Here is a 72,089-nt window from a genome sequence, read left to right as displayed (position 1 = left end):
ATGGGTTTCAAACGCGGTGTAGTGCTAGGTATATTGTTTATTGCTGTTTACTGTAAGGTTTCAAAGGCGGTAGGCTGAGTTTGGGACTTATTATGCGTATGTTGTTCCATATTCAGTTTTATTGTTGTTTTTAGGGAATTTCTAGTGCTGGCAGTGGTATTGCCTGCGTTGGCGCTACGCTTTGTTCGACAAGTCATTTATTCTTTTGTACAATTCAATACAAAACACTGCAGTCAAGACACTGCAATCAAGACATCGAGGAGATAGTAAAAAAAGCTAAATATTCAAATGACAAACTTTGCATGCAATCACACTGAGATGTATAGGCTACCATGTCAACCTCCTTACATTTGGACGGGCCCCGGCTGGGGCTCAGTACCAGTTCATGTTGGTGGGCCGTAAGTTGGAGCATAATTACTCTACTCGCCTGCGGTGGGGGTGTGGGTAGACAGTTCGTCGTGGCTCACTGTCTGCCTCCACGCCTTGTGCGCTGTGTGTGACTCGTCGGTGCTCGCTGTCACACTGCGCACATTTTTCATTTTACCAGGGGTACGGGGACTGCTAAACGTCGTGGCGGGGGTGGGCTCGCTGTCTGCCACCGCGTTAACGGGGTGCGCTAAGCGTGCACTCGTCAAAGGCTCGCTGCCACACTACGCGCGTCGAATTATATTGTGTGTGAGTGTATGGGTGACTGGTTACGGTGGTTGAGTGGGTTGTGAGTGGAATGATTTTTGAATATCCTTGAGTAAGGGGCCCGGGGTGTCACGTTCCAGGTTGCAAACTGGGGGTGATGCCGTGGGCCACAGGACGAGTTGGCCAGTGGGATGTCATTGGTCGGCAGGATTTTCAGTATGGGGATGGTGTCGCCACCTGTGGTTATGAACGGGTTGTGTGACACTGTTCTAAATGCACGGGGACTTCAGTGACATAAGGCACTGGAAATTGATTTCTGTTCCCGTGAGAAGAGCGTTATTTTAACACCTAAAGGGTTAGGTGTTACGGGGGATATATAATAACTGTGTGAGAGATTGTGAATGGAAAATATGTGTTACTGATATGTGTAATGTAATATGAGCGAAATACATACTAGGCTTTCACGGACAGAAATAAATATAGTTACACATACACATAGTCATTTGCAAAGAACGATTAGGGTAAAAGTGAGATTATTCACCTAAATTACAATGTCCGATACAGATGTTTAGGAATGATAGGCTGTAAATAACAACTTTCTGATTGACCACCATCTCAGGAAACAGCTGATGGAAAATAAGTTCCCCGGAGCGGGTATTAAGGAGGATCTTGACAACAGGATTGAGAATCTGGGTTTCCAATGGAGACAACTGGAAAAAAGATTAAGGCGGTGTCATTGATAAATCAAAAACGAAAATTGCACAAATGCTCTCATATGATCATAGTCTAGGAGATGCCCGACATTCCATGCTTAAAGACAAATGATGGATTGTGAATGGCAAATGTCACTGATAATTAAGTGTATTTTTTGCTTCTCTCTTTTCACAGCTGCTCCAGGACGGATGGCCGGCGCTGACAATTCCGAACCCCAACAGGGAAATCAAAGAGACTGTTGACAGTCAGGGGGTATAGTATCACAAGACCGAGATTATCAATTCCTGTTTACACCAATATAAAAGTGTGAGTGAAATTAACTCAAGTTTGGTAAAAATAGTTTGAATACAGAGAAACTTGCTTTCCAAACGGTGACGTTACGAGTGGTTGGAGAAAGGGTGAGAATGGAAAATACACAGATAGGAGCAGCCGGAGGGTTAGATGCACTGACCATAGAAAGGGTAGACAATCTGTCTATTTCAACGACTGGAGATGTCACAATAAAAGTGACGAAAAGATGGCCAAAGATATTCAGGCCATTACAGAACCTTGTAGTTAAAGGAGGCCGGTGTAGAATGCGTACCCAAATCAGGATAATGCCGATAACCTCTGCAGACATTACATTGACCGAATTGGACGTTGACTTGATTGACTGGAATTTGATCGACTCCCCTTTAGTGTCCAGTGAGACGGAGGGACTGGAAATAATGTCTTTTACTCCGCCACAGGGAGTCGTTGCAGCAAGCGACCCAGAGACAGCTGTATTCCACGCTGAAGTGTCCGTTGCAGATGACTGCCGGTTACAGACGTGCCTCCCTCTCGAAGATCACCTAGCCGAGGCTAGACGGGTAGTGGACTATCTCCAAGGCCTACTCCAGCCCACACAGCCCGGAGGGGAGACAGGTTCCAATCGCCTCTCTCCCTCTCCCTCTGGAGAACCAGATGGCCAGAGACAGGCCCAGTTGGGGCCACAACCCGTGCCGGGACAACAACTAACCCCAATAGGACCACCCACGAGGTGGCAACCACGAGGAAAAGGTGTAGGCAAAGGCAGGAATCCGATTGGCTACCGTGTGCGGCAGGTGCACTGTTGGACGTGTGGGACCCTCGGACACATTGCTCGGAACTGTGCAGAGCAGGACCATATATCCCCAACAGGGCGTGTTTGTGCAGGGACAGGTGGCGGGCCCCTCCCAACCACGGGCCCCTCTCAAGGAACTGTGACTGGACCAAATAGGTATGTGGCTTTCTCCTCCGAACAGGCTCCAGGGAACCATGGCGAAGATGGCACACCACCAGGACGTGTTCTGGGCCCGATGACCCCAGGGTCATCCGGTCACAGGCAACTGACCCACCGGGTCCCACAACCCGGGGGAGACCGCCAGTGTTGTTGGGGCTGTGGAGTGAAAGGTCATTTTCAAAGGTCATGTCTGCAGAGGCCACCGGCAGAATAAAAATATATGCAACTAACTAGGGTAGAGGTGGGATATATTGAATGATAAAACATGCTCCTGATTAGATTATGAATGAAAGTTACTAAAAACGAATGTATGGGTGACTGACAAATGCATGAACTAATCAGACTTAACAAGAGGATTAAATTATGTTAAACAGTTAATCGATATTAGACAGTGTGATGATGTGACACTGCGGCAACTAGTGATCAGTAAATTATCCATGCTCGGTCAACATTCAGATTGATCAAGAGGTGGACTGCATGATTAAGAAATTAAAAGGACTCATAGTTGTTTCTAGTATTTTATAGTATTGATAGAAGCATATTAACAGTTATGAGCAATAGGATAGGTGTTTGTTTACTTTTATTTTTACTTCTCTTTTCTAGTGTGATATGAGCAATTCCTGACTTAGGCCGGGAGTGTACATTTCGTTTATTCATTTGATTTCCCTTTTTGTTTCTTAGTTAAAAATGAGCTAGAAAGCTCACAAGTTTGGTTTATTTTTTCATTTATTGATTTGGCAGCGTTTTCTTTGTGTTTTGTTTTCTGTTTTCTTTCTTTCTGTGTTTTTTCTTAGGATACCTGGCAAGCTGGGAGTGATCTCGACACATCAGGACGGGGTAGTATGTGTCTGTAAAATGGACTGGGAACAAAGTGAAGGAACATGAGCTAGTTATGGATTTTTGTTCTCCGCCCATTTGAATACCCAGTTTTAGGGGCTGGGGGTGTGTCGTGGTTGATAATAGTGTTGGGGAGCATGATTCTCTGTACATTAATGAAGCTCAATAGATTTGGTCGCTATTGGCCAAATTAGTATTGTGTAGGGTGTGAACATGTGCAATTGATAATTGGCTTGTGATGTATAAGATGTGTGTTTAAGGCGGACTGTGAATTGTTGCCATACACGCAGGTTACTGGGAGAATGGATGTCAGTGCTGTCCGGTCCGGGATGCAGCTGTCCGGAACCAGAGGAAGACGGTAACGATGTTTCATTGTGTATTTCACATCGAGAGGTGGAGAGTATACTGTTTTGACAGCATAATATAATGAGAGCCATGTGAATTTTTCAGAATTTTGAGATTTAATGATCTAGAAGCCATGAAATATATAGATAAATGATTTGGAAAAGAAAGTTGTCAAAGCTCAGACCAATAAAGAGAGTCTGAGGGATGGAAAATTATGGATTCTCAATCAATTGTTGTGGTAGAAGTGATCCCCACTGTGCCCCGGAGCGATATATTCACTACAGGATACGGAGGGGAGATTGGGGGATCCACAGTCATCAGAGAGTGGTACAAGGAAGACCGAGGACTCCATCGGTACCGTTGATCCAGGACACTGGCTAGTGTCTACCCAGCGGCTCCATGGGGAACCACAACACTGCGGAGAACCAGGAGACGCCTGTCTTGGCCAACGCAGTGACCGAGTCTTGAGGCTTCAAAGGGAACGACAGACAACCAACGAGGAGACAGGCAGCTAGGCCTCAGCAACAACTCCGGCTGTCAACAGAAGCAAGGCCTCAACTATTGACCAGGAGGTCAACAAGCGAAGGGGGGGAGCTGCTATCGCCCCTATCGACGACCAGGCGGAGGGGAGGAGACACAAACCTCTTCCACTGATCCGAGGGTCAACCAGCGAAGGGGTCGAGCAGCCAGCAACGACCTCCCCATCGCTGTGAAGAATAGAAGATACTACAGCAGGGGGCTCTACCCCCTAAGAGAGGATCTCCACGAGTCAAGATGTGCTTGACAGAAGATGGGGTGTAATAAGAAAGGCAATTTGCTTTCTGAGTTGCACCCAGCAGTCGTGATATTGCACCAGCTCTGAGCAATAAAGAGGAGGCAGGGTCAAATCTAAAAAACATGGACCCCCCTCCTCAAATGCTCTATTGATCTTGGTACGAGAACAAGTATTAAAGACTGCACATGATCACAAAAACTGAAATGGCTAATTTGAATTTTAGGATCTGAGTGTGACAAATCAGATATATATTTTATCCTAATATGATTTAAAAATGTCTTAAGTGTTATCTAGATAGTAGTGTGTAGAGATTGATATCTATGTTTGACATATTAAGGATAGGTAAACTATCCGAGTGGGGATCTGTAGTAAATTCCCAAACATAGACTCATGATTAAATAATGTGTGGAAATATTTAGGCCTCAAAACAATAATTCATAGATTTGTGTGTGTGTGGTTACATAAGACTGATTGTGCAAATGCCCTCCTGGGGTGACAATGGCATAGTGGCAGCTGGGGTAAGACTTCCCTTTAGGGGGTAGATCAAAGCAAAAGACAAAAGGTTACGTAGACATGTTATCTTGCTGAAGTTTCCTGTCACACACACAGTGATCAAAGACGGCCTGGGGACACAGACAGACACACACACATACTAACACACACACATTTTCGAATACACATCCACACACACACACTCACACACACAGAGACACACACACACACACTCACACACACAGAGACACACACATAGCCACACACACACACTCACACACACATAGTCACACACACACACACTCACACATACATACACATCCACACACACACACACACACTCACACACACACACACACACACACACATTCACACACACACCCACACACACACACACACACTCACACACACACACACACACACACACACACACATTCACACACACACATACACATTCACACACACACACACACACACACAGGAGATCTCCAAACTAACTATTTCCTAGTATATTGTTAAAATAGTAATTTGAATAAGTAAGTTAAAATATAATTAGTGTTTGGTCATACTAAAATGTCTACAATTAGTTAATGTGTCTGTGCTATTTTCAATTAATGTTCAATATGATTAAATTGATTGTTACACATTCTGCAATCTGTTAAGCTTGTTATATGGTATTGAAATGTATTCTATTAAGCTAACAGAATGGTTAGATATATGTTCTGAAAGTCAAACAGACTTAGAAATATAGCTGTGTTTAGGTAATCAATATATTTTGAGGTACATCAAAGTACTAACAAGTCAAGTAATGTGTTTAAGTAAAAGATATAAGGAAATGAAAATGATGCAATGTTTAAACTTTGATTAAGGTAAAGGACAGCCTCTTTTTGCAGTTAGGTGGAGGGGGTTGGCCTATAGGCCAAACCCCTATTTTCAAAATGCAAGCTTAGCTGGCTTGTGATTGGAGCAATTAATGTGATGATGTCATCAACTCGGAGACACTGGCCTGGGCTATAAAATGGGTGTGATGGTGGGAGGAGGGGACTCAGCTGGAACCAACCAACACCACCAAGGACAAGACCTCTCTCACCATCTCACCCACCATCAACACCAAGGAAGCAGGCAGAACGAGAACAAAGGGACTTTTGGAGGGAAAACAGACTGCTTTGTTTTGTCAGCCAGGACAACACAAAGACCAGCAACAATTTATCTTTATACTGTAATATTAGCTGGTTGTTATCATCTTACGGCATAGTGTTTTGTGATCAACAACCATAGCATCTTCTTATTGTAATTTGTATACACTCTTTCTCTCTTATTAAACAACTGTTAAACTATCTTTCCTCCTTAATTCCTGCTGCCTTTCTGCCTGCTCAGTCAGTTTGAAGAGAAGTGATTCCCAGCTATAAAGTATTGAGACACAACGCAGAAAGAAGCAGCAACCCGGTTCTGAAGCAGAGCAGAACCGAAACAGCCTGGGAATCCACTTCATCTCTTTTAGAATATCTGTCTCTTATACAGTACTGTATATTTGTATATCTTGTATGTCATAAATGTCATGATGAATTGAAAATGGGGGACCCTGATGTAAACAAGACGAAAGTCTTTCTCTGGTCTGCATCCCCTTAACAATTGTGTGTATTGAGCTGTACTGTATTGTACCCATTCTGCAATCTGTTAATAAAGTTTTCAATCAATCAATCAATGTTCATAGGTACATTTTCTGTTTCAGAACTGAGACCACTACTATAGAACCAAGCTCATTTTCATATACAAAATAAAACAAACATTCTGTGGGTCCACAAAAAAATCAATCATCAAAATCATCAAAGTCATCATTTTCTGTGGAGCAGCTCCAGACTTTATACTTGATGACGTCACAAGTTAGACTTCTGTAGTTTCTGGTTCACCTATATTGATTGAAGTGTCTTAGGCCATGGAAATAACATTATAATTGTTTTATTTGAGTGGTGTTCCCCAGACATTTGGCTCATTGATACCCATCCACTGATTGATTGGCCTCCCTCCTGATTCCTTGGATTCATTGATACCCATCCACTGATTGATTGGCCTCCATCCTGATCCCTTGGAGATCATTATTGCCAAGCGAACTAGGACCAAATTGAATACCATTCTATCTTTTGAAGGCCACCCTCTGTACAATATATTTGCTCTGCGAAGCTCATTTAGTGATAGGTTTTTGATGCTGAGCGATTGAGAAGGTCCTTTGTTCCTGCTGCGGTTACATTTTTAACCGCTAGCGCTGTGTTGAGAGGCTCTCTTCTTTTTACTGTGTTATGTAACTTGTACTGTATGTAATTTGTTTCTTGTCTGTGTATTTGTATTCGCTCTGGTGGCAAACCATGTTTCCCCTCAGGGATTAAGAATAAACCATACCATACCATACGTATAAAATTGTCATAAAATTGTCTCCAAACATGTCAGACTAAATGTTTAGTTTTGTCATTATACACTTATATTGTTAAAGCCTCCTATAAATCCCTTGCTCGCAATCATTTATGGATAAATGTACAAAATGCAAAAGAAAACTAAATAAAAAAATGAGGTAGAAGAGGTAGGGCAAATCTGTAAGAATAAATAGATAGACCCATAGAAATGTAGTGTAATGTGTTTAAAGTTCATGTTTAAGGTGAATGGGTGTGTGCATGTGAATGTTGTGTGCAATGAATGTAGAATGGATGAGTTAATGTTACAGTAAGACCACATTGAGCAGCATTTTGGCCTGGGGATAAAAAGTATTTTTGAGTCTCTCTGTGCTGACCATGATGTCGTCCGGTCCTGCTGCTTTCCTGGTATTCACTTTCTTGAAGGTCCTCCTCACATCGTGCTCTGTTATCCTGAACACTGAGTCTCCATCAGCAGTGGCTCTACTTTCTGTTGTAGTGGCCTGTAGGCTTTTGTTGGAATTTACAGCCTCGAAGCGTGCATAGAAACTATTGAGCTAATTTGCCAAGGAGACATCAGTGTTCACCTTGGGGGGGGGCCTTTGTAGTCTATAGTCTAATACCAAGAGTATGATTACCTGCCGCTGGAAACCACTGCATACACTGTCTATGGGGGGCTGGCTCTCTGCATATCTAGATATTGCTCAACTTTAACTTTCATCTGCCAGAACACAGCACTCAAACATACAAAATATAACTTCCATGGCCAAAATCAAAAGTTATTTGCACGGATCCATGGCGGTGTGCCTGGGTATTCTGTGTACTGTACCTCCCAGCCTTACCTAATGGCCGGGGTATATTTTTACAAACATGTTTTGGTTTGGAAGCAGCTATGAGTATGTTGCAATTATGTATACAATGTGGTATGTGTGTATGGTTATTATGACTCTTGTGAACAACTGCCTGTAAATTATACCCTCCCTGAAGCTATAACATTAATAGAAAAAGAAAATACTGTTCATCTTGTGTTTTGTTGAGATTCTAAATAGTTCATATGGAAACAGTAAATGAAACCAAGGATATAACCAGTGCAGAAAGCTTTTATAAGAAATCCAGCAAGATTATTATCATACTTCTATGCAGAGAGTTGGACGACTTTCACTGTTTCCACTGTGTTTTTCGGAGGCTGTGACGTACAGGCGTAGAGACAGCTCTGTGTGGATTATTATATGTATTCTATGGTAATAATGTATGTTTCAGTTTCAGTTTAAACTTTATTTGAACAGGGACAGCACACATTAATCAACATAAATGTGTGAGACAGTGTTAGCCAAAGTTCATTTTCAACTGTTGTCCCTGGGCCTGGTGTTAAAAGCCACTAAAAAATAAAGCATAACATATATGGCATATAGGTCATTAAGAACAGGTTATAAACACATCATGCAAAATATTTACATCAGACATGTACAGACAATGTACAAACAAACAATAATTCTACATATTAGGTACAGGCAAGCATATGGGGTTAGAGTTCTGCAGGGCTGTTATGTTCACATGTGTAGTTATTTCTTAACCATGTTTTGAAAGTGTGTTTGAATGATCTGTGTGTTTCTATATTGCGGATGTAACTTGGAATTGAGTTCCAGGTCTTGGCAGCTCTCACGGAGAGAGGGCTGATTTGCTAACTTGTCCTTAATGGAACAGCCAAGTAACCCGGTACAACAAGCTTGGATTTAAATTATGAATACATGTAAGGTATGTCATACTGTATTTGATGGGAACATACATTTAATTTATAGCATGAGGTATTGACATGTATATATTAATATTACATCTATATGAAAGTGGCCATATCTGAATCTGTATGAAAGAGGCCACAGTCCCCATCTTAAATCCCACATTACCTCAATGTGGAATGCACTTCATGTGTCAAGAAATTACATGAAATGGTTCTCTCCTTCATAGATATAGTTCACCTATATTTAAGAGTGACAGGTAAATTGATAGTCTTGAGAGGAAATTGCTCAATGATAAACATTCATCTCATGATTGCTCCAATCTGTAGGTGTTTCTCACTGAGAGCTCCAAGTGAGCCTGTTTTAGAACAAATTATTCCTAATTAAATTGCAAAAACTATTTCCTTCAGTAAGGTGAGGCAACTGTTGACTGTGGTTATATTTGCGCCAGGCTGACAGAGGTAATTTAGAATTGTACTTCTTGGGTGGGTGGTGAGATTGTGGTCAGGTACCAAAGATGAATGATGGACCGATCAATGGAGAAAGAGCCCTAAAGAGAGATTGCTATCAGTAATGTATTCTGCTTCTTGATGATGCTCAATGTGGTCAGCAATCAAAAGGGTTCCATTCTTGGAACTCTTGGAGTACCAGTACAGAATGGTCATGATCATCACATCCTCACACAGAGGCAGCTGCATCAGGCTGAGCATACAATCTGTGCCCCTGTCAATCACGTGTCTGCTGGATCACAGACTATATTGATTCATGTGTGTGTCTGCACAAAAGGGAGTGAGGACAGAGAAGTGAGCAAACTGACATTCTTGCCTTCTTACTTTGTTCAGTTGCAAAGGACAGATTAGGGATGAGATTGTTATCTGATTCATTTTCTTCCACCAAACATTCATTGATTGCAGCTAATGAGTGTGTCCTTCATGGTCCCATGTCTTCCTGCCTCGTTGATGGCAAACCGTCTGCAAAGGTTAATCTATTCCACTTAATTCCAGGAACCTGTTGGAATTCAGCTTCATTCTTCTCCTCTGTCTCAGGGCTTAATTAATGAAGACGGGCAGAGAACACTTTGCATCTTTTTTTATTTTAGATACTTGAGGGGTAGATACTGTTCTCACCAATGATATGCATGAGAAAATAATGTGTTATTCCCTGTGTATTTCTGGCTATTTGATGCAAGCGTTCTAATCACCCAACCCACAAGGGTATGCGATTCGACACAAACCACCATTGACCTCATTTTGACCACTGACAAGTCAATGATCTCCAATAAAGGGGTGATAGCATGCGGGTTAAGTGATCATTATATGATTTTCTGTACCCGCAAAAAGCTAAAACAGAAGGCCGGCTGTCACAAAACAGTCACATCTAGAGACCTCAAAACTTACTCTAGAGAGGCCTTTAACCTAGAACTGGGGAGCTTGGACTGGTCAGATGAACTCAGTGGTACACAGGTTGAAGAAACATGGCTTGGATTCAAAACCAAATTCACAGCAATACTCAACAACATGGCACCGATAAGAACCACCAGGGTTAAAAATTGCGCTGAGGCATGGATGCACACTGAAATACTGGCCGCTATGAAAACCAGAGACAAAAAATGCTCTGAACTTCATAAAAGTCAGACAAAGCTCTCCAAAAGCTCAAACAGTGAACTCCAAGCCCACGTGGTTGAACTAAAAATCCAAAGAAACAGACTAAGAAATGACGTAAACACCATGATCAGAACCGCAAAAAGAAATTTCATCAACGACAAAACTGAGGAAAACAAAAACAAACCCTGCGAACTTTGGAAATTACTCAATAATCAACTAGGCTGCAGTAAAAAACTTAAAACCAGATTCTCAAACATAAACATAAAGACGGACAACACGCTCATCACAGACAAGCTGGATGTAGCCAATTACTTAAACATCTTCTTCACAAACATAGCCACAACACTGGTAAACAAACTACCCTCCCACTCAGGGCATTATGGGGTAGAACACATAGTAGCATACTACAAAAACCTAGGGGTCCACAAAGACGACTTCAAACTTGAAATGGTAACAACCGATGAGGTACTCAAAAAAATTGAGCGCCCTCCAACCTAACAAGGCCACTGGCCATGACAACATCCCCTCCAAATTCCTCAGAGACGCAGCAGCCGCCATCACCCCAGTCATCACACACATAATAAACCTCTCTATAAAACAGGGGCACGTCCCCAAGGACTTCAAAATTGCGAGAGTGACCCCTCTACACAAAAAGGGCAGCAAATTAGACCCAGGCAACTACCGCCCTGTTTCTATTCTTACCTCCATCTCGAAAGTCATGGAGAAAATAGTCTATGAACAGGTCGAAAAGTACTTGGCGGAAAAAAATCTAATCTACGAATTCCAATCTGGCTTCAGAACGTCCCACTCCACTGACACATGCCTCCTCTATTTGAACGACCACATCAAACAAGAGGTGGACGCGGGCAAATACTGCGGCATGGTCATGCTGGACCTACAAAAGGCCTTCGACACTGTCAATCACTCCATTCTAATGGACAAGCTAAAAGCAATTGGTTTTGATAGCTTATCAGTGAGCTGGATGCAATCCTACCTGGAGGGGAGAGAACAGATGGTAGAGGTAAACGGTACTCTATCCCCCCCCCTCACAGTGAGCTGTGGTGTTCCACAAGGAAGCATACTAGGACCGCTACTCTTCCTAATTTATGCAAATGACATGTCGTCAGCCTGTGACTGCAACTTGTTCCTGTTTGCGGACGACTCAGCCCTGCTGGTCTCTGACAAGAACAAATTGCAGGTTGAAAAAACCCTCAGCACGGAACTAGGCAAAATCTGCATATGGCTCGCTGATAACAAACTATCATTACACATGGGCAAAACAGAGTCCATTCTCTTTGGTTCAAATAACAAACTCAGCAAGACCGACGGATTCTCAGTTACAGTGGGTGACAATATTGTCACAAGGAAAGACGAAATTACCTACCTGGGTTCCATCCTAGAGGCAAATCTTTCCTGTGACAAAATGGCATCCAATGTAATAAAAAAAGTCAACCAACGAACTAGATTCTTGTACCGGATCTCCTCTCTGGTAAACAAGAATACCCTGAAGACTCTGGCAGGAGCACTCATTCAAGGGTACTATGACTATGCGTGCACCTCATGGTACCAAAGCACCTCAAAGGCGCTTAAAACAAAATTACAAACATCACAAAACAAACTGGTCAGACTACTACTTGACCTGAACCCCAGAACCCACCTCACCCCTGCCCACTTTGCCAACCTAGGATGGCTTAGAGTAGACGACAGAGTACAGCAACTTGCAATGGGCCTGGTCTACAAGATACACTATACGACCGGGGTGCCCATGTACATGTCAAAATACTTCCCAAAGGTCAGTGAATACCACAACCACTACACCAGAGGAAGCTCAACAAATCATGTTAAACCCAGATTCGGCTCAAACAAGGGACTAAACACGTTTCGCAATTATGCCACAACAATGTGGAACGCCCTACCCAAAGCTGTAAAGGAATGTGAATCCCTGCCCACATTCAAAACCGCTCTTAAAGAGCACCTACGGGAGGCTGCAATTCGAAACTGGCCACCGTAAATGCCCAAAACCCCCACCACCTCCTAATAGACAGTCTCCTCACCACCGCATGTATATATTCCCTCCCCGCCGTATGTATATTTCCCTCCCACCCACCCACCCCCTCCTAATGTACAGTCCCCTCCCCATCATATGTATATACTCTGTCAGGATCTAGGGGTAACAGTACTGTATATTTGAATACCGTTATGTCACAAATGTATCAGTACTAAATACCTATATGTCCCTATGCCATAAATGTCATGTATGTTGTGTATGTCATAAATGTCTATATGAATTGAAAATGGGGGACCCTGATGGAAACAAGACAAACGTCTTTCTCAGGTCTGCATCCCCTTAACAATTGTATGTATTGAGCCGTACTGTATTGTACCCATTCTGCAATCTGTTCAATAAAGTTTTCATTCATTCATTCATTCATTCATTCATTCATTCATTCATTCTATGTTATGCCAACTGACCTCCGTCAGTGTGGTTTTATGAAACATGTCTCTTTAAAAGAGGCCCTTTAAAAAGTAGTTTCAGATCAACTACATATCCCATAATCCAAAGTAATATGGTTGTTCCGTATATGTTTTTTTTTGTAATCCTTGAACCAATGATATACATCTATTTTGGAGCGCGTACTTCGAAATATCGTTATGTCATCCAATCAGTGATCCATATTTCAGAGTTTATAAAATTAAGCCAATCAGAGCTCCGAATATTAAACCTCGGCGAATCCGAAGACCGTTGGGTGCTATGTGGGCGTGCCTCCGCGCCGCCAATGAGATGTAAGTTGATGTTTAAACGCTCCGCGCGGGCGGGGCTACAGTGGTTCTGGGGGAGGATCCAGTAGATATGCATGCTTTGAAATGAACCGGTGCAAGAAGATAGCTACTGCTAGCTAGAAACTCAAGCGAGTCATTAGACAGTCAAAACTTATATTTATGTGAAAGGTTTAAACTTTACAGTACGTTAGTAGTATCGGCGTCATTTCAGACCAGTCACTAGTTTTTCCAGCATAATCTTCACCCAGTCTCCGTTGAGCAGCGTCCAGCTAGCGGCAGCACTGGCGACACTATCCGAGGAGATCACCTCTCTTGCAATGAAAGCGGGCGGTAAGTAGTCAACTGTATGTAACTAAAAATAAACAATACACACAAGGTGTGTAAATATTAACATGTTCACGAACGACTTACAAGTGAACGTGTGTACGTTACTTGACCATAACGTTAGGCATTGGCACGTTTATTTTGATTGTAAATCTAATCTAATCTAGGGTTAGCTAGCGCTGGTTAGCCTTGAAGTTCAAGTTGGGGAAAGCAACACATTTCAGCGTTCACTGAAAACATTAGGAATAAATCTGTTTATGCTCTACATCAGCTAGCTATATGCTTTGTTTATTGGCAACATAATGTAAAATGTAAAAACAAAGTAACGTGTTATTATAACTTGTTAACTTCGCTAACGTTATACTAGTTTAGCAGCCACAGGAGGGAAATTTGGGCGGTCACTTCTCTAGCTAACATGCCCATAACATGTACAGTCAATTCATCCTTTAGATTATTGTGCATACAGTATTTACATATATAACGTTAATGACTGTAAATAGTCTAACGTGCACTAATTGATTTGCCTAGTTGGATAGTTGACGTAATCATTATGACCAAAGTTAACCAGAGCATTTGAACAGACCACATGCAGATGCCTAACGTTAGGTGGTTTGAAAGTGGAGCCATAATACTGGCTTGCTGAGCTACCAGCTAACTTGCTTGTTAGCTGTTTACTACAAAGTTACTTCCAATATTTGCTTACCTTGCGAACAGTAATGTGCGAATTACTTGAATGTAGCACCAACATGATGAATGCTTTTGAATAAACAGTACAATACAGTTTGTGATTGGTGTCGGGTCACCACTGGTGTGTTTTGAAATGGGGTAGCGGTTCATCATGTCTTAAGTGCCAGATTTGAAAGAGACATTTCTCTCTTTGAAGTAACTTGTGGTGTTAATCATTTGTTGCGTTTGTGATGTCTGCTCTTCATTATTCCACTGCCATTGTTTCTGTATAACATGTTTTGTTGTGTTTGTGATGTATTCTCTTCAGCATTCCACTGCCATTGTTTATGTATAACATGTTTTTGTTGTGTTTGTGATGTATTCTCTTCAGTATTCTCCTGCCATTGTTTCTGTATAACATGTTTTTGTTGTGTTTGTGATGTCTGCTCATCAGTATTCTCCTGCCATTGTTTATGTATAACATGTTTTTGTTGTGTTTGTGATGTCTGCTCATCAGTATTCTCCTGCCATTGTTTATGTATAACATGTTTTTGTTGTGTTTGTGATGTCTGCTCATCAGTATTCTCCTGCCATTGTTTATGTATAACATGTTTTTGTTGTGTTTGTGATGTCTGCTCATCAGTATTCTCCTGCCATTGTTTATGTATAACATGTTTTTGTTGTGTTTGTGATGTCTGCTCATCAGTATTCTCCTGCCATTGTTTATGTATAATATGTTTTTGTTTTGTTTGTGACGTCTGCTCTTCAGTATTCCACTGCCGTTGTTCCAAATGCTACACTATTCCGGCACGGAAACGAGTCCGTAAGCGAAGTCCTCCAGCCCTGACGTTGCTGTCTCTTCCTGAGGAGGTGCTCCTATGTGTGCTCCGGTACCTCTCTGCTGAAGACCTGCTGTCTGTCAGAGCAGTGAGTAAAAGCAAGCGCACACATGCCATTTGACACTTTTACACAATCTCTTAGTGTGTACATGCAACATTATCAGTGGTTGTTCTCATTCAGCATCTTGTGGCCACCTGAACCGGTGGCTCAATGTCCCATAGGTCTGAGAAGGTCACACTTCAGTTAGAAAAAACAAAGGGGGAAAAAAACGACTTAACTTATTTTCCAGGTCCACTCCCAGTTACGAGACATCATTGACAACCACTCCAGTGTTTGGGCCAGGGCCAGTTTTAAAGACACCTGGCCATCCCCCAACACAGTCTGGCTCTTTGAAAGGTATACTCATCCCTCTCAAATTTGATCATTAGACTCACTGTATGTATTTTCCCTCTGTTTGTTTTTACATTACATTTTTCTCTTCTTTTAGGGCTGCAGAGAAAGGGAACTTTGAGGCAGCTGTGAAACTAGGGATTGCCTATTTGTACAATGAAGGACGTAAGTGAAACTTAACACCTCTGATTTGACCATTGATACCGAAGCAAAGAGGAGATTGCCTCTTTTAATGTTCCGGATGTATAGAGCTCATGGCTTGTGCTTTTGTGTTCCTTGCATAATAATTACTTTCTGTATTTTCTCTCCCTCGCTGTCTCAGCATTGTTGAGCGATGAGGGAAGGGCGGATGTGTGTGGCCGGAAGGCCTCCCGCTTCTTCAGCCTGGCGGAGAGCCTGCGCCCCCCAACAGCGGATCCCTTCGTCTGGGTCTTCATCCGTCCCCCCTGGTCCCCCACTGGCAGCTGCTGCAAGGCTGTGGTGTTTGACCGCCTCAAGGCAGAGAGCGACACCAATGTGGTGAGTGAGTAGCTTGTGCTGGGAGGTTATAGGGAAGGGGTTAAGGTGTCAGTCTTGACAAGAGACATGCACTTCCCATCAGCCCCTCTCCATCCAAAGTGGTTCCTTGCATACAAAAAAGGCACCATTGTGGCTGCTGGATGGATGTTAATAGTGTTTTGTTTCTTTCCATGGCTGTGAATGACTAAGATGGGTTTGAGGTCTAAGGACAAGGAGGCAGAATAGGCAAAGATTTACTTTGGCTCCAGCATTCCGATGCCTGGCTAGTGAAGACAAATTGGAGGCCACTGATGCTTCGCAACAGTGCCTCTCTTCGTCCTTGTTTGCTCCCCGAGCCCAGTCCCTTCTGTTTTTCCACAACAAATTAATCTAGTTTGAACCGTTGAGCTGAGTTTTGTTTTCATTACACTGAAGGTAAATGTTGCCTATATTCATATAGGGAAACACAATCTCCCACCCAACACATTTGAGCCTAGAAAAGCAGTGACTGAGATGTCTTGATTGATTGATTGAAGTTTATTTCAAATATGCAACACAAGTTACAACAAACAAACATTAAGTACAGATATAGCCTTAAGCCGTTCAAATAATAAATATATATAATAATAAATAAAAAATAACAAAGAACAAACAATTTTTTTTGTGTGTCATTTACATATTTGAAAGGGAGTGGGAAGAAGCATACATTTATTTAATCCCACCCCTTTTACTCATCAGAACATACTATATTATATTGACTAATTCATACATTACTAAAAATGAACTTAGTTAACAATAAAATGTTTAATAATACCTTATTAATATTTGCCAAAACTGTAGGTTACCCTGTATAGTTCCTCTAGCCATTTTTTATACATATATATTATACATACATACTGCCAGTTATCAAACCCCTTCTTCATCTCTATACTTCTGGGAAACCATTTGACTGTATTTTATTTTAAACTGTTTTATGTCTTGTCATATGGTGTTTGGTTTGGACTGTCCCTGTTAAACCAAAACACTGCAGTGTAATGATGTTTTCATCAGATGGCATTTTTTGTGTGTGATTGTTTTGTGTCTTTAGGAGAGGAAGGGACCGCTGTTGCACTGTCTGGCCAGAGTTCTACAGCTCTTTGATGTGAGTGTTTTTATATATACATTTCTTTAAGGGACAGTATATATTGATGAACACTTTCATGTAAATATATGCCAGATTATAGCCACATGCTGATTTCCGTCTGTAGTCCCTTGCAGGTTGATGTTAACGGATCAGACGCATTACAAATGTACACAAGCACAAGAACAGACATGTACATGTTACTAAACTTCACACAAAAAAAAAAAAAAAAAAAACGATTGATGAAACGGACAATGACGACACAATATGCGAGACAGACCGGGACGTAGGGAGACTATAAGTTTAAGGTGCTTTAGGTACTAAGTGTTAAAGTGACTGGTGCTTGTGCTAATGTGCTCATTTCATTGCACTTTAATGCTGGTATAGATTGCACATTGCTCAAAATGTCAGTATTTCAGTGTCACAAGGGCTACTCGTGCCTCTCTGCCTGCAGTGGTTAGTACATTTTCACTGTGGCTGCTGTCGCACAGTGGGCTGTTTGGCCAGTCCTAAGAAGTGCAGACAGGATTTTTTCTCCTTATTCATATAGTGATCTGACTCATACTCCATGCTGATTCCTGCTCGCCCCTACAAGCTGTTTTTAAATGCTTCATTATTTAAGGAAATGACTAATTAAACAAATTTCACACCCATCGTACTAAATATGGACTGGACTTCATTTATATAGCGCTTTTATCCAAAGCACTTTACGACATATGCCTCTCATTCAGGGGGTGAAATTAAAGCCTGCCGCCCGCCAGGGGCGCTCAGTTTTTACCTTTGCCGCTTGCCACTGGGGGGTCTGCCCGCCGTGTGGCGTGTGTACGTGTAGTTCATAACGATACTCTTATTTTGAAAATCTGTGCGGGTCTCATTTCCGCTCCAAGCGCAGCTCCAGTCATAATATTGATGGCTCCGGCAGTTAGCAGCATTTGGTTCGTATGATACTCTTATTTTGAAAGAAACCGTGGCAACGAGTCATATCTGCCCAGCCCTGCAGCGGGATACTATTGGCTTCTGCTCGTATCAACACAGAGGCAGTCTGCTCTAGTCTAGACCGGACCTCCATGAGCTACCGTTACTGTTTAAACAATGACCCAGTCAACTATTCACTTTTAGTTTAATACATGACGAGGCATTGTCTAACGGTATCTAGCTGGCTAGCTACTGATATCAACAAATGCTCCAGCAATAGTCGACTCGAGTGCATAATACTACTTGACCTGAACCCCAGAACCCACCTCACCCCTGCCCACTTTGACGTGGGCAGGGGTGAGGTGGCTTAGAGTAGACGACAGAGTACAGCAACTTGCAATGGGCCTGGTCTACAAGATACACTACACGACCAAGGTACCCATGTACATGTCAAAATACTTCCCAAAGGTCAGTGAATACCACAACCACTACACCAGAGGAAGCTCAACAAATCATGTTAAACCCAGATTCGGCTCAAACAAGGGACTAAACACGTTTCGCAATTATGCCACAACAATGTGGAACGCCCTACCCAAAGCTGTAAAGGAATGTGAATCCCTGCCCACATTCAAAACCGCTCTTAAAGAGCACCTACGGGAGGCTGCAATTCGAAACTGGCCACCGTAAATGCCCAAAACCCCCACCACCTCCTAATAGACAGTCTCCTCCCCACCGCATGTATATATTCCCTCCCCGCCGTATGTATATTTCCCTCCCACCCACCCACCCCCTCCTAATGTACAGTCCCCTCCCCATCATATGTATATACTCGGTCAGGATCTAGGGGTAACAGTACTGTATATTTGAATACCGCTTATGTCACAAATGTATCAGTACTAAATACCTATATGTCCCTATGCCATAAATGTCATGTACCGTACTTTTCGGACTATAAGCCGCGGCTTTTTTCCCCATTTTTCGACCCTGCGGCTTATATAACGGTGCGGCTTATATGTGGACCAAACCCGAAGATATTGCTTTTTTTACTGCATTGAAATGTTATTTATCTGTTCCCTTATTTGCTAAACTTAATACAACTTGTAAATGAGTTAATTCTTGTTATTTGTCCGACAGTATTGTGACAATCCCCTCTTTGCACGAACCCTTACATATGGTAATTAAACATTAAAACACCTGCGGCTTATAGTCCAGTGCGGCTTATATATGTACACATCATTCAATTTAGCTGCTGCGGCTTATAGTCAGGTGCGGCTTATAGTGCGAAAAGTACGGTATGTTGTGTATGTCATAAATGTCTATATGAATTGAAAATGGGGGACCCTGATGGAAACAAGACAAACGTCTTTCTCAGGTCTGCATCCCCTTAACAATTGTATGTATTGAGCCGTACTGTATTGTACCCATTCTGCAATCTGTTAAATAAAGTTTTCATTCATTCATTCATCATAATACCTCCGTTCCCTCGTTAGCTAGCTCACGTTAGCTAGCTCACGTTAGATCTATATGTCCCAGTAAACTAAATTGTCTTAACGTTACCTAGCGGGCTAGCAGTAGCTACAGATAGCTCCTGATATCAATGTCTTATAACATTGATTCAATGCGTATTGTAGCTGAGGGCTTTATGAATGTGATTTGACCAAAGAACCCTAACATTATACCAATAGGGTCCAGCTGCAGCGCCGGAGAATCCTTGCATGCTGAATGTAGAGTATTAGTATAGGGCCCCGCTGCAGCACAGGAGAATCCTTTTTGGAGCTGGAGGCTACTAGAGCAGCGGTTCTCAACAGGGGTTCCGCGGAGAGCTGCCAGGGGTTCCGCGAGATGCCTGGCAATGTTCTTTAAAAATATAGGATAATACAGTCTTATTTTGAAAATCCTATAGTGGGTCTCATTTATGCCCACGCGCAGCTCTAGCTATAATAACTAGGCTCCGAAAGCTAGCAACATTAAGGTCATTATGATACTCTTATTTTGAAAATCCGTGGTGTCGTGACTCATATCCGCTCCAGCACACAGCCAATAGGATGCATCTCCACACAGCAGGCTGAGCAGTGAGCAGTAGCGTCTCTCAGCTCAGCAGTAGTAGCGTCTGGATCTGGAACGCGGACATTGAAACACAGCAAGGGTAGTGTTTTTGCGACCCAAAACAAATCCCTGCTGTTTTATTCCGCAACGGGTCAAATGCATATAACATGCTTTGCAATCCTTGCCATTCCTTTATGACCACGTTGTGTTTAAGACCGGAATTGATGTCCCGTTAGCATAAGCTAACAACAAGCTAAAAGCCCTGTTCAGAGCGACAGAGAACAGCAGGGTGGGAACTTAGTTGGAAGGAGGACTGGGAAGGAGGGGGGGGGGGGCATTCTCCCTCTATGTGTGTGCGTTTGAAAAGATGATGAAGTCAGACTACTATATTATATTGATAGTAAATGTACTGAGGGTGGACAGACAGATTATGTTGATATTTAAACATAAAAAATACAATACATAATAAATGTATCCATGATCATCATGCAACATAAAACAATTGCAGGAACGGTTTGGGAGAGGAAGGTGTTTTAGGTTGCGTGTTCCAAAAAATTTACTTAAAGTTTAAAGCTCAATATATCAAAACGTGGCACTTTATAGTGAACAGGCACTTTATAGTGAATCCAAATTCTTTTTGGATTACAGAAAATTATCCCTAAAGTGCTATCTGTTGCAGCTGCACTGTTTTCCATGAAAATACCATATTTGGATAAGTTTGACCATTTCTAAAAATCTGAAAATCATTATTTAATAAAACACAGAAAAGGATCACCAAGTTACTCTGGATAAAAAAAACCTTTACAGACAACATTGAGACAAAGCTTCCTGACACATCTCCATCCAAACTCTTGGAAGAACTCATTGAAATCTCATCTGATACCACCTGGAGAGCTAGTTTCAGAGTGTGGTGCTGAGTACCCAGTATCTCATGATGCTGCAGTTAAGGTGTTGATACCATTCAGCCCCACATATCTGTGTGAAGCTGGCTTTTCATCCATGACAGCTCTGAAAACAAAATATAGGGCCAAGTTGAGCCTTGATGATGACATGCGTGTTGCCTTGTCAAAGATCTCCCCACGTATTGACCGTATTATTAGCCAGCAGCAGCGGACCTCGCATTGAGCTAGAAATGTCCACTGAGTGAACAAGTGCTTATTTTCTGTATTTATTTATATTTTTTGAGAAATGGTAACTTGGTGATCCTTTTCTGTATTTAAAAAAAATACATGATTTTCTGTTTTTGAGAAATTGTCAAACGTATCCAAATATGCTATTTTTATGGAGAACAGTGCAGCTGCAACAGATAGCACTTTAGTGATCCTTTTCTGTATTTAAAAAAAAAAACTTTTGTCATCAGATTCAGATTCAGACAACTTTATTGATCCCGCGTGGGGCAATTCATATTTGCAGATTCACCAACAAGCAACAAAGACAAACAAACAACAAAACATATCAACGACAGCACGGCAAATAAAGAGTCATTGTATCATCATTGTAGCAAAAAAGACAGGACCGGGAAAGTCTTTATCGTATGTAGGGGTGCCCTGGAATATTTTATTGAACACAGGGGTGCCTTGGCAGCAGAAAGGTTGAGAACCCCTGTACTAGAGTACACACAGACAGTGGAGCTGTTTGCAGATAGCGAGCATTTTGACTTATTGCGTGGTGGCGATGTCTCGCAGATAATACAACTACAAGTATGATTATATAATATATATTTTATTAAAAAAAAATGTTTTTATATAAAATATATATATATTTTTTTTTTATCAAAAAAAATTTGCCAGGTAAGAAATATGCTTGGCGGGTAGATTCTTCCCATCTACCCGCCACTGGCCGGTGAGTCAAAAAGTTACCGTACTTTTCGCACTATAAGCCGCACCTGACTATAAGCCGCAGCAGCTAAATTGAATGATGTATACATATATAAGCCGCACTGGACTATAAGCCGCAGGTGTTTTAATGTTTAATTACCATATGTAATTAGCATTGGGACACAATACTGTTGGACAAATAACAAGAATTAACTCATTTACAAGTTGTATTAAGTTTAGCAAATAAGGGAACAGATAAATAACATTTCAATGCAGTCAAAAAAGCAATATTTAGATTTTTACATTTTCGGGTTTGGTCACGGCGAGTCACATATAAGCCGCACCGTTATATAAGCCGCAGGGTCGAAAAATGGGGGAAAAAGCCGCGGCTTATAGTCCGAAAAGTACGGTAATTTCGCTCCCTGCTCTCATTCACTCGCACACCGACAGCGGAGGCAACCATGCAAGGTGTCTTGCTCAAGGACACTCAGACACACTGCCCGGGAGGAGTCGGAATTTAACCGGTAACCTTCTGATTACCAGACGACCGCTCTACCTCCTTATCCACTGTTGCCCCACAAGATAAATTGTTATATTTTCATGATCCTTACACACCCACACGTTGTTAAGCATACCTTTAGACGTAACAGCCGTTATTCGTTTTCAGTCAAAGGAGTGTCCCCTGAACACGTGGCATATTATTTAATTTGAGAACCAAGGAAGACAATAGAGTTCTATTGGGTGAATAATATTTGTCCCGTCTGTTATTAATCCTGTGTGTGTTCTCCAGGATGAGGAGAAGCGCTCGGAGGCCATGCCCATGCTGGAAGAGTCGTCTCAGGCCGGTTGTCTGCAGAGCTCTTACATGCTCTGGGAGCTCAAACGTAAAGCTTCTGTAAGTCTCTTTCGGTCTTCCCTTCTACACTATTGGCTGGCTCATATTTTGTATCCTTTTTTACTTCTATTCGGCACAATACGGTATATTGGCTGATAAATGAAGCCAGGTGTTGGACTCATGAAGTGATACTCTGGGCTCTTGTTTTCCAGATGGCAGACCCTGGCAGGTACCTCCAGTGCGTCAGAACCCTCAGGGACTATGCTGCCAAAGGATGCTGGGAGGCACAGGTGTGTGTGGTGCTATCGTCTTAATAATAATAAATAAAAAATATTATAACTCATTTCAAGAAACCCACGGTCGCTTCACAGTCAAGAGGGCTAGGGAAAAGGGGTAATAGGGGAAAAGGAGGGGGTCAGGTAGAGGGATAATGAAGGTGTCCAGGGTTGGGGCGTTGCGGATTTCGGGGGGAGAGAGTTCCAGAGGGTAGGGGACGCCACACTGAAGGCTCTGTCACCGAAAGTCCACAACCTGGTGCGAGGGATGGAGAGGAGACTCGGATAAGAGGATCGTAGGTTCCGGGATGGAGTGTGCTGGTGGAGGAGATCAGACAGGTATCGGGGGGCGAGAGGATGGAGGGACTTGTAGGTGAGGAGCAGGAGTTTGAAGGAGATGCGGAACTTGACTGGGAGCCGGTGGATGAGGGTGGGGGGTGATGTCTTACTCTTGTCCCATTGGTTTGAGTGTCAGTAAATTGTATGCCCCCTTGTGTATTTTTTACGTTTTGAACTTTTGACAATTTAGTTTGTGTAGAGTTGAATCTCTGTCTGCATAACATTGAGTCTTCCCTGCCATTCATCATTATGTTTTTTAAAGGCTGGGAAGTGTCAGTCAGTTCGTTCAGAGACTGTTTCTATTCCCACCTTTCATCTCTCCATTTCCATTCCTGGTTCCATTCCAGACACACTGTCTGAAGCCTTGACCCAGACACACTGCGTTGGAAATCACAGAGAAGAGGATGACTCATTCACATTATAGGAGGCTCCTATGAGAATATACCACTGAATAACTAGACCAGGGGTGGCCAACCCGCGGCTCGCAGCCCGTCAATGTGCGGCTCTTCCATCCATAAATTATTATTATCCATTATCTGAAAAAAGAAGAAAAAAAACGTACTGTCATAAAAGCGTCAGCTAAATGACTAAATGTAAATGTATTATACATTTTTTTATGTCACTCATTCCATAAGGACGTAGAATAAACCTTTAATTTTTTTTTAATTGTCCATTTGCATGTTCTTGGTATCTGAATCTAGGGACATATATGGATCAGAAATAGTGTTGTCTGTTACTAGGCTTGAGTAAATTATAATGAACCAAACGAGAATATCAATTCTATATATAAATCTAAGCAAATGAATAAAGGGAAGATGATTAAACAGAAGGTTTTGAAGGCGGTCAGGTGGCGTAGCGGAGATTGCGTTCGTCACCAACGCTGGATTCGCCTGTTCGAATCCAGCTCCCGGCGTTGTCCCCAGCTTGGCTGGCCGTTCACACTAATACAATTGGCAGTATTAGAGGGTGGGAAAGCTGGCGGGTGGGTCCGGGTCGTTGTAAACAGCAACTCCTACAGTTCGGTCGGGTCGCCTGCTCAGCACGGATAGGATCTAAGGGGGGTAGTGTGATCCTTCCACACGTTACACCCTCTCAGTGAGAGTCCGCGCTGCCAGGTGAAAAGAAGCGGTTGATTGGCTAGACGTGTGTCGGAGGAAGCACGTGATAGCCTCCACTCTCCCAGACCGACTGTGGGGGTAAGTGTGCAGCGACCATGAAGGGGATTGGGAATTGGCATAACGACTAACATTGTGATGGGAGAAAAAAGGAGGGGGGAAAAGATTAAAAAAAAAACAGAAGGTTTTGTAGATACAGTACTGAATTCTGCCATCTTTTTTATAATGTAAATTTCTCCACCATTTTTCATCGTATTGCAACACAGTTTTTTGCAAGACGTTCACATGTTCTGTTTTATGGCAATAACGTTCAGGTTTGTGGGAGACGATCCCAAAAAATAAGAGAAATAAAAAAGTAAATCCAGAAGTCAGATGATTGACAGGGGCTGGTGTGAGCTGGGTAGGGTAGTTTTTCGAAATTCGAAAGCCCAGAGTCTCTTCCTTCAAAAGGCTACACTCACTTTTGGCTGTGCCACTTCCTCCTGTCAATATGCGCCGGTTTCCGACTCAATGCCCTGAGATTTCTATAATCTTATATTTAACTAATAACAGTTAAAATAATTGGTAAACAAACGTAATGCTGAAAATATACACTTTTACTGTATATCTCGGGCTTAAGAGGTTAACCCTGTGAGGCCCAAATAAAAAAGACATTAGCAACTTCAGAGGCCAGAGGGTGAGACCTATAAACACATGAAGGGTGCCGTGACTGAAAAAAAAGGTTGAGAAACACTGGTATATGGTGTGGCTCTTTGTGGTACCACAGTAATTTTTGTGGCTCTTAGTCTCTGACTGGTTGGCCACCCCTGAACTAGACTCATGCTGTGTCGTATTTTAAGGCTGTCCCCAAACCCTGTTTTTAGGGTTCAAACGTTCGCCAGGGTTTTTTCTAACGTTTTTTTATTTGTATTAATACATTTTATTATTATAGATTTTACGGGGTGCGGCATTGCATAGTCTATCGGTGAATTTTTGTTTTGTTTACAGTGGTGGCTGTTCATGTAAACAAAGCACTCAGAAGAAAATAAAGGGTCAGTCAATAAAGCAGTCAAACATACCGGTAATATCATATAACGCACTCACTTTTAGTTGGGTATGCCATACACGCCAGCCACTTCACCCAGGCGTTGCGCGATGTTTACTCCAGAATGTTTTATCTCCAGTTATTTTGTTTCTTTCTTTCTCCCGCACGGCCCCGTACTTCAGAGTTAGGTTGTTGGAAACGGTGGATCTTTTGGGCATGGTGTAAATGGGCATGGTGCTTGAGCACTGCTGTGTTGTGTGTAACCCGCTCTAGCATCCCCACCTCCCCGGTCGCGTGTCTGATTCCCCCCCCCCCCCCCCCCCCCCGAACGTTCGAACCCATTCATTAAAATCCAAATGCCAGCGTAACGAACGAACGTTCAGGCTCAGCCTTATCGTCTTTTGACATCACCCACAAGTAACGCATGTTTTTTGAAGATTCTATTGGATCTGGGGGCCATACAGTATAGCCAAAATAATCTAAATACATATTGACGACATCAGTGGGATATCACAAACGTCTAGTTTTTCAGAATAGCACCACCATGAGTAAAAATTACTCAACACTTCACAGGCCAAACATATATTTTTGTCCTCCAAGGAGATCAATAAAGGAATATCTTATTGCATCTTTGTGGTAGTCGGTGCAAGGATCTGGCAGTCATAGATTGAAAAAGTGATTTTTCAAAATGGCAGGAAATCCAACATGACAGATTTGGTCTTACGGGATATCTGTTTTGCATGAGGAGCCGCATCTATGAGTATAATTTGTGACTGTACGACAAACGGTTACAGACGACGTTTGGCCTGATGGTGGGGCTAGAGGTCAGGTCATGGGGTCACCAAAATCAATTGGATTTTTCCTCTGAAAAACTGAGTTATCTCATTCGCAATGAAGGATCTGTTGCTGCAGTCGGGGTGAATCCTGTGGTTTTGTAGATATGATTACAGGGTCGTGCTCTCAATCAAATCTAGTGTAATGAATCAACCTGAACAGTAATCATTACTCTGACCCGGTACACCATTAGACACTTTGCCTTTCAATTTATCCAACATATTTACCCCCCTCTTTCCTTTCCCCCAGGTGTCCCTGGCCAAGGTGTGCAGCAGTGGGAACCCCCTGGGTCTGGAGGGGCGGGCCTGCACCGACCTGGTGGCTCAGGTGTTTCGCTCCGCTCTCCCGGCCCCACAGAATTGTCCCGGAGAGCTCCTCCGACGAGGCATCAAGGACACCATGAGGTAAAGCTGTGATCTCCCCCTAGTGCGACTATGCGTCACCCCGGTCCGTTTAGTAGATTTATCTTCTCTATACTAATTAGCTTTCCTTCGGGGATCGCAGTGACGATGACTGATGACTCAGTGTTTTTTTTTACCATTGCATTTCAGCTTTCACTAATGACATCAGGAGAAGTCCACAATGTTGTCAGCCGATAACCACAGGAGAACAGAGTGGGACTTGTTCTCAATAAGGAAGAAATTCCATCAGTTTATTCACAGTTCATAGTATTCTCATGTTTTTTTTTTTTTTTTTTTGCCATACGATATGGCCACGGATGTCGTTTAATGATCATCACCTGTTATTTTATTACAATCATGTTCACCAGTCCAAGATGTCTGCGATCAAATGCTACCTTCCCTTCACCCATGTCTCTGTCTCTTGCTCCATTATCAGAATCAGAAAGGTCTTTATTACCAAGTATACTTTTCACATACAAGGAATTTGCTTTGGACGTTATTGGTGCGACATTAGCGGACAGACAGATAATACAATAAAGTGGTGGAGTAAAATAAAATGAAATATGCGCTTAGAAGCACAATAGAATAATATAATTATGAAATAAAATATAGGCCAGGGCTGTACAACTGTATATAAGAGGTTGAATATAATTATATGAGATATAAACTAAATCAAATATAGCACAATAGATATAGTACAATTATAAGTAGGAATAGGTAAAGAGATCATTCCCATTATCACTCCCTTACATTACCTGCTCTTGCCATCTCTTCATCACACCTTTTCCCCTACTCTCCATCTGTTTCTCTTTCTGTCTCTCTTTCTCTGTCTCTTGCTCCCATCGTTTTCATTACCACTCACTCGCACTACTCTGCTCTTGCCATAATTTCATCCCATCTTTTCCCTTCTCTCTAAGGTACATCCTGGTGGACTGGCTGGTAGAAGTGACCACCATGAAGGACTTCTCCAGCCTGACACTGCATGTGACTGTGGGGTGTGTGGACCGTTACCTGTCCCAGCGCTGCGTCCCCAAGGCCCGCCTCCAGCTGCTGGGCATCGCCTGCATGGTCATCTGCACACGGTGAGGCACTGGTGGTGGCTGTATGTCTGCACACAGTGAGACACTGGTGGTGGCTGTATGTCTGCACACGGTGAGGCACTGGTGGTGGCTGTATGTCTGCACACGGTGAGGCACTGGTGGTGGCTGTATGTCTGCACACGGTGAGGCACTGGTGGTGGCTGTATGTCTGCACACGGTGAGGCACTGGTGGTGGCTGTATGTCTGCACACGGTGAGGCACTGGTGGTGGCTGTATGTCTGCACACGGTGAGGCACTGGTGGTGGCTGTATGTCTGCACACGGTGAGACACTGGTGGTGGCTGTATGTCTGCACACGGTGAGGCACTGGTGGTGGCTGTATGTCTGCACACGGTGAGGCACTGGTGGTGGCTGTATGTCTGCACACGGTGAGACACTGGTGGTGGCTGTATGTCTGCACACGGTGAGGCACTGGTGGTGGCTGTATGTCTGCACACGGTGAGACACTGGTGGTGGCTGTATGTCTGCACACGGTGAGACACTGGTGGTGGCTGTATGTCTGCACACGGTGAGACACTGGTGGTGGCTGTATGTCTGCACACGGTGAGGCACTGGTGGTGGCTGTATGTTCCAAAGCATCTAGTCTGATGGAAATACAAAATAAATTTATAATAATATAATACATATAATAAATAATTGTTTCATTCAGAAGCACTAAGATGATTGTTAAACAAAGGCTCTAAAAATAACTTTGTTAAAGTGCTGCTTTATCTCTATTTCAGAGCACGTTCATGGGAAAAATGTAATGCAAATGTAATGTTCTGTTGTTGTGGGTATGAAAATGTACAATAATCGTTGAATGATATTACTTAATGGCTCGGGAGGTAGAGCAGTCGTCTGGCAATCCGGAGGTTCCCGGTTCGATCCCCGCTCCTCCTGGGCAGCGTGTCGATGTGTCCTTGAGCAAGACACTTAACCTCTAATTGCTCCCGATGAGCAGGTTGGCACCTTGCATGGTTGCCTCCGCTGTCGGTGTGTGAATGTGTGAGTGAATGGGTAAAATGTGAGTAACAAATTGTAAAGCGCTTTGGATAAAAGCGATATATAAAAAAGCAGCCAATTACCATTTACTCAATGATCGTGAGTAGCAGCTCTAGTTTTGCGGTGTTCTGTATTTGTGCTCTGTTCTGTAAAAACGCCCTCTAGCTATTATAATATAGTAACGGTAACAGTTGTTATTGCCATCATTACATTATCAGATAATGAGAGCGTTAATGTTAGGGTTGCGATCGGTGGAGGGGGGTGGTGGTGGAGTGAGCTGAAGGGGAAATAAATTGGATGTCTTATTTGTTTTGTAACATGCTGTTAAATCGTTTGAGAAGTATAAAACAAAATGCTCTCTGTATTGAGAAAAAGGTTTTTGCTCTGGTTTCTGACTGTGTGTATATGTACTCCGCTCCTCACAGCTACATCAGTAAAGATATCCTGACCATCCGCGAGGCCGTCTGGCTCACAGACAATACATATAAATACGAGGACCTGGTGCGCATGATGGGAGAGGTGGTCTCTGTGCTCGGGGGGAAGATCAGGGTGAGTTCACGCACGGAAAGATCTGAGCCCAAAGGGCCTTTTCCAAACCATCAGTATCATCCATTTATGTTCCCCAATATCCCACTGTTTGATTGGCTGTCTTTAACCCTTTCCCTACCACACTACCAAAGGGTTAACCCTTTCACTACCACACTACAGACGGTTAACCATCTAGTGTGGTAGTGAAAGGGTTAACCTTCTGTAATGTGGTAGTGAAAGGGTTTAAACGCGCACTGCACATAACGAAAATGCACACAATAAAGTCTTTCTGGTCTCTCCCCTCAGACTCCCACGTTGCTGGACTACGGCGAGGTTCTGCTGTCCCTGCTGCCCCTGGAGAGGCGGACTGCTCATCTGTTCAGTTACATCAGTGAGCTGTCTCTGCTCTACTCCACCCTCACCATCCCGCCACCTGCCAGGATGGCCTGCGCCACCCTGCTGCTCACACGGGCACTGCACCACTACGGTACTGAATAACAACCACTGTCTGCTGTATAGGGCTGGGCTATATGACGATATTATATAAATATCGGGTACAGTTCATTAACGATACACTTTTTCAACGTATCGTGGATATCGTGATGTTTTGCCCAAGAGGATTGTGTCGCGTCAATCTGTCCACACGTTACTCGTTCATATCTCAGCCTGTGCTGAGATATGCCCATTCCACGGTCTGTTAATAAAGTTTTCAATCAGACAGATGTATGGAAAGGCTTTTATTATAACATTCGTTGAAGTAAAATCATTATGCCTCATTTAGTCATCCTGTGAAGCACTGGTCTCCTACTCGACGGCCGCGGGGAGCTAACGTTAGTAGCTTTGTTGATGTTCAGCACACGGGACATTCAGGAAGTCAAAAACTAATAACGCTTGCCGATTGGTGCTAAGAACAGCAGGGCGGGTGCAAGCGGTGTGACGTCATTGGCAGACTCGACTGTCAATCAAAATGATTATGTTTCCGTCAGAATGAATGAATGAAAACTGTATTAAAAGGTTGCAGAATGGGTACAATACAGTACAGGAGGATGAAGACCAGAAAAAGACTTTCGGCTTTTTTACATAAGAAAAACATTGTGATGTGTATCGTGTATCGCCGAAAGGTCAGAAAATATCGTGATATCATATTTAGGCCATATCGCCCAGCCCTACTGCTGTATATCTCTTTTATACACTTTTATTTTATTTTGTATTGTATTTATTTTATATATATATATATATATATAAATAAAAGAAGGTTAATGGAGAAATCAGTGACGAGAAAATGAACCTCGTATGTGTTTAAAATGGCCTCATGAGATGTACCAGTTCAACATATTGGTCTGGCAATCAGGTGTTTGGAAAATGTTTTTCTCTCTCAACCTCTCCTGTGGAGTACGACTGCTTTGATCCCTGCCTCACCTCTCTTTCTCTCGCTCTCGCTCTCTGCAGCTCCAATCTGGCCCAGCCAGCTGGCTGACTATACAGGCTTCTCCAAAGAAGACCTCGTGCCCTTCACCCTGCTGCTCTACATCAAATGGTGAGCCTCCCTCACAGTGCTTTGCTACCCGCTCCGGCTGGACCGGGATCCTAGCAAACAATCGGCTCCCGATATCCGTCTTGCTCTGTTGTACCGGCAGTCATGTTCACACTTGTACTAAGGCCTTGTCCAGACTAAAAAGATTTCGGTCGTATCAGGCAAAGTATTTGATCGTATTTACCTTTCATCCACACGGAACTGCGTTCTGGGAGCCTGAAGACGCTACTTTCTGAGACCAGCTTTCAGAGTGCGCAATTCTGCGTCACCATCTTTACAAGCGAAACGTGTCTTCTCCTGAACCGATGACGCGATTGCCCACCTCTCCCTTACCCCGCGTGTGAAAACATCAGTAGTTGCGTTTGTGTTACAGAAGCTATTGAGCTTGATCAGGCTTTTACAGCTAAATGTACTGCGCCTGTACTACCACCGTCGACAACAGATTGACATCTCCCTTAATCCGCATGCAAACCCAGACAAAAAAAGAAACATGATACATATACGTCTTATATGTCCTGGCTAGAAGTGTTTATTAAACACTGGGAGTTATTATTAAACAACAATGGCATCAGAGTAGTTGCGTTCGTGTTACAGAAGCTATTGAGCTTGATCGGGCGGCTACTGTGATGCAATACACGATACTAACTAGAGATTAGCGTCACATAGCTGGCCTTTTTCTGAAAAGTTAAACCCAAATAGTAGCCAAGCATTATTGTTCGATAGCATACGCCTTCAGTTGATCATGACAAATCCTCTCTTACCTTGATGATTAAAAATCCATAATTTAGTAAATAAAGCTGTAGCCAGCCACCTAGCATTGATGCTATTCAAAATGCTATCCACATTAGCTAAATAGCTAACCAACTAAATACAATAGACAGTAGTATCCTGAGGTAACGTTAAATACAGACAACGTTTGCTAGTCGAAATGACTGGACACACACAGGGACAAGTTAAACATCAATCAATTAATTTATTCCAACAGGTAGTTTGAGCTGCATGTGAGCCGCGGTCTTTCTCCTCTCCTTTGGAAACTAATGTTACATTAGCTCGAAAAGCACAGAACCGGCCGACACAAGTTAAGCTGCTAGCAACAGACACTATAACACTTCCGGTCGGGCGACGTCTAAAACAGGAAAGACATTTATTTTGTACATTTGTGGCACACACTTATTATCTTGAGACGTTTCATTTTTACCGAAACCTTTTTTTTAAATAAACTAAACGAAAAAGATCAAAATCGTTTTAGTCTGGACAAGGCCTATGGGCGCTTTCACATATAGTTTTGGTGGACTCGGTGCGGTTCGGGGGGTGAAGTTGCAACATTGTTGCATTCTTCATTTTGTTCGTCTGCGTTCACATTGCAATTTGTCAAGCGCACTAAACTTTCTGAACAATGTCACACGGTCGAAAAGGGCACTCGTCTATTGGACACAATAGAGTGAAAATGTGTGTGTGTGACTGGCTGCGAGCCCTAACGCGTGTGTGTGCGAGCGCGCGCGCGTGTGTGTGACTGCGAGCCCTGTCTGACTCCAGATCAGCGGAGCCGTCACAATTTTCAGTCTGTGGTAGGGTGACCAGGTGTCCCGCTTTTCGTTGTACTGTCCCACCATTTGACCGAATGTCCCGCGTCCCGCATATTGAGAGGATGTCCCTCTTTTCGAAGCAAAAAAAAAACATGGGTCTAAAGCCCCTCCCTACTACAGTAAACGTAGCAACCCGCCTCTTGTCCACACACATTACTCTGCTCGTGACGCTACCTCATATCGCAGATCTGATTGGTTAGGTAGTAATTTAGCACTCTGCTCGTGAGAGGTGACTCACTTCCTATATTTGGTCCGCGTTTGGTCCGATGAAGCGAACCAAGACCTACGTTTTCAGGCGGACCAGAGTTTGCGTGTTTGGTCCGCACCAGAGTTCGACTGAGCATTCACACCACCCCAAAAAAAGCGGACTATCCGAGAAAACGAACTCTGGTCCGATAGTCCGGACCAAACAGCTCTGGTGTGAAAGCACCCTAAGACTGCACACACACACACACACACACACACAAAGGCCCGAAGTAGGGGTGGACGGTATAAACGGTATGAATATGCTCTACGGTATGGATTTTGACTATTACCTTGTAACCGGTAGAGCAGCTCTAAAATAGCAATGACGTCATGTAACCACAGCGCGACAATTTCACTCGTATTTGCCCCTAAAAATAGATAGAATTAGTCATAGATAATAGATATGTGCGAACTGGAAAAAGTTATTTAGGATCACAGAGGCTTCGCGCAGTGGGCGTGTCGACACGCAATTGTCATTTCATAATAAACACAGAAGCAAACTAGCTCTTCCGCCCTGCGTTTGAAGGCTGTGTGACAACTTCTCTCGCGAGTCGCGCAGTTTCTATGTGTAATGTAAACTCTGCAACAAGTCCAATGGTCTAACATGCTTTGCATCCTCGCCATTCTGGAATGCCCACATCGCGCTAAAACCTACCACAACGTACCACAGTTTGAGAACCACTGCTCTAGTGTCTAGAACATTTTGTGTTTTGAGCACATCGTTCATCATAGATCTAGCCTCTTAATTTTGCTCTCAAAGTGCACCAGATTGATGCCTAGAGGGCCCGAGGTTTACCCACCACCAGTCTCACTAAATCCTGTGGGAAACACTGAGGATTCACATTTTTTACAGCTGTGGGTAGGGCGTTCCACATTGTTGTGGCATAAGTGCGAAACGTCTTTAGTCCCTTGTTTGTATGATAACAAGCCTTTTAGTTCATGGTTCAAAGTAATGGGAAAAGGGTGCTAGCTCGCCATCAATCAGAAGCTAGCCACAAAGACTTGCATTCACGCTCTCCAGCAGACAGCCTCCCTGCCTGGCACAACAACCACAACAGTAGGGTAGGGGTGGACGGTATAAACGGTATGAATTTGCGCTACGGTATGGATTTTGATTAGGGATGCACGATAATTATCGGGCCGATATCAGCAATTATGACATCATCCCGATAAACTCGATAACGTTATTAATAGCTCCGATAATATAATATATTTTTTGGTAAAAAAAATGCGGTGTGGGTGAATTTGGATGAAGTGCGTTTGTTTTGACTGTCCGCTCCTCCCGTTTTGCCAGTACTGTGGTACCACTGATAGTGTGTGGTTTAGGAACAGGGCGTTTTACACAAATCCAGCGCTCCCTTTCTTAGCTGTGACGTAGCCACGTAGTACGTTTCTTGAAAGCAGCGCGTTGTAAACAAAGATGGCGACGCTAGTGGGGATTGTTTCAGAGGGGAAAAGTTCGCTTGCTATTTGTAATAAATGCAATGGAAAAGTTCCACGAGGAGGGAAAAGTGCAGCGGCTTGTGATACATCCAACCTAGCAGGTCACCTGCGGCATCACCACTGCTGCGATGGTGTGTTGTGTTAACTTAAAAGCCTGCAACGACGCGGGGAGCTAAGCAAAGCTAGCCCCTTTCATGGCTGTGATGCAACCTTTGGTTGAATACGCAGTCACTTATTGCTCCGTAGTAGCCAGGCTAATTTGCACCACCAAGGACTGCTTAAAAGCTAGCGGCTTGAGCCCTTGGGTCATTTCTGTCAAACTTATTTAATTTAGCAAACGACTCGTCAATGGGTACAAGCGTGCTCGCGCCGTCGTATACCAGCGGTGGTGATGCCGCAGGCGACCTGCTAGGCTATGTGTCCACTCAAAGCCTTTCTTTCAAGGCGGACAGCTTTGAAAAAAAAGCTTTGAGCGTCTTAGGTTGGATGTATTATAAGTTGTTGACGGATTGTGAATTTTCATTTGGAAAAATAAATATAGTCACTTTATCAGTCAACTGTTGTCTTGGCTTTTGTTTCTGTTGTCTGGTTAAAAGTTTATTAACCGATTGCAGAATGGGTACAATACAGTACAGCTCAATACATACAATTGTTAAGGGGATGCAGACCAGAGAAAGACTTTCGTCTTGTTTACATCAGGGTCCCCCATTTACAATTCATCATAACATAATGACATGCATGACATACAGATAGACAGTACTGCCTACATCTATACATGACATACCAGATTTGCAAATACAGTACTGTTTGTGATACGAAAAGAGTCCAGAAAAGAGAGTATATACATTTGACGTATTATTATTGTATTGTGATATGTTTTGTTTCATGTTGAAAATAAAATAAAAATATTTGATCAAAATATTTTTTTAATAATACAATAAATATCGGTTATCGGCTTGAGGAGCATAAAGTTATCGATATCGGTGCCAAAAAATCAATATCGTGCATCCCTAATTTTGATTATACCTTCATACCTTGTGACCGGTAGACTAGAGCAGCTAGTCACAGCAGTAGCAATGACGTTAACGTTTCTTGACGATTCACTCAACGTTTGCCGTGGTCGTTGCATAGTGTTTAATTGTACTGAGTTTTTCTCCACCTGCTCACGGACCTTGTCATATAGTTTGGGCATTTCAATTTGGCTAAGGAGGCTGAGAGGAGACTTGCTTTAGCGCAGCAACGGGCTAATGTTAGCCATTTTAAGATAAATTAATATACCGCGATATATACCGTTACCGTCTATGCTTCAAATTATACAGTGATATACATTTTAGACCATACCGTCCAGCCCTAAACCTGTTTTTGGGATTCGAACTTCGTCAGGGTTTTTCGAACGAACGTTCGAACCTTAGTTTTTAATAGGGATGCCCCGATCGATCGGCCACCGATCGTTATCGGCCGATAAATCAGTATAAATATCTGATCAGTGATAATGCTTTATTTTCGCCGATCGTCAAAACCGATCTCACTCGCTGTCGCTGAGTTCTGTCTCAGACACCGGGTGGTGCGGCGTCTGCTCATCCCTCCAGCACGGGTCTAGTCTAGTGAGACGGGACACGGGAGGACGGCGTCTCCCTGAGCTAACGTTAGCTTAGCTACCGTTACAAAATGACCCAGTCAACTATTCACTTTTAGTTTAATACATGATGAGGCATTGTCTAACCGAACGGTATCTAGCCGGCCAGCTACCGATAGCTCCTGACATCAACAAACGCTCCAGCAAGTCTAGTAGAGACGTGTATGATACCTCAGCTAGCTCACGTTAGCGCAAGTTAGTTCACTGTTCAAAACGAAATGTCCCATTGAACTAAATAATTCACTGAGGCGTTGTATTAACGTTATATATCCGGCTAGCGGTAGCTACAGATAGCTCCTGATATCAATGTCTTATAACACTGATTCGATGCGTATTCGAGCTGAGGGCTTGCTGAACACAGTAACGTTATACCAATAGGTCCAGCTGCAGCGCAGGAGAATCCTGGCCGTAGCTCGAGCCTACTCGAGTATAGGTCCAGCTGCAGCTTCGGAGAATCCTGGCCGTAGCTGGAGGCTACTAGAGCAGTGCTTCTCAACTGGTCTAGCCTCGGGACCCAACATTTTCCTTAGTCATTAAGTCGCAACGCACATTTTTTAACCACTGATTTATTTCAACAACAAAAAAATTGCAGTAATACACAATATTTCATGCACTGTTAAAAACATGAAATAAACAGTGCAACAAAAGTGCAACTAGGGCTAAAAACCCAATGCAATTCAATAATAATAGATAATATATGCTTCTTAGCAGATTTCTTAGCTTAACATAACAGACCTACGTTTGGGGAAACTAATGGGATAACTGGGGTTGCAACAAAAGTGCAACTAGGGCTAAAAACACAATGAAATAAAATAATAATAATAATAAATAATATATGCTTCTTAGCAGACTTCTTAGCTTAACATCCCAGGGAACTAATGGGATAACTGGGGATGTTGTTTGCTCCTGACAAGAGTCTGGTAGACAAAGCAACTCTGAGGTCATGCTCAATGTCCAATATGTTCCTCTGCTTTGTCTTCAGTTGGACCAGAGCCGAGAAGCCACTTTCACTTTTTTTTTTTTTTTCTTTCTTTTTTACACACACATCCGCGACCCACTCAAAATGGCCCGCGACCCACTTTTGGGTCGCGACCCACCAGTTGAGAAACACTGTACTAGAGCAGTGGTTTCCAAAGTCGGGGTTGCGACCCAAAGGTGGGCCGCGAGCAGCCACGGGTGGGCCGTGAGATGATTTTAAAAAAATTAATTTTTTTTTTTTTTTTTTGTCAGGCCACTGAACTTAGAAGCAGGCCAGGACAGTGTTTCTAGTTGTATTCTAAAATTCTATTCTATTGTATTCTAAAATGTGACTATATGGTTTTATATTAACTTAATAAATAAACAAAAACGAAAAATCTACTTATTTCAACGAACATTTCAAACTAAATAACAGATTATGCACATAAAACGCTGAAAACAACCGAAGCAACAATAGTATTTTAATGAGGCTATTATTATTATAATTATTATTTTGCAACAAGTTAGCCCACTCATAAATAGCACATATAAATGAATAACTAACTTGAACTAACTTAATAGGATTGAAGTGATATTTGGCTTAAAAAATCGGTTACCTGGCAAAAAAAAAAAAAAAAAAAGCCTGACTGTGCATTGGGCCGCGGCTCTCTGACGCCTTATTTTCTGGGCCCTGGCCTGAAAAGTTTGGGAACCCCTGTACTAGAGTACACACAGACAGTGGAGCTTGTTGCGTGGTGGCGATGTCTCGCAGATAATACAAGTACAAGTCTAATTATATAATATATATATTTGATTAAAAAACAATATATATTTATATAAAATAAAGTTAACATTTTTGTAATCAAAAACGATCGGATCGGTATTGGCCGATATGGCTCACGACAATCGGTATCGGTGGCAAAAAACGTGATCGGGGCATCCCTAGTTTTTAATTAAAAAAAAGAATTAAAGGTTTTATTTAAAAAAAATTATAAATATCCTCAAACTAAATCCTCAATTTGAATAAAGTGATTAATCTGATTAAATGAGTTTTTTTTTTAGTTTTTTTTTTATTAAATCAAACTTTCCAGACCCACTGAGGGAGAAGCCCCAGCCCAACTAAATCAACTTTCTTAATATTCTATATATTCTAATATTTCTGAATATAACTCATCAGTTTCTTTTAATACTATAATATTAGTGTAGCCTAATCTTTATCTCCAACTGTGAAGAAAAAAACTAGGGATGCCCCGATCACGTTTTTTGCCACCGATACCGATCACCGATCGTCGTGAGCCATATCGGCCGATACCGATCCGATACCGATAGTTTTTGATTAAAAAGAAATTAAAAATTATTTTATATAAAAAGTTTTTTTTTTATATATATATAAAATATAGATATTATATAATTAGACTTGTACTTGTATTATCTGCGAGCCACCACGCAACAAGTCAAAATGCTCGCTATCTGCAAACAGCTCCACTGTCTGTGTGTACTCTAGTAGCCTCCAGCTCAAAAGGATTATCCAGCGCTGCAGCGGGACCCTATTGGTAACGTTATGCTTTGGTCATTTCACATTCAGCAAGCCCTCAGCTCGAATACGCATTCAATCAATGTTATAAGACATTGATATCAGGAGCTATCTGTAGCTACTGCTAGCCGGCTAGATGACGTTAAGACAACTATTTAGTTCAATGGGACATTTCTTTTTGAACAGTGAACTAACATCAGCTAACGCAAGCTAACGCAAGCTAACGGAGGTATCAACATGGACTAATAGACTTGCTGGAGCATTTGTTGATATCAGGAGCTATCAGTAGCTAGCCGGCTAAATACCGTTAGACAATGCCTACTAAAAGTGAATAGTTGACTGGGTAATTTTGTTTAAACAGTAACGATAGCTAGGTAGCTAACGTTAGCTCAGGTCGAATGCACTATCTAGACTCCGCAGAGGAGGTCCGCCTCTGTGTTTACAAACTCTACACGGGTACGGGCGGGGCTAGGGAGGAGGAGCAGTTTGCAGGTCCTGTGCGTCTGAGACAAGCGAGTGAGATATCCACTTGATCAGTTTCCGCGATCGGCGAATATGACTAATTATCGGAATTCCCCGATCGCATATTTATACTGATTATCGGCCGATAACGATCGGTGGCCGATCGATCGGGGCATCCCTAAAAAAAAACCCATTGGTTTAAACAGAATTAATGGAAGAAGAAAAAAATTAAGAATTTTTCTTATTAAAAATTGATTTAGAATTCGAATGCCAACGTAACGAACGAAGGTTCGAACGTTTGGGCTCAGCCCTAACACACACACTGTCGGGTCCATAAATATTTTAACATTGACCCTTTTCACAATGTTGGCTCTGTACACCACCACAATGGACTTGAAATTAAACAATCAAGATGTGCTTTAAGTGCATCTTTAATTTGAGGGTATATACATCCAAAGCAGATGAACAGTGTAGAAATTACAAGTTCCCCCCATTTTAAGGGACCAAAAGTAATTGGACGATTGGCTGCTCAGCTGTTTCATGGTTGGGTGTGTGTTATTCCCTCATTATTTCATTTACAAGGAGCAGATAAAAGGTCTAGAATTAATTTCAAGTATGGTATTTACATTTGGAATCTGTTGTCAAGGCTCAATAGGAGGTCCAAAGAGCTGACACTATCCGTGAAGCAAACCATGGAATACACTCTACAAATGCCTTCAGAATCAGATAACAGAAGGAAATGACACTGCTGGCCTCTACAAAGCACTAACCCCCAGCCTCCCTATTTTTCGTTTTGAGTGGTTCATATCCATCGACCTAACTCCTAATTAGCATTTTTATCAGCGACTTAGCTTGGTCATGGTTCTATGGTAATACGTCAGCGTTGCTAATTAGAGCTTTGAACAACTAATCCTTCATTGCCTTTTGTGTGCAGTGTGGTTTGTTTGGCAGCTAATCTCCTGCTGCTGTGCGTTTGATCAGCCGCAGCTGACAAATGGAGGACATTCTCATTCTGTTGGTAATTGTGTTTTTTTTGTCAGTTCCTCGCAGGTGGCTTCAGTTCCTGCAGAAAAACACATCTTTGATTGCTGAGGCTTGAAGGGCATGTTCAGCTAATAGAACTTCTGAATATGCCTCTTGTGTTCTGAGTGCAGCTTGACCACATGACTCATCTGCTGGGCTCTGGCTTTATACACTTATTATATACCTTTTTATATTCATATTGTAGGTCAATTATTGGTCCAAGATAGATTTCTGAGAATCATACTGAAGCTAAATGGACTGCATTTATATAGCGCTTTTATCCAAAGCGCTCTACAAGTTATGCCTCACATTCACCCATTCGATTACCAGAAGAATGCTGATGGCTATTATGTGAGGGTCACTCTGGGGTTGGTGGTTATGTGTGAGGGTCACTCTGGTTGGTGGCTCTGTGGGGGTCTGGCGTTGTTGGCTCTGTGGTTGGTGGTTCTGTGGGGGCAGTGTTTCCCATTAATTACCTAGACAGTTTTATAATGAACCGAAAATATTATTTCTATTATATATTAAAAAAAATATATATTTTTTAAATGTATAAAGTTTGCCAATAGGGATGTATCAGTAGTATTGGCAGTGGTAGTAGTCGTAATAGCAGGCATTAAAGCGTTCCGTCTTGAGACGGATTTCCGCCAATTTGATTATATTTGTATAATATTTTGATTTATATTATTGTTTTTTTTTTTTTTTTTTTTTTATTATTATTATTTTTTATTATAAATATAATGTTTGCCAATAGGGATGTATCAGTAGTATTGGCAGTGGTAGTAGTCGTAATAGTAATCCAGTATATTTTTTAATTTTCTAAAAAATAAACTAGTTCAACACAGGTAACCACTTTTGCTTAATTTCTTTGATGGCTCAAATGTATGCTCTAGTCAGTGTCTAGAACATTTTGTGTTTTGAGCACATCGTTCATCATAGATCTAGCCTCTTAATTTTGCTCTCAAAGTGCTGATGATAGAGTTGTGCTCTTCCTGATGGCTTGTCGTACAGAACTTGTAAGTCGCTTTGGATAAAAGCGTCAGCTAAATGACTAAATGTAAATGTAATGTGATGTAAATTTTAGACCATACCGTCCAGCCATACAGTAGGGTATATAGTCACAGTCAGGACAGTAGGCTCTACAAGTAGGCTCCCTTAAAACGCTAACGCTATTTAAAAAAGAATACAGTGGAGGTTAAAATAAGAATATGACTTGGCCTGAAAAAAAGTTCAGTCAGGATTTTTTTTGCTTTAATCCCTGTAATAGTAATCCAGTATATTTTTTAATTTTCTAAAAAATAAACCAGTTCAACACAGGTAACTACTTTTGCTTACTTTCTTTGATGGCTCAAATGTATGCTCTAGTCTAGTGGTTCTCAAACCTCTCCTCGAGACACCCCAGCCGTTCCATGTATTTGTTAAATTCCACCACCAGCACACCTGATTCAACTAATAAAGGGCTTGTTAAGTTGAATCAGGTGTGCTGGTGGTGGAATTTAACAAATGCATGGAACGGCTGGGGTGCTTCGAGGAGAGGATTGGGAAGCACTGCGAGTCTAGTCGATTTTGTGTTTTGAGCAAAGTTCACCATAGATCTGGCCTCTTTATTTTGCTCTCAAAGTGCACCAGATTGATGCATTTAACTTTAAAATGTACTACTGGTGTTGGTGGCTCTGTGGGCGTCTGGTGGCTCTGTGTGGGGCTCTGTGTGGGGGTCTGGTGTTGGTGGCTCTGTGTGGGGCTCTGGTGGCTCTGTGTGGGTGTCTGGTGGCTCTGTGTGGGGGTCTGGTGTTGGTGGCTCTGTGTGGGGCTCTGGTGGCTCTGTGTGGGGGTCTGGTGGCTCTGTGTGGGGGTCTGGTGGCTCTGTTTGGGGGTCTGGTGGCTCTGTGTGGGGGTCTGGTGTTGGTGGCTCTGTGTGGGGCTCTGTGGGGGTCTGGTGTTGGTGGCTCTGTGTGGGGGTCTGGTGGCTCTGTGTGGGGGTCTGGTGTTGGTGGCTCTGTGTGGGGGTCTGGTGTTGGTGGCTCTGTGTGGGTCTGGTGGCTCTGTTTGGGGGTCTGGGGTTGGTGGTGGTTAAATTTCCCTTGCATCCACCTCATAATTAAATTAAGTTGTTTAACATTTTTCTATACGGTACAGCATTATTGTACATGCCATCATACAGAGTTATATCTGGTTTATATGCAAGTGTATATAGGAGGATTATAATGTAGGTATATTCAGACCGATATGGATATGTGTATATATGCGATAAATATAGATATATAATGTCTATATATGCTGTATCTACAGCACTGTTATACATGCTATCATACAGAGTAACCTATGGGTAACATATAGTGAGGTGGGTAGTTAATAGGGGTGCACCGATATATCGGTCGGGTATCGGTATCGGCCGATAAAGTGCCTTGTTGACTGCCATCGGCCTACCGGCCGATAAGCTCACATTTGCCGAAGGCAGTGTGGCCGATAAATATCCGTCAATTTGTGTTGCGTCAATCTGGTCCACACGTTCAAACTTTGAAAAAAGTTTCAGTCAAGCGACCTGCACAACCCCACACACACACACGCTACTGCATCAAAGTTACTTATGATTTAACAAAGGCATTCGTTTTGTGGCATTAACGTTATATAGTTACAGCATATTATAGCAAGCATTACTCATTCATATCTCTCACTTCCTTTCTTTGCTCAGAGAGCCCATACTGAATTGTACCCATTCTCCAATCTGTTAATAAAGTTTTCAATCAGACAAATGTATAGAAAAGCTTTTATTATAACATTTGTTGCAGTAAAATCATTATGCCTCGTTTGGTACTCCTGTGGAGCCCTAAAACACCTATTGTTAGGTTTTAGTGAGTTTTTCCTTACCTTCGCGTGGGATATGTCTGGGAGTGCTTGCATTCTTTCATTTATTTGCATTTATCTTAAATTTTTTGGACCTTATGGTGTTCTTGTTCTGTTCTTGACTTATTGTTATGTTTTCTTCTTGACTTGTTTAAAGAAGACCTGTACGGCCCATGGGGACATTAACGTGTGTTGTCGGGCCTTATAAATAAATTTGATTTGATTTGATTTGGTAGTTACTCGTGGCCGGCCGGGAGCTAGTGTTATTAGCTACGGTAAGTTTGTTGTGGTTCTGTGGTGTAGATCAATGGCGGACTTCCCGGAAGTAAAAACCGAATAAGCGCTTGCCGATTGGTGGTAAGAACTAGTGATGTGACGATTCATCGATTTGCATCGGTGCGCCAGCGTAAAACGTTCACGATGCGAGTGCACCGGTGGAATAAGTCCGCATCGGCTAAATTTCAGGCTGAACTCGCGATGCATCTTGTTGTAGTGTCTTTGCATCGGTCAAAACCGATGCATTCATATAATTTCCTCTCATCCACTTCTGTCAGCAGTGCACTGTGACTGCACACAGCAGATACGTCACAGTTACAACAAACAGTGGAAGTCGAGGAGGAGACATGAATAGAATTGATCAACATGGCTAACGCTAGTAGCCTCTGGCTAACGCCAGTTAGCCGTTCAGCTAACGCTAAACTACAGTGTCTAACTAACTAACTAACGTGACTCTGCAACACCAGTTCCATTAGTGAGGAGGGGGGGGGGGGGGGGGGGGGGGTGTATATTGAAGACGCTTGACAACAGGTTAAAAGATAACTTCACATTTATTGGCAATTCGGTTCCTTATATCGCTTCCTCCAGCAGGTTCCAACTGTGTTGACAAAATGCAATCCTGCTCAGCTACGGAGCATCAAAACGCTCTCTCTCTCTCTCTCTCTGTTCAATGATTTTTTTTTGTATTTTATTTTTTTATTATTTTTTAAACAAACATATAAACAAACATGACAACACACGATAAGATATACAAGCATTAATTGTCAGGGCACATCCAATGAGATCACATTTTTAGTTAGTTGTCTTATATAAGATATACCCCTAATACCTGTTATCCTAAAAAAACCTACACACACATATGCTCCAGCTCGAACCCCCCCCCTCCCGGACCCCACCCTGAGAAGTACCTCCACTATCCCTCGCACCTAACCAGACACTACCATTATAAGCTAGCTTTTATTCTCTCCACCACTTCTAACCACATTGACATTTTGGATTCATTGAGACCCAGAATTCTTGCTGTAGATATTTCATGGTAAATCGAGATATGTAAGAAACCAAACTTTACGGCACATTTTTTTCCGGTTGAAACCAGCGTGATGCGATCAGCTTTTTTGGCTACTGTGATACCCGATAAAAACCAATCTCTTTAGCTGTGGATTCACTGCAAAACTCAAAAACATCATTCAATAGTAATACCGAGGGGTTGTACAGGTATATTCCAAGATACGAGTTTTGATATTTGTTGGGTCCACATCTTTCCAGAATGCCTTAACTGGTGAGCAGTCCCCAATACATGTGCATAAATGTCCCTTCGTCCCCCATTTGAACATTGGGTGCATTTGGAATCTTGTTTAAGCCCCATTCGGCACAGTCTTATAGGGAGTCAAGTATGTCCTGTGGAATATAGTTAAGGTTGATTTGTTGATGATCCGGGTTCCTTGATGTAAGTCGGACCATTTGCCCCAGGCTCCTTGCCAATCAAAGTCATTTTTCCAGGTCTGGTATATCCCTCCTCCAGACAGAGTCTAGTTGGGAGGGTTTCATACGAGGGACGTTAGTAATTGATGATAAAATTCTGAAACAAAACCTCTCGATGTCCTCTCTTGCGTAGAAGAACTGTTCAAATGATTTAAAGTGGCCAAACGTTACAATATAAATACTAATTGGATAGTTGATGATAAACATTTAATTTTAATTATCTGAAATATTATAAAAATCATTAAGTCTGCTATAAGCCATTATCCCTTTGTGTGTGATTATTATTGTCTCACAGTAGTGTGTATACATTGTGTGTGTGTGTGTTTTAGCTAAAGTGGATAGAAAAACACAGTACTATGCAAAAGTCTTCTTAGGCACCCAAGGGTTTTTTATATAAATTGTCTTACAGTAGATAATTTTATTTTTAATAATAATATAAGCTTGCATATAAGGAATACAACCAAATCCTCTGTCCATACCCATAAAATGTTATCATTATTTTGCATCGTGTTGAATCGCATCGTATCGCCCCGAATCGCATTATGTTTGAATCAAATCGTAAGCTAATTGTAATCGTATCTCAACGGGGTGTTATCGTATCGCATCGCCCGGTGCTTCAAATGTATCGTTAATGTATCGTATCGTTGCCACCGTATCGTGATGCGCATCGCATCGGCCTCAGTGATGGAGATGCACATCACTAGTAAGAACAGCAGGAGGTGGGTGCAAGCGGTGTGACGTAATTGGCAGAATCGACTGTCAATCAAAATTGTTCTGTTGTACCTGACACGACACATGCATTGCAAACTCAGATCATGGAGATATTACTGGAGAGCATGGAGCTTTGTTTGAGAGAGATACAGTGAGTGCTGTCTCTTAAACTCTTAAAACTCATAAACTTTTTAGTCTTTTTAGTCAAGTTAGTCTGTTAAAATGAAAGCCAGTGGGTATTGTATGACTCAGACTTCAGCAATAATCATGAGCATTATAAAATATATAAACACACATGGCATGATGGAATACCATAAACATATTTCTTGATGTTTCCTTTTTTAAGTAAGTAAAGAGGCCTATGTTCATATCGGTGAGCACAATTTGTAACACAAAAAGAGAGACGTGTAGCCTATTTATTTATTTAATATTTTATTTATTCATATTATTATTATTTTATTTGTTGCCATGCCTAAGCATAGGGCTAAAACATTTTCATAAACAATATCATTTTTTGTTATATGGTTATAATAAAGCTTTTCTATACATTTGTCTGATTGATTGAAAACTTTATTAACAGATTGCAGAATGGGTACAATACAGTACAGCTCAATACAACAACAGTGCTAAGACTGGAGGATGAAGACCAGAAAAAGACTTTCGGCTTTTTTACATAAGGGTCCTCCATTTTCAATTCATCAAAACATTTAGAGACATACAAATATACAGTAGTTTCATAAAAAGTTTAACATTTTTTTTATTTTTTTTTAAAGAAAATATATAAAAAAAAAATCACAAATATCGGTATCGGCCGATTGTGTTAGTTGAACAATCGGTATCGGCCGCAAATGTTCATATCGGTGCATCCCTAGTAGTTAAGATTATTATGATTACAGTGTAGGGCAGTTGTAGACAGTGAAAGCACTAGAGGCACATTGAGTATAGGCAACAGAGCAACTGAGGTTCCTCCTTTCCTTAAATTGCTCGTTTTATTTTCAGTCGCAGCAACAACAAAAGGAAAATAATGAAAGTAGTTGGACACCGCAGAGATACAGAGGGCTGAGTGATGATGTGTCACTCTGACCAATGACCATTCTATTGATTAGTAGATTACGTTGTTTATGCAGTCTGTTGATGATCTCAGGAATAGTCAGAGCTGGGTCATTAGAAAGGGCAACATGCTAGCAGCTAAATAGCCATGAGGTGCTGCCGACAGCCTGGCAGAGTTCTGAAAAGACAGTGGGAGATGTTTGGACCAGGGCTGAGTGGGAGAGGGAGGTAGTGTCTGTGCGTGTGTGTCCGGAGCTGAGTGGGAGAGGGAGGGAGTGTCTGTGCGTGTGTGTCCGGGGCGCGTCTATTTCTTATCCTAACGGATTTACGATTTACGGCGATCTGATTGGCCACTGACGTTTCTGGTCATGTGACATGTGCGCCCAATCGCGTGACTCGCCCATTTCCACCTCGAACAGCAGCAAACTACCAAACGCCTAGTTTATCACTGGTTTATCACAAGTTATTTCGAAGTTGGTTAAGGTTAGAGTTTGGAATCAGGGCTGGCGTTCTATCGCCCTGCTCTAAGACAGGGGTTCCCAAACTTTTCAGGCCGGGACCCAGAAAATAAGGCGTCAGAGAGCCGCGGCCCAATGCACATCGTCAGTCTTTTTTTTTTTTTATGCAACCAATTTTTTAAGCCAAATATCACTTCAATTCTATTAAGTTAGTTCAAGTTAGTTATTCATTTATATGTGCTATTTATGAGAGGGCTAACTTGTTGCAAAATAATAATGATAATAATAATAGCCTCATTAAAATACTATTGTTGCTTCGGTTGTTTTCAGCGTTTTATGTGCATAATCTGTTATTTAGTTTGAAATGTTCGTTGAAATAAGTAGATTTTTCGTTTTTGTTTATTTATTAAGTTAATATAAAACCATATAGTCACATTTTAGAATACAATGGAATATAATTTTAGAATACAACTAGAAACACTGTCCTGGCATGCTTCTAAGTTCAGTGGCCTGAAATTTTTTTATTTTTTTTTTAAATCATCTCGCGGCCCTCCCGTGGCTGCTCGCGGCCCACCTTTGGGTCGCGACCCCGACTTTGGGAACCACTGCTCTAAGACAAACTCTAACCTTAACCAACTTCGAAAGAGTGCCTAAGCTTAAAGGGGAACTCCACTTTTTTTGGAAATTAGCTTATTTAACATCTTCCCTGGAGTTAGACAAGAAGATGCATACCTTTTTTGTCTCTGTGCGTGCATTTTAGCTTTGGGAATAGACGCTCCGTTAGCATAGCTTAGCTTCATCACTGGAAGTGAGGCAGGACAGTAGCCTTACAGTGCCTTACAGTGTATTGCAAGGTCTGACATTGACCAAACTTGATATGCATGACCTTGGTGGGCTCTAGGTCAACTCCTGAAAAGGGGGTCAATGTCAGACCTTGCAATCAAAAGTTAGGGGGCGCACTGAAATTATGGCAAGGGTTATTAGCCCCCTAACTTTTGATTGCAAAGTCTGACATTGACCCCCTTTTCAGGAGTTGACCTAGAGCCCACCAAGGTCATGCATATCAAGTTTGGTCAATGTCAGACCTTGCAATACACTGTAAGGCACTGTAAGGCTACTGTCCTGCCTCACTTCCAGTGATGAAGCTAAGCTATGCTAACGGAGCGTCTATTCCCAAAGCTAAAATGCACGCACAGAGACAAAAAAGGTATGCATCTTCTTGTCTAACTCCAGGGAAGATGTTAAATAAGCTAATTTCCAAAAAAAGTGGAGTTCCCCTTTAACCGGCAAAAGAACTTGCCGTCACACGATTGGCGCCACCAGAAACGTCAGTGGCCAATCAGAGCGCAGAACGCGGAAGCATAAATCCGTTAGGATAAGAATAGACGCGTCCGGGGCGCGTACAGATTTTCCCTAACGCACTTTCACTTCCGCGTTCGGGTTCCGCGATCTGTGAAAGGGGAAGTGAAGTGAACTCCAGCGTCTCGCCACAGCAGATGCTTCTTACTGTTACTGTTAGAGACTGTGCTAGACGCGATAAGCGTGGCGTGATGTGAAAGGGGAAGTGAAGTGAACTCCAGCGTCTCGCCACAGCAGGGCGCAGCGGCAAGCCGGCCGCTGCCGCGGGGGCGTGCCACAGCGTGTCACATGGCCGTCGCGGCCAATCGGGCGAACCCGGAAACCGAAATCCGACTAAATCCATTGCGGAAGTGATACACGCGTCCGGGGCTGAGTGGGAGAGGGAGGGAGGGAGCGAGTGTCTGTGTCCGGGGCTGAGTGGGAGAGGGAGGGAGTGTCTGTGTCCGGGGCTGAGTGGGAGAGGGACGGTGTATCTGTGTCCGGGGCTGAGTGGGAGAGGGAGGGAGTGTCTGTGTCCGGGGCTGAGTGGGAGAGGGAGGGAGTGTCTGTGTCCGGGGCTGAGTGGGAGAGGGAGGGAGTGTCTGTGTCCGGGGCTGAGTGGGAGAGGGAGGGAGGGAGTGCCTGTGTCCGGGGCTGAGAGGGAGGGAGGGAGTGCCTGTGTCCGGGGCTGAGTGGGAGAGGGGGGGAGGGAGTGCCTGTGCAGCACGTAGGCGGCGGTGAGTCACATGAATGTGCCGCAGGGTGAGTCACTCTTGATGCAAGAGAGTATCTTTTTGACCCGAAGTCCCAAATGGAAAAGTAACAAGATTTCCCCCTAGAGTCGATGATGGAGATGTGCTACCTCAGCAGAGTGGATCAAACTCACTTTTTTCTCTCTCTCTCTCTCTCTCTCTCTCTCTCTCTCTCTCTCTCTCTCTCTCTCTCTCTCTCTCTCTCCAGTTTCAGTCAAGACATACCCAAAGACTACAGACAGGTGTCTCTTACGGGGGTCAAACAACGCTTTGAGGATGAGGCCAATCAGTACATCAGTAAAGAAAAGGTACGTAGAAACTCCTTTCCTTTTTTCCCTCCTCAATATGTGTGGGTCATAAAAAGATATTTGTGAATATGAGCTACTCTCTCCCAAAACCAGAGAAGTAAGAATCAAACGTTTTTTTGTTTGTTTTTGTTTCTTTTTTTCTCAGGTGGATAATAAACACTCAGTTCTGAAACAGCAAATGTACCTATGAACTCAGAACATGGTTGCTCTATGTCAGCTATAACATCCTTCACAATTCATTGTCAGACTTTATACTTTGACATCACAAGTTTGAGTTTTAGCACTTTTGAATTTGGGAGAGTTGCTAATTTTCACTAATATCTTTACTGTACCAGGGGAATAACATGTATTACATTCTGAAATTGCACGTAGTTCCCCTTTTTAAACTGGTAATCTTTTACATAGTGTTATGAAATACTTGCCAGTAGAGCAATGCATGGCCATTAGCTGACAAACAACAACAAAGTCCCTTGAAATGACATGGGGACTGTTGTATTCTGTTGTAGATGGTTAAAATATTGTTGTTTGGCTTAAAATTATTTTGTTAACTGCCAACTTCAACAAACAAAACAGTTATTTTCTAAACCCAGATCTGATATCAAGCAGCAATCATAATTCATTGCGTTTTTTTCTACGTTTTGGTTTTTTTTTTTTTTTTTTTAACCTTTATTTAACTCATTCAGAGCCACGGCCATATGACCAAATTAGGCTGTTCCGTGCCATAGCTTTAGTCGATGGGAGGACGGGGAAATTTGCGAACACTTAAACTATATCTTAAATTATGGGTCTAATACACCCGTCGCTTTTCAATTACTTGCTTGCAGTCAACATGTACGAAATGGATTGTTTTTTCATTGGTTCATTTCCGTTTTATACCGTTTTGTATACGAGTATAGTTTTGGAGATTTCTAGTAATTCCAGAGAAATCCGCGATAATAGTGGAATACACAAAACACGTCATTTTTCGTCTGATTTATGAATCGTTTTCAAATAAACGCTAGATTGTCGATAGTATATGTGTCCTTATGCACGCTAGAGAAGCGGGCTGAAAAATCGATTATCCATGACTTGGTCAGCGCTAACGTCACGCACACACACACGCTCCGATGGCGGAGAAAAAACATCTGATTAACCCAATACTGGTAAAATAGAGTCCTTACCTCACATCAGATGTTCTGCAAAAAGATTACGGTAATCCAATTCCTGATCACCATTCCAAATATTGATCGCGTTTATTGATCCAACGTTATAGTCCAAAACACATAATCGACCCGGCTCCCAGCCTCGCCAGTGAATGTGGTACATGATACTGCTTGCCCGAGAAGGGAAACACTGGACCGGAATTTTCTTTCCTGATGCACAGTCCCATCCAATCCAATCCAATGATGTGCAATACCATCCGGGAGACGATAGGCGGCGGTATTTGCCCTTTGCGAGCTCAGACCCATTCCCAATGATAACGTCAGGCTGGATGGATGAAAAATGAATGGATATCGCTAATAAAAGAAATAACGATTAAAACCCGAGTATACTCGTGATTGGCACGGAACGCATGGCGAGTTAACCCGACTAATCTCGTGGTTGGCCCGGAATTAGTTAACCACAAAGTCCCATTGAGATACAAGATCTCTTTTGCAAGGGAGACCTGGCCAAGATGACAGCAATAATATTTGCAATATATCAGACAGCAATAAAATGTGCGGTACATCACACAAGAACTAGTGGTGGGACTCGATACTTTTTTTTAATCGAATTAATTCGAGACTTTATAGTTAATTAATCACATTTTAATCGCATATCAATATTTGATGCAAACATTTTAAATTCAAATGGATTTTGGTATACGAGTGAATCAATGAATATACATTATACATAGGTTTAAGCAGCAAAATCCTGTATTAGCTACTACACAGACCAACAGATCAATGCAATTGTTAACAAAGTCCAGCAATTTTAGGAATTATATATATATATATAGCGCAAAGGACCTTTTGTAATCTCAAGCACTTTCGAGGTAAAAGTAAAACGCAAGTACATTCCAGAACAGTTGACCATTGACATATTTTTCTTTATCTTGATTGATCTCAATTTCTCTTATTACATTTTTATTTTTTATTTTTTTAACAAACCAGACTAAGAAAACAAATTTGCGATTTATTATACTTTATACTTATAGCACATGCATGAGCCTGGTCTCCTTTGAAAGGTAACATTCTTACATAATAAAGAAAAATCATCATGCGATTACCATAATTCCTCTAATAGTGACCGGTATTTAATTACAAACCGGGTCTCTATTAATGGCCGGGTGCGCTCTTGAGCTAAGCAATTATAAGCCGACCTCCTAATACAAGCCGGGTTACTAATATACTGAGCTGCATACTGAGCTGCTAAGGTAAAGTTACTTGATTTCACTTTGAAAACGTTGAAATGACCAGTGACCACCTGTAATTGCACTGTTTACTATTTCATACAGTACTTGGTTTCAATAAATGAACCCAGTACATTTTACTGGGTTCAAACTGACACAAAATGTTGATTTATTCATTATGATCGGTTTGAAAGTTATAAATATAGGCCTCTCTCTTATACATGCCTCCTCCTAATAAAAACCTGGTACCCGCTACAGTTTAAGCAAATACAAGCCCGGGTCACTATTAGAGGAATTACGGGAAATGCATAAAAAAAAAATAACTTTGAATTCTTTCTGTAGTTAATTAATCGAAATGAATGCGATAAAGTCCCAGCCCTAACAAGAACATAACTTAGTTCAATATAGCAGCTCAACACCACTACCAAAATGCCATTCAGCTATGTGTTCATGCATTTTCTTTTTATATATTGTGTGGGTGGACCCAGTGGGAATCGAACCCCCCAAACAGTATTTGGTCTGGTACCACACTCCTGTTGAGTCACACAGGACTAGATACTCTACTGGTGTGGTGATTCTGATGAGCCTCTTTCTCTCTCATATCTTTACTGTGTTTCACCTGTTCTCTCTGCTCCCTCCAGGTGCTGGACTTTAAGGAGCTGTGTCAGATCCTGGAGGTCCCCGAGGTGCTGCCTCAAATGGAGCCTTCCAGTCCTACCAGCCAACCAGCCGACATCCACACCTTCCTCTCCTCCCCCTCCGGCAACAGCAAGAGGTAAGCTAGTTCTCACCTCACAGTTCTCTACTTTGGCCCCGGTATTCACTGACATATTTAACCTGTCCTTAGAACAGGCTGTCATCCCCACCTTTATGAAGAAGTCCACCATTATCCCTGTACCCAAAAAATCTACGCCTGCTTGCCTCAACGACTACCGCCCTGTAGCTCTCACCTCCATAGCCATGAAGTGCTTTGAGAAGCTAGTGAAGGGCTACATCTGTTCCTCCTTCCCCATCAACCTGGACCCCCTGCAATTTGCATATCGCCCCAACAGGTCCACGGAGGACGCCATATCCCATGTGCTGCACACCGCAGCATCACACCTGGACAAGAGGCAGGGGAACTATGAGAATGCTGTTCATCGACTACAACTCAGCATTCAATACCATAGTCTCCTCCAAACTCATAGCCAAGCTCAGGGACCTGGGCTTGAACTATGACCTCTGCCAGCGGGTCTTGGACTTCCTGACGGGTAGACCCCAGGTGGTGAGAGCAGGCAACTGCACCTCATCCATCACCCTCAACATAGGGGCCCCCCAGGGCTGTGTTCTGAGTCCCCTCCTCTACTCGCTGTACACACACGACTGTGTGGCACAGTGGAACAACAACACAATCATCAAATTTTCTGACGACACAGTAGTGGTGGGCCTGATCTCTGCAAACGATGAGAGGGCCTACCTGGAAGAGGTAAATAATCTGTCACGGTGGTGTCAGGAGAACTGCCTCTCCCTGAACGTCAGCAAAACAAAAGAGATGATTGTGGACTTTAGGAGGTCGGGGGTCAGGGACTACAGCATCGACGGGGCACCGGTTGAGAGAGTGAACAGTTTTAAGTACCTCGGAGTCCACATATCCGAGGACTTGACATGGACCACACACATTGACAGTGTTATCAATAGTCCGGTTCTGTGTTTGTTTGTGTCTGTAGATTGTTGGTGAACAATAGGCTTGGGCGGTATGACGGTATTAAGGTATACCTACCGGGGTATTTAGAAATACAGACTGTATTTATTTTCAATACCGTCCGTCACCGTAAAAATCACAGATGCGCTTCAGTTTCTATAACAGTGAAACGGGAGTTTTGAGTGTAGTGCACACACGCGCCAGCAGAGGGCGAGACCGCTCTAGTGGAGCGAGTGGGTCACAACGGTGTTCACGTTTTACGGTAATGTTGCGACAGTGCTGTGAAAATACCGTAAAGCGTTGTGACGAGAGTTGGTGTGTTGTTGTGGAGCAACTGGTGGAGCAAGCAAATAATCCGTCTCTTATTATATGTGAACTAAAGAGTACAAGGTTTACACAACAGCCCCCACCCGGCTTTTTATTGTATTTGTACCGTCCTGTACTATCCGCTGTCAGCTGTTTATCTCTCTCTGTGAGCTACTGAGCTTGAATAACTAGCGTTAGCTCACGTTAACTAGCGTTAGCTCTGCGGCTAATCTTAGATTACCCTGAACTAAATCAATTACTAGGTTATAAAGCATTCGAGTAGTTTTCACTGCACATAGAAGTAGCCAAACAACGGGAGCATTTCGGGAGCATATCACCAAAACCCAGGCAATTTCTAGCCCTTAAGGAATCAAATAGTCTGCCATGGCTAGATGCTAACGCTAAAACGGTGCAGGCTTCTACCGGTGCGAGACTACCATTCTGAGAGCTGACGATGATTTGTTTACTTGGTAACAACGGGTTTCCCCCCCCCCGCTGATAAATGAAAGTCATACCGTGCACCGGGGTATTATGTCATAAAGGTTTGCCGGTGTGAAAAAAAGGATACCGCCCAAGCCTAGTGAACAACTAACTTTAGGTTAGTTTAACGCGTCCGTGTCCTGTCCTTTAGATTAGCCCCACCGTTCATTGTAAACAATGATGCATGTAGTCACTGTGTGTTGTTGTAGCCACCGGGTAAATCGCGATTTTTTTATTAGTTTGTCATGACAAACTAATTACATAATCCAACATATGTGTAAAGGCACAACAAGGCACAGAAATATTGATCCAGTCATCACGTTGTAATTTTTCGGCTGATTATCTAATCATCCTGAGTATGTCTCCTCGTCCATACATGAAATGACCGTCGTAGCGGGGCGCTCCCACCGCAGCCAACGGTAAACAGCCATACATGGTCCACACATATAGCTGTGATCGCGGTAGAAATAAATGTCTGATCAACGATCAAATTTATATATAATCTACTTACCTTGTATCTGATGTAATGCAAAATAGATATTCCAAATATCTGATCGCAATTCCAAATAATGCTTGTGGAGGTTCACACCACACTACCGACCGGTTCACAATGACGGGTGGGCGGAGTTACTGCTCGATGCCACCGTTGTATAGAACTGGTTCACCCAAGTATTTAAACCCTGCCCGCCCGGCTCAGATCGCCTCCTAAAACACACCAACCCATTTTCAGTAGAGGGCGGTGTTGACCGTCTGCCAGCTCAGACAGGCTCTGAAGAGGATACCATAGGCTGCAGCTATGAATTATGAATAGATATAGCGAATAAATGAAATAACGATCCCAAAAACGAGTTAACTCGTTTCTGGCGCTCAACGCATGGCGGCCAATAACGAGTTAACTCGTTTCTGGCGCAGAATGTGTTAAGTGTGGGGTCGCCAAAAGAAATCCTAAATGAAATGGGGTCGCGGTATAAAAAAGTTTGAGAACCCCTGGTATATATGTATATTGAACACTTTTCTCTACGTACTTGACTTCTATTTTATACTTATTATACTTATTTTATACTTATCTATTTTTATCTAGCACAATCTCTGGAGCAAAACAGAAAGAAGCATTTTATATAAAAGTATTCTGTATTTTTGTATGACAACTAATAAAGAAACTTGAGAACACCTAGAACACAATATAATGCAGGTCTTGAGGGGGGCGGGTTACATTGTGAAAATCTTGATGTGTGACATAAAGCATAATCTTGATGATAATAATAAACTGTATTTGTATAGCACCTTTCATAGAAGAATTGCAGCAGTGCTTCACAGCATAAAATGTGCCATAATTATAGACAGGCATAAAATGAGCAGAGCATTTATATTAAAACCTCCCTGAACATTTGTAATAGATTTCTGTCATTAAAATCTATAAAAAGTGTTGTGATAGATTTCTGTGTTAAAATGTCCAACACCAAGAGGGGTTCCTGCACAGGCCCCGCCCACCTCCAGGGTCTGAGGCCTACTTGTGTTGGGAATAGTGCAAAATAAAAGCAATGCATTTAGGCTCAGACATAATGAGTAATGAGTGTAAAAATAGACAGAATAAGAGCAGTGCAATAGAATAAACATAAATTAGCATAGAATAGACAGAGTAAATTGTGCAATAGTACAGTGCAATAAAATGGTTCTCATCTACAGTAGAACAATTCTGGAAATGTTACCGGAAGCCAGTGCAAGGTAGTTAACACTGGTATCTCCTCTTGGTTCTAGTATATTTTCAGCACTACGTTTGTTTAGCAATGATTTTAAGTGTCATTAGCTAAATATGAGCTTATAAAAAATCTCAGCGCATTGCATCGGAAACCGGATGATTTAGACGTGAGGACAGTAAGCCATCATGAAATCGTTGTAGTCCTAAGAAAGAGGAGACCCAGGGGTTTCGATGGATGTCTACGTTTCATAAAACTACACTACCCAGCTCACACCAGCAGATGGCGGAATCTATTTAGACCAAAGTATTGACTGAAATATCATGTTTATATCTCACGGGTTGAACAAACCTCAACGTTATTGCCATAGATGGGGGGGGGGGGGAGAGAGACGAATAATAATCATTTATATTATCTTTTGGTTCATTACAATTTACTCATGCATAGTAACGGACACAATATTTCTGACACTGGGAATACATTCCCTGAGGTCCATAGATGTCCCTAGATACCAAGAACATGCAAATGGATCTTGTAGAAGTGGAGAAATCTTCCATTTACTTGGGTATGTACTTTTAGGTGAATATTCTGAAAATATGGCTAGGGGTTAAGAGGTTAATAGCCTAGCTGAGTTTTCAATGAGTTGGAGTCGTTCTGTGTTTTTTTTTCTTTTCGGGTGGCCGGTAGAGTGCGTTACAGTAGTCAAGTCGGTTGATGTGTGACGGCCCAGTGACTCACCGTCCTCTCTCAATGTTTGTCGCCCTCGCAGGAGACGCCATGACAGTGTGCAGGCTCACAGAGACAGCTTTGTGGCCACACCCACTGCTGAGCTGTCCACTCAGGAGGAGACTCTGCTGGGCGACATCCTGGACTGGAGCCTGGATACTTCCTGTTCCGGCTATGAGGGTGACCAGGAGGAGAGCGAGGGAGAGAAAGATGGAGAGAGTGAGTATTTCTAACGGGGCTATTTCTTTTTTTTTATCCACTTTTTCTCCCATTTTCTATATTTTCTCCCATCCCAATTTCGTATCATCCAATTCAACCCTCCCCTGTCACGAACGCTGTTTCTTGCCTCCCAAAAGCCGGCTGCAATGTGGACTAAGTCATACATAGCACAAGTCCCCTCCGGTACTTGAGGTAACAGCAGTCGCATCTTTTCACCTGCGCAGCTCGATCTCTCAGTGGCGAGGAGTAACGCGTGGGAGTAGGCCTGCCACGATAACACATTTTGCTGGGCGATTAATTGCCCCCGAAAATATCGCGATAAGCGATATTATTGCGACCGGTTAGAGAATTTTTTTTTGAGAAATTTATTTCCCAAAACTTTTATTTTGAAGCCCACCGCTCCGTCTTTTCCGGTTTTAGACTTTTATTTTGAAGCCCACCGACCGGAGCGGAAGTATTGTTGTTATTATCCTAGCAGCATCTCGTCCGGTTCTGTGTTTTTGAGCTAATGATAAAACAAAGAGATTGTTGGTGAACAACTAACTTTAGGTTAGTTTTAACGTTAGCTACTAACGTTAGATGCAGCTACTACAGGCAATCAACGATGAGGAGGAAGCGTCAAAGCCGTATAGAATAGAATAGCCCTGTGGTGCGTAGGCACGGGAGCGCAACTCGATTACCTGTTATAATAAATTTATTCATGTTTAACTTGTCCCCGTGTCCAGTCCTTTGACTAGTCCCACCCGTTCATTGTAAACAATGATGCATGTAATTGTATTAACGTTATTCTGTGTTGTAGCTATGCTATACGTTGTATTTCGTTTGTTAGCTATTTAGCTAATGTTGTTGGCATTGAATGAGCATCAACACTAGATCTTTAATCTTTATTTAGCAGTCCAGTTTCTCCGGGCAGTAGCGAGTAACTACTTGGGTCTAAAAATAGCTAACGTTACACTACAAAGAACGCTATTTGGTTAAAAGGAGCAACACTATTGAGAAATGTAGTTAAGCTATATGTGGCGTTGCTAGTGCCCCACGGAGCTCCCGTGCTGTGCTCTGTAGTCCCCACACGGAGTGACTGACGAGGGGTACTACTGGTTCCGCCTCATTAAAACAAACGCGCAAATAGCAATTAATTGCGCCCGTCAAAATCATTGCATTAATTTTAATTATCGCGGCAATTAATCGATTTATTGCTTATCGCGGCAGGCCTACGTGGGAGGCTCACGCTGCCCCCGACACTTCCTGATTCTACTGCGCAGGCGCACCAACCGACCTGTAGGAGTCGCTGTCCACAACGCCCGATCCCCACCCATCAGTTTCCCACCCTCTAATACTGCCAATTGTATTAGTACGGACGACCAGCCAAACTGAAAACAATGTGGAGAGCTGGATTCGAACACGCGAACCCAGCGTCTCCACATTGGTGGCGAGTGCCTTGCCCACTACACCACCTAGCCGCCCGGGCTATTTCTAACAGACAGAGAGTAACCACTGAAGAATAATGCATGAGTCAGTCTTTCCAGTAGGACATGATGTCACTACCCATGACTCAGCAGTTATAAGTAGGGATGGGTATCGTTAGGATTTTATCGATACTACTACTCTTATCGATACTGCTTAACGGTTCGGTACTTTATCGATACTCTTATCGGTTCTTTTAGATTATTATTTAAATATATTTAAATTTAAAAAAAAATTATAAATTATTATTTGAACGGCTTAAGGCTATATCTGTACTTGATATTTGTTTGTTGTGTTGCATATTTGAAATAAACTTCAATCAAATCAAACCCCCGGCCCCCTCTTAAAAAACAAAAACCTGTGTTTAACCTGGCCATCTATAAAACATCATGCTAAAACTGTGAAACAAATGTCCTACTCCCCTAAAGAAAGAAATACATAGCAAACATGACTCAGTTATGCAATAGTGCTGCTGCTTTTTATTTTGTTAAAATCTTTTAGTTAATAAGACTACAAAATGACTACAACGATTTCACGACGTTTTCCTGTCCACGCCGGAAGTGCATCGGATACCTACCTTAACGTTACATTTTCAACAACGGAACAGATTGTTGCTAATTAAACACTTCATGGAAACGGAGTAACGTTAACGCTATGTCGAGTTCATACGTGTAGTGTAGTATGAACTCGGCGAGTCGGCATAACGTTAACGTTAGTCAGTTTCAGTGTTGCTGGATGGTATACTCTATTAGCTCCGTAGCTAACGTAGCTAGCCACGTTAACGTTAAATGTTCAACAACAGAACAGATTGCTGCTAATTAAACACTTCATGGAAACGGATTAACGTTATCGCTATGTCGAGTTCATAAGTGTAGTGTAGTATGAACTCGGCATAACGTTAACGTTAGAGTGTACCATCCAGCAACACTGAAACTGACTACTAGCTAACGTAGCTAGCCACGGACAGGCACCTCCAGTCCCTACCCGTGTATGTGTGAGTGGCTCGCGACAAGTGTGTGTAATGGCTTGCTGCGGCTCGCTTCTCGTGCAGAGACAGAGAGAGGATCGTTCGCAACTTTTAAATAATAATAATAATAATTTCTCTAGAGTATCGATAGCAGTACCGAGGACGTCGGAGCTTATAAATACTCCGGTATTTTCTAATATAGTACCGGTTCCCGTTCAAAACCGGGGTCCGGGGGGCATCCCTAGTTATAAGCGTGATACACTAACATAAATTAGATCAAATCGATGCCCATATACTAGTCTATCCATCTTAACACATTGAGTGCTACGCCCCTTCCGGGAAGTGACCTGGCCTTGCCGTCCACCAACCCCATGCAAACGTAGTTGTACTTTGTAGAGCTAAACCTATACTTTATAGCAGTGGGGCCCAACCAGTCGATCGCGATCGACAGGTAGATCGCGGGCTGATTTCAAGTAGATCTTGATTAATAAAATTCGATTATAAAAAAATAAAATAAAAAAAAAAAACTCTTCCTCTCCTTGTTAACTACAACAAGCAATGCTGTTTGTTATTTAAGATGAGGTCAGACTCGGCACTGACAGATTTGTGTTCATTATGCTGCTTTTATAAAGCCTCAAATGACGGCTTACAATATACAATTTTGGCTGGTAGCTCTCGGGCTAGGTGGTAAATAAAAAAGTAGATCTTGGTTCAAAAAAGGTTGGACACCCCTGCTTTATAGCATAGCCATGGGTCCAATAACACCGTCGAGTCTCATTGAGCCGCTTCCGGTCAACGTGCAAAAAACTGATTATTTTTTCATCCGTACATTTCCGTTCCATACCGTTTTGAATATGAACATAGTCCGGCCGCTTCTGAGCAATTCCAGGGAAAATACACAAACGGCGTTTTTGTGTAATTCAATAAACACGTCATTTTTCGCCTGATTATCGGATCTTCCTGAAATCAACGCTAGATCATCACTATTATCCTTTGTCGTGCACGCATGCAATGTGATTTAGACCGGCGAGCGGGGTCAGTAGTCCAAACCATCCCTACAAGCGTGTGTTTTGCCGGAGTGTTTAGGACCTGCCGCCATGCCGCAGCTCGGCAGAGAAAACAAACTAACCCATTTCTAACGGGGTGCAACAATGCCGGAAGGCGTTAGAGGGCGGTATAAGACCATCTGCCAGCTCAGACACACTCAGAACAGTATGCACAGGTGCCCCGCTGAATTATGAATGCCAATAGATAATAAAATAAATACCGTGACAGAAACGTAGATCTACGTTTCCGGCACTCAACGATCGGGCGACAGAAACGTAGCTCTATGTGAACGGCAATCAAAGTGTTAAAATAAAATAAAAAGAATGGATGTGAAGTATGTATGATTATGGCCTCAATGCTTTTTGATATAAAAGTATTCATTGTGATCAACCATGACACCCTTTCTCTTCTTCACAGCATCGATCTTGGCCATCAGACTGCACCTAGCAACAGACTCTGAGGAAAGGCAGGAGCACTGTCGAGCCCTGTCCAGTGACGAAGACAGCATCTGTGAAGTCGACAAGGTGGAGGACGAGGAGAGCCAGGGCAGCGCCCGGAGCCGACCCAGGGAACCCTTCTTCTCCACCGAACTCCACAGCTCTGGTTACTCCTCCGTCCAAAGTGCAAGCCCTTCCTCCTCCTCCTCATCCCTCATGCCCTGCACATTCAAGGCCATCCCCGCCACCACCACCCTCGGCACTGCTTCCATCAATGCCCGGCCAGGATTCCGCCTCCTGGTGCCTGTGCAGAGGCCCCGGGTCTCCAACCGCAAGCAGGTCAAGCGGAAGAACGCAGCAGCCCACAGCGGAGGAGAGATGGAGAGGGAGGAAGAGGAGGAAAGAGAGGGAGAGGACTATTCTAGCAATGCAGGGTTCCTGAGTCTATAAGCACTGCTTGTTTAAAAAGAAAAATGACTGAAATGATTGCTGCTGTTCTCATCAGCACCCCCCTCAAACCTCTCTGCTCATGCTGCTGTTCTCATCAGCACCCCCCTCAACCGCTCTGCTCCTGTTCTGTCAGCACCCCCCTCAACCTCTCTGCTCCAGCACTTTTCTTTTTTCTTCTCTTTGCTGTTCTCCATGCTGTTCATCACTCCTGTCAATTCTACACTGCTCCCTCCTCAACTGCCAGAAGATCAAAAGAGACTATTGGCTTTAAGAGAAAGAAGTATATAGATAAGGGAAAGGTAAATAAGTGAGATAAAGCTAGAATCTTGCCTATCTTCTATGTTACTCCCACATTTCACGAGTTTACAGACATGGGATGGTTGTACAATACCTCCCCCATCATTTTATACAGTACACACATAGACTTGCAGTCGGCTCTGAAAACCGCTGGAACAAGATTTTGGCTCCCCTCAGGTATCACCTGTTACAAAGGTCATCTTCTGCAACAACCTATCGGATGGCAGCAAGCTCATGAAATGGAACCTCGTGGATGTTCTTTTTCTCCTAAAAGATGGATTCATATGAAGTTCTTTTACGTGAAACTTCCAACATCAGCTGGCATGTTGTGATTGTAATAGTTTCTGATATGCACTGTCTGCAAAATAATCTAACCATCCTGTGAGAAAAGGGATGGTTGTTATTCCAGAGAATGCTATCTTTGTGTTTTGATGTTGGTATCTGAAGCCTTAAAATTGATTGTATGGATTCTTCCTTCAGTTTTGCCATTTGTCGTATGTGTGTATATGCCAAAGGTACGCTGGTGGTGCATCTACCTGTATAGTCAGCTGTGAATTAATTTAGTGAAAGTTATTTCATTGTCCGTAAATGGATTATTGCCCATACTGAGTTTTGTACATACAGATCCATTATGCTGTTGGTAAACAGTTTGACCTTCTGTTACTTTAGAAAACACCTATAACACACTATAAACATCTTGAGAGAGAGAGAGAGGGGGGGGGGGGGGGGGGGTCTGTCCCGGTCTTAAAGTTTGGGAATCAAAAAAGGGAAAATATTTCAGTTAAATGTTTTTTTTCACATGTTGTGAAGAATAATCTTGGGCTTTATATATATATGGCCTAGTTGTAATTACCCAGCCATGGTCAGCATGCATCATATCACCAATATATCCAGTCAAGAATATAAGGTTGTGGAAAAAGTACAGGCTTTTGACATGCAAAAAAGTGAAGGAACCCTGAATGAGCATGATGACCTAGCTAGCTGTAATGGATCACCTTCCTCGACTGTGATTTAAAAAAAAAACACTAAGGGTGCACCTCGTCATCTAAACGCTTAGAGCAACACACTTGTTGATGACTGGTCAAAGTTGATGAGATACTCAGGGCAACATGACGCATGACGATTTTATCGGCGAGTTGTAATTTTTGCTTGCTTTTCCCCTCCCATCTTGAGTTATTTTAACATCATTGGAGCAGAGCAATTCTACTGTAGAACAAAAAAAGAAAAGTAAATATTTTTCCTGGTATGTCTGGTGTCTGCGCTTGAACAATCAATACTCATTTAAGTATTATAAGTGGATTTGCTCACTCCCTCCTCTTAGAGAAATGGAAGTTTAGACACTGAAGTCTAAATTATTACTTGATGTGGTTTTGAACGTAGGCCTCGTCTATGCCTTTACTCAATACCCGAGTAGTCGGTCCATAGATAATTGTGACTTGACTGTAAATACAATTTTAAACTGTTCCTTCAGACTGGTTTATCTCCTGTGTCTGATTAATATGTACATAATGTCTATATGTATAGTGGAGGAAAAAGACTGAGATGCCACCTGTTTTACTTGAAATTATTTTTACTTCATTCCCCCCAAAATTAAAAATCTCCATAAAACCTAAAATGTAAGCAGAATGTAATTTGTTATTTTTTAACATTGATCTTTCAAGTGGCCTGTGATGTGAATACGCTTATTTTGTATCCGTTTCTAATAAAAAACAAAACTATTTGCAATTTTTTTTTTCTTTTTTTTTTTAACTTTTCATCAGGGACGTGCACAGGACTTTATAGGGGCAGGTGCTCAAAGGCTGAAAAGGGCACTATACCTGTATAACTATATACTAAGGGCGCTTTTCGGGCGGGCGCCCCCTTTTTATGCTTTTTGGGGGGTTTTGGTGATTGAATATTGAACTATAATAATCACTGCAGGAGCTCACTTATCCTTGAAAGACACTTTTATCACTGACTTAAAAGGCCCATACATCTCCATAAATTAGGGATGCCCCGATCGATCGGTATCGGCCGATATTCAGTATAAATATGAGATCTGTGAATTCCGATAATGCTTTATTTTCGCCGATTGTGAAAACCGATCGAAAACATGATCCAATTCTCAGTGGAGTTCTCACTCGCTGACTTATCTCTCAGGCACACAGCTGCTGCTGCTGCAGCGCACTGCCCCTCCCAGACCCCTCATGTCAACAAGTTCCGGCAATAGTCTAGTGCAGGGGTCAGCAACCTTTTTGACATGGAGTGCCTGTTTGAAATATAGTTGTAACTAGTGTGCCTCAACAATATTCCATGCATCATAATTTTTTTTCTCATAATCAGGTATTTTTAATGATAATTTTTACATTATTACATCATTATTGTTATTATTAACAATATTATTATGATGGTTGTATCAACCCTAAATCTGAGTTGGGGGGGGGGGGGGGGGATGCAATGCAGACAAACAGCTGCATACAGTGCGACCATTTCACTCACATTTGCCCATTCATTTTTGGACACATCACACACCATCTGTGTGTGTACTGTACGTGTGCTGTCATAGCTCCACCTACAGGCCTAATGGAGAACATCAGGATGTGAATGTGAGGTATATCGTGTAAATACGTTTTGATTGATCGCAAGACTACACTGTAAAAAAATAAATAATAAGTTACCAGAACTTAAAAATATTGAGTTCAGTTACTGTGCATTAATGTTTTCAGTTTTCAATCCATAATAAGTTAACAGAAAAATAAGTACACAACCACATTATTTCAACCTAATAAAACTATGTTTATTGTCATTGTTTTAAGAACACAAGTTGACTTGGTAATACTCACATTTAGAGTAAACATGTGCTTTGTTCTTTTAACATGTGCAATGTTCAATGAAATAGACAAATAAATAATAAAATTTGTTGATTAATCCCACTGGTCACAATGGTGACCGTAATAATGTTTTTGTTATAAGGCTCTGCAAATATTACTGAATGATGTAGCAATGTATTTCCAGCTAAATTGAAATAATAAACAAATAAAGGGTCTCAATTAAATATGTGGTAGTAAAAAGAACCTGTGGGAGGATTTCAACAAGATAAATGCGACAACAGTGCAAAATAGTTCACTATAATATTTAAAAAAAAAAGATTATATATATATATTTTTTTAATGCTGCCCCCTGTGCCTATGAAAATGCCCCCGCGTGCACGCGTGCCTAGGGTTGCCTACCCCTGGTCTAGTGCATGAGCAGCTCCGTGAGCTAACGTTAGCTACCTAGCTAACGTTACTGTTTAAACAAAATGACCCAGTCAACTATTCACTTTTAGTTTAATACATGAGGCATTGTCTAACGTTATCTAGCTGGCTAGCTACTGATAGCTCCTGATATCAACAAATGCTCCGTTAGCTAGGTAGCTAACGTTAGCTCACTGTTTAAACGAAACGACCCAGTAAACTAAATAGTTAACTTTAGTTTAATACATGAGGCGTTGTCTAATGTTATCTAGCCGGCTAGCAGTAGCTACAGATAGCTCCTGATATCAATGTCTTATAACATAATTGACATTATTCGTTTTTGCAGCTGTTGGCTAATTAGCTATCATGCTTCATAACTGAACACATACGTTTCAGACCCTGTTAGTCAAGTTGAACTATCGCTCTGACTGGGGACGCTGAGGGCATGCTGAATGTGATTTGACCAAAGCAGAGTATACACACAGACAGTGGAGCTGTTTGCAGATAGCGAGCATTTGACTTATTGCGTGGTGGCGATGTCTCGCAGATAATACAACTACAAGTATAATTATATAATATATATATTTTATAAAAAATAAATTATATATATATATATTTTTTTATAAAACCAAAAACGATCGGTATCGGCAGTGTATCGGCCGATATGGCTCATAGACGATCGGTATCGGTGGCAAAAAACGTGATCGGGGCATCCCTACCATAAATGTTCAGGGGGGAGGGAATAAGTGCTTACCCTTACAGACCCCAAGAAGTGCTGTATATTCTGTATTGGATATTTTCAATGTTTTAGCTAATTTTGATATTTGTATAATTCCCATTTTAAAATGTTTTACCATGGTATGTTTGGTATCCTTTTTTTCAGCACAGTCTCACATATATGACCTGACAGTTCGTTTTCATACTGTATAATACTGTATATACTGTATACTGCATAATGTAACACAAAACACAAAAACGGATTGAGAAAATGTGTTCTTTTTACTATGAACCAATGCAAACATATTCAATCAAGCATATAAAACAGTGGAAATGCACCCTCAGGTAGCATATTTACATAAACAAAAGAGAACAGGACAGAATTCAATTCAAAAACAATTATTTTCTTCATACACAGGTAATAAACCCAGACGAAATTTAGATTCTCAACTGGAAATTCTCACCATGCTTTTTTAGAAAGAGTCAGTAAAAAAGTAAGTAAAAGTAAAAAAAAAAAATGTGCAACATTATGGAATGTAACTAAAGTAATGTGTATTACATATTATAATATATGTGTGTAGTCTATATAGTGTATACATGTATATTGAATATTTCTCTTTACTTTTTTTTACAAGTATTTTTATTGCATATTATGTGTGTGTGCGACATTGTGCTGTGCTCACGCTTCGAAACAGTCTCTGTCAATGACGACACAGAGGGCTACATCACAGCACTTGCATTTCCAGGGAGTCAGGCTCCTTTTCCCCCTGCTGTGACACTGCTGGCAGATCCTGCGGCCATGTGTGGCTTTCTGTCTGACGTCCTCTGTAGGTGCGGCGATGGGAACAGGGACATGCTCTGACTTCCTGTCAAGAGGAGCTAGTGTGATGTCCACGCCACACAACTCATGCACCATCTCGCACATGAAGTCCTTGTGAGTCATGTGTGCCTCCTGTTTTGCCTCACTGATTTCACAGTGGAGGATGTAGGCGTTGGCAGTGTGCGATCCATAGCAAGATCTTTGGGTGAGCCCGCGTCGCGGGGGGGGGGGGGCGCCTCTCAGCGAGGAGTGCTCAGGACAACTCACTTACCGTCCGGCCGTCTGGACGGGGCTTCCACAGCACATTCCATGATAAAAAAAAAATATCACTTACCGTCCGGCCGTCTGGACGGGGCTTCCACAGCACATTCCATGATAAAAAAAAAAAATCTATTTAGTTAGATAGAGATGATTATCTCTCAGACTCCTGACTTACTAACAATATGAAATACTCCTGGTCCCAAGCATTATTTTCTTGACTGACGAGTCACTGAGCTTGCTTCGACCACTAGGAAACGCGCCCATATTTCATATCATATTTGAAGACCCTAATAGTAATAGGCTACATTTATTTGCTTGCTGCATTTACATTGGCTGCGACGAATCGATACATTGGCTGCCTGCAGTGACGCTGACGCCCACCACAGTCACCACTGTGAGTGACGTGAATCTCAAAACAATGATTTATATTTAACTAATAATAGTCCCCACGGCCACCAGAGCAGCACCAGCCGCAGGTGTAATTGCGCGGCGCGCCTGTAGATGATCCGATTCCCGCCTCCTGCTGCTCTGTCAGCTTCACTGTCAGTGAATAATATATAATAGTAATTTAGAGACCCCCCAAAAAATCGCAAATCAAGTTTGCAGGGGAGCTGATGTCTGATCTAGGGGAGCTATAGCTCCCCGGGCTCCCCTCCTGGATCGCACCCTGGGCGTTGGTGCTCGCAATGTCCATAAAGTGGAAGAACATGGTCCGGTACCAGCGGGAAGTTCTGCGGTGTGTGGAGTAGTACTGGATCAGCTGGTCTAAAAGGTCAACTCCGCCCATGTGCTTGTTGTAGCAACGAAACGTCTTGACCATCCAGTGCCCATCCTCCTTCAAGATTCAAGAGTTTTATTCATCACATACATACCAGGCATACAGTGAAATGCGGGTGGTCATGCCCGCTTCGATTGTGCAATAATACAAAATAATAAAATAGACATAATAAACAGGTATAAAAATACATAAAGCATATACCTTTAATCTCCTCTGGACCGTGTCTGTAGGTTGAAGGACCGCTGGGTGGATGGTGGAGCACACGGACACCTAGATAGAATAGAATAGAAAAGAAATTAATCATCCACAGGGAAATTTTACACTACAAATCGCTCACAGTAGAGGAGTATAGGAGTACATACCTCCTTTGTGTCCATCCACTTGGTGAAGACCTGGGACCCCTCTCTGATCCATCTAATGGAGCCTCTCTCCGACTTTTTGGTGAGGGCATTTGGTCTGCCCCTGGGACACCCTATCCGGCTCTCCCTGTACGTACCACAGGCTCCAAACTTCATGGCATGCAAGTCCATGAACAACTTTGGACTGGTGTATAAGTTGTCTACATAGATGTGGTATCCAGTCCCAAGGTACGCTGGCTGAATAATAATAATACATCAATTAGGCATAGCATTTTTCCAAATGCTCAAAGACACTTTACAGAGAAAAATAAACAATAGAGTTTTAGTAGAAAAAATATTATACCTGAATGAGATCGACAACGGCATCATAGGACAGCCCGGTGTTCAGTTGTCGGCGTTTGTTTTTTGCCGACGTAGACGCTGAAGTTCAGAGTGTAGCCGTTATCGGAGTCCGCCAGCACAAACAGCTTGATCCCCTGTTTTGTTGGCTTGTCCTTCATGTACTGGGTAGATAGATAGATAGATAGATTTATTGATTTAGAATGGAATAACATATATACATTTGAACACAAGATGAACAGGTATACATATCACCATTTACCAATAGGATTAAAATAAACACAATAAAGCCATAGGTTTGTTTCCATTGCGGTCCTTCATCATTGGTGTCCGTGGATTTATGAACTGTTGTGTGGACGTGGTGTTTGTAGTGTCAGGATGTCAGGATGTGTGGTATAAAAAGAAAAAAATACCTGGGTCATGCCAGTATGCGCCTTTGTGGCCACCATTCTCTCATCCACCGCCAGGTCCTTCTTTGGGCCTTGCAGGAATCACGAATTTCGTTCATCAGAGGCTTGATCCTGGACAGAACAAAGTCACGAATAAGAATAACAAAACAAATAGCCTAAGAATAAAATAGGCCTAAGAATAAGATAATAATACGTACCGGGACAGCTTGTCATGCTGCGGTGTTCCCTTTTTGGCGTCATTGGTGTCATCATCCTCTGGATCGCTCATGTGGAGGTTCCATAGGATCGACCTGAAGACAAAGTCAGCTTTATTGTCGCTTCTCATAATAGGACATAGGACACTATACACATAAGTAACATATGGGACACGATGTACATACACTATACAAGACTATATATTATACCTGAATCGGTCCCTGAACATGACCATCCTTGGAAATGCCACAGATAATATGTGCTGTAGTTTCCAGTAGTCCTGGAGAGATGGCAGATGGAGGAGCGCTGTGTACAACAGCAGGCCGATGAATTTGGACATCTCATCCGCGTTGACATCCACCCACTTGTGCTTCTGGCTCAGAGCCTTCCTTCTCGCAGCATACTTGTTAGTGTTGTCAGCCACGATCTTCATTGAACCTAGGGAGAAAAACAACATAAACAGATCTTTAGGGGAGTATGCTGCGTGGGCATCAAGCTGGGGTCCTGGTGGTCTGCGGGGCATGAACCGGCTAACTGGCAGGGCTTGGTCAGGATCCTTTTCAGTGTTCCAGGGTGTCAGATCTGCCTGGGCTGGAGGTCTTCGCCTGGCCTTGGTTGTAGGCTGCGCACGTCTGCAAATAAATGGCACACACATTGTACATATAAAACATTGCTCATTTATCACACTACAACACTTATTTAGTTTCTTACCTGGTCCTGATCAACACAAAAGAAGCGACCACCAACACCCCAGTTGTGGCCATCAACACAAAAGAAATTACCACCCCACCCCCCAGTTGTGGCCATCAACACACACACACACACACACACACACACACACACACACACACACACACACACACACACACACACACACACACACACACACAGTCCCCCCCATTGTCCTTGTGCTCACACTCTCAACATTCCATATTTAGTTTCTTACCTGGTCCTGATCAACACAAAAGGAAGTGACCACCCCACCCCCCAGTTGTGGCCATCAACACAAAGGAAGTGACCACCCCACCCCCTACCCCAGTTGTGGCCACACACACACTCTCTCACCATTCCATTCTGTATATTGCAAAGTCTGCAAGCAATAAAATAAAATAAAAAAAGCAATACAAGTCTGCCTCACCTGTCTGGATCATGCATGGCTTCCCCAGCCCTGTTTCCTCTGCTGCTCGCAGGCTCATCGTCGCTGTGTACAATGACATGTAGAAATACATTATTTTCAACTAAGACTAAGTGTTTTATTCAAACGTTGTACATGTGTGGTGTTTCCCAGACAGAACGGTAATGAGTGAGACAATAAAGCATCTGTACCTGTCGAGGACAAAGGATGGATCAGCGTCAGATTCTTCAGACACTTCTTCTATTTCAGAGCCAGACTCCACGCCAATTAGTGCATCCAATTATTCGTCATCATCGTAATAATCATCCCACTGGGAGACGGCTCTCAGACACGGTTCAGCTCGCCTCATGATGCCAAAAGTAAATGGGTCCAAAAAAGTCAAAAGATACTCAAAATTGCTCCAACAAACTCTGAACTGTTGTTATCCAAAGGACGCGGATGAATGAATGAAAAGGTCTAGAACCTTCTACTAGGGGTAGGGCTGAGTCGGCAGCTTCCGTTTCCGTTTACCGTGTGACGATACGACCTTCCTAACCAAAGTTATTCAAACAATTACTAAATAAATCTGGCACATTTTACGCACACGTAAAAGTTTATTTAGCACAAATTGAAATGATCCTGGTTCAGTTATTTATTGTTTTATCAACACCAAATCAAAAGTAGCGTGTAACTTCCGGTCTTATCATTCGAACTACATCGAAATAAACCTGGAAAATGACTACAATTCCAAGGCAGACCACGCCAAACAATAGACCTGTCGCTAAACCACGCCCCAAAATAGAATTTGTCCAATCATATCACAGCAAAAATCCTCGCTGCAGGAACCTCGGTCAACTCGGTTTGTGGGCTGCATCAAACCAAACGTCTGTGATCGAAACCACTGTAAAGAGTTCAGTTTATGTTATTATCTACCTAATATCTGATGGTGAAACGCTGTGCGTGGGGTACCTGTAATTCGGACACCAGGTACTATGGCAATTCCAGGTGTAGGGGTGGCAGAATAAACAACACACAGACAGGTTGCAGTTCCCAAAATCATGCTCTTTATTTTCTATTCAAATAATAATGGTTTGCTGGCGGTAATCTGTCGGCCGGGCGGCGTCTCCGCTCTGTGGCCTTTTGCCTTGCGCTGCTACGGGGGACTGAGAGGAGGCTCCTCGGCTCCATTAAGTCCCCCCTCCCCAACAGGCGCACCGCGCCGTGATTCGCTAATCACCTAATCACTCTGATGGGTCTCTAGTGACAGGTGCGTCCGGAAGCGGACGCCCAAACATGGGCAGCGCCCAGCCATTGGGTCGCCACATAGCGCCCATCAATCACCAAGCCCAGGGGTGGCTTGGGGTTGCCACAGTACCCTGAAAGACTGGATGGAGGAGTATATTTCATACCTTTTCCGAAGCCCAAAAGACAACTCGACAAATGCAAGCGATGGATTCTGCTGTGTCGTCGACCACATACACAACTGAATGTGAAGACCATTACCAAGGACAATTATGTTTGCTCAAAGGTAAGGTCAATTCATAAAGACATAATATTTGACGGCATGTATTAGAAACGTAGACCAAACTATTAGTTTGCTAACATTTGACTTTGACTGCCAACTAGCTAGCGTATATCCGGGCTCTCGTGTCTGCTCCGAAAAGACACAGACCCTACCTCTCGAATGACAACCTTGTTAGCTTTCTGCATCATAACGTTAGCTTTCTGTATCATAACGTTAGCTTTCTGCATCATAACATAAGCTTTCTGCATCATAACGTTAGCTTTCTGCATCATAACGTTAGCCTTCTGTATCATAACGTTAGCTTTCTGCATCATAACGTTAGCTTTCTGCATCACAACGTTAGCCTTATGTATCATAACATAAGCTTTCTGCATCATAACGTTAGCTTTCTGCATCATAACGTTAGCTTTCTGTATCATAACGTTAGCTTATACTCTGGACTGGATTGATAGCAGGGCTAGTACTAGTAGAGCCAGCTAGTTCCTCATCTCATCAGCAACGTTACCGCAAGCCAGGTGCATAACAGTGGAAATGATGACCAACAAGGACAGTTATAGTTATAGATGTAATGTAGTGACCACCATTGATAGTATAAAGAACTGGCTAACAGACAACAGAATACTAATAACATGAATACTACTACATATTGTCGTATATTTCTAAATGGAAACATGAATAAAGCAACTAAAAATGTACCAAATGATAAAACAGAGAAGTTGATTTGAAAGACAGGGTGATTTGAACACCATGTGAAGTTATCTCTGTGGCCCCAGGCTAAAGAGGTTGAGAGACAGTGGCCCCTCACCCGGCCAGCTGGCAGGAAGCGAGGTTGTTTAAAGTAAGTGGTATGAGACAAGGAAGGAGATCATTATCTTAGAAGGAACTAAACCAAACTAAAAATAACAGTTGAGATCAAAAGGTCATATTTACCCTAAGTAAGGAATTTCAGGTTACGACATGGCAGAGTG

The 72,089-nt window shown here is 42.4% G+C and overlaps 1 protein-coding gene across 1 annotated transcript; it reads left to right on the top strand.

Moving 5' to 3' along the window:
- The first annotated feature begins 13,658 nt into the window (after positions 1-13,658).
- On the top strand, positions 13,659-62,079 carry ccnf (cyclin F). Its single transcript, XM_084329448.1, has 17 exons — positions 13,659-13,892; positions 15,322-15,479; positions 15,682-15,788; positions 15,880-15,947; positions 16,105-16,301; positions 17,368-17,421; positions 22,969-23,073; positions 23,226-23,303; positions 26,850-27,004; positions 27,919-28,083; positions 29,507-29,630; positions 29,916-30,096; positions 31,059-31,146; positions 49,147-49,246; positions 52,259-52,392; positions 56,551-56,726; positions 60,622-62,079. The coding sequence occupies exons 1-17, from the start codon at positions 13,880-13,882 to the stop codon at positions 61,089-61,091; spliced, it is 2,373 nt and encodes a 790-aa protein (XP_084185574.1). The 5' UTR covers positions 13,659-13,879; the 3' UTR covers positions 61,092-62,079.
- The last annotated feature ends 10,010 nt before the right edge of the window (positions 62,080-72,089 follow it).

This window comes from Notolepis coatsorum (genome assembly GCF_963971535.1).
Source record: "Notolepis coatsorum genome assembly, chromosome: 14".
Taxonomy (NCBI): domain Eukaryota; kingdom Metazoa; phylum Chordata; class Actinopteri; order Aulopiformes; family Paralepididae; genus Notolepis; species Notolepis coatsorum.
This window is presented reverse-complemented; position numbering and strand designations above follow the sequence as displayed.

Coding starts and splice junctions, on each gene's coding strand:
- ccnf (XM_084329448.1), top strand. Junction 15,480..15,681: donor ACCTGCTGTCTGTCAGAGCA/GTGAGTAAAAGC, acceptor CTTATTTTCCAG/GTCCACTCCCAGTTACGAGA. Junction 56,727..60,621: donor GGGAGAGAAAGATGGAGAGA/GTGAGTATTTCT, acceptor TCTTCTTCACAG/CATCGATCTTGGCCATCAGA.